The sequence below is a fragment of the Phyllobates terribilis genome, unplaced genomic scaffold (genome assembly GCF_046119375.1).
Source record: "Phyllobates terribilis strain yellow unplaced genomic scaffold, ASM4611937v1 Scaffold_5__5_contigs__length_657084704, whole genome shotgun sequence".
Lineage (NCBI taxonomy): Eukaryota > Metazoa > Chordata > Amphibia > Anura > Dendrobatidae > Phyllobates > Phyllobates terribilis.
In genome coordinates this window covers 82463207-82535295 of record NW_027362765.1, presented here as the reverse complement: position 1 = coordinate 82535295, position 72089 = coordinate 82463207, and the positions used below count along the sequence as shown (strand labels likewise).

The following is a 72089-nucleotide window of genomic DNA, read 5'->3' as shown; positions in this document are numbered from 1 at the left end:
ATCATACCTACACACGTGGTCAAAATTGTTGGTACTTCTCGTTTAATGAAAGAAAAACCCACAATGGTCACAGGAATAACTTGAATCTGACAAAAGTAATAATAAATTAAAAATCTATGAAAATGAACAAATGAAAGTCAGTCATTGCTTTTCACCCCTGCTTCCACAGAATTTTTAAAAACATTAAACTGATGAAATAGGCCTGGACAGAAATGATGGTTCTTCTTAACTTAATATTTTGTTGAACAACCTTCTGAGGCAATCACTGCAATCAAACGATTCCTGTAACTGTCAATGAGACTTCTGCACCTCTCGACAGGTATTTTGGCCCACTCCTCATGAGCAAACTGCTCCAGTTGTCTCATGTTTGAAGGTTGCCTTTTCCAGATGGCATGTTTCAGCTCTTTCCAAAGATGCTCAATAGGATTTAGGTCAGGGCTCATAGAAGGCCACTTCAGAATAGTCCAATGTTTTCCTCTTAGCCATTCTTGGGTGTTTTTAGCTGTGTGTTTTGGGTCATTATCCTGTTGCAAGACCCATCACCTGCAACTGAGACCAAGCTTTCTGACACTGGGCAGCACATTTCTCTCTAGAATCCCTTGATAGTCTTAAGATTTCATTGTACCCTGCACAGATTCAAGACACCCTGTGCCAGATGTAGCAAAGCAGCCCCAGAACATAACAGAGCCTCCTCCATGTTTCACAGTAGGGACAGTGTTCTTTTCTTGATATGCTTCATTTTTCTGTCTGTGAACATAGAGCTGATGTGCAACACAACTTGATTAAACATGTCCCTTTTGTCATATTATTTTCAGGGGTACCATCATTTCTGTCCAGGCCTATTTCATGAGTTTAATTTTTTTTTAAATTTTGTGGAAGCAGGGTTGAAAAGCAATGACTGACTTTCATTTTCATAGATTTTTAATTATTACGTCAGATTCAAGTTATTTCTGTGACCATTGTGGGTTTTTCTTTCATTAAACGAGGGGTACCAACAATTTTGACCATGTGTGCATTTATATACAGAAATTAGAATGAGTTAATATTTACAATTCAAAGAGCAGAAATGGCCTATAATGGCAATTTATCATATGAAAAGATAGTAAAAAGAAAAGAAAAAAAAAACCTTATTAAGGGGGTTTTCCCACGAACAAAAGTTCATTTTAAAAATTGGTTGTGTCTGACCATGGTCTGATCATACCACATCTCCTGGGCAGGGGAGGAAGCAAAACAGTGTACAGATATTACAGCAGTGGATCACACAGGATTCATTTTGTGAGGTAAAATATTGTTTAAAAACATGCAGCGAAATATTAAACCTCACAAAATGAATCCTCAGCGATCCCCTGCTGTAATGTCTGTATTGTCTTTTACTTCCTCTCCTGCCCAGGAGCTGTGGTATGTTCCTTACACGGTGAGACACAGACAATTTTAAAATGAACTTTTGTTCGTGGTTAAACCCCTTTAGATGTATAAAAATGGGGCTATGGGTTGCCTTGTACACAATGTAAATATTATCAGTACCTATAATGAGATGCAAGAAATGACATAGTTGAACTGTACTATTATAAAAATAAATACTTGCGATTAACATAGTTATTAACATAGCAATGTCTATCTTGATATACAGTCTGTACATAGGGATCTGACACACAAGCTACATGTGCAAGGCTCTAACACAGAGACTGGGTTCTGCAGTACAAGCTCCAAGCTTAGACGCGAAGGCTCCGCGCACAGGACTCTACAAAGAATGCTCTGCACACAGCCTCAATGCACAGGGCTTTCTTTTGCATAAGCTCTTATTATGTATGATGATAAATATACCGACAGGTGGAAGTTTTAATGTAGACTCTTGACTCCATATTCCTGCAGGGAGGTGATGTGTCTGGAGCTGCTCTATCTCAGAGTTATTACAGGATGCGCTGATGGTAAAATCCGAGTATTCAATTTCCTCAATGGGGACTGCCTCCGAGTGATGAGAGCCAATAGCAGAGCAGACCCTGTGGTCGCACTGTGCATTCGTGACAACAGGTAACAACTATATAATACTGCAGTACAAGGCTAACTTTGCAATGGTTATGGAAAATTTGGGACATACTCGATTCTTCCCACTGAAAACACAAACATTTATTTCTATGGTGCGGGGCCCAGAGGAATAGCTACTGACAGCTTCCCACATGATGATATCTCACATGTATTTTCAACACGTTCATATACTCAAACCTGTTTCCCTGAACTCTAGAATTGTGATCAACGTGCTGACCAGCATCATGATCTTCCAGTTTGAGGACGTCTCATGGGATTACTCACAAGCATCAGAACGAGTTGATGTCCTCAAAGACAAACAGCGGTTCCAAGAAGCTCCCATCCGTGTGAGGCCGTACAGCTATGTGCGGGCCCAAAGAATGAAACGCGTTGGGTCCAGCAATAGAAAAATTTACCAACAGGAAGATGATGATGATGGTCGGGAGACAAAGAGCCAGCTGTCCCATCATTCATGTAGTCTGTCTGCAAAAAGCATGAAGAGAGCACATGGTAACATGACATAGCAATTCTTTCTAAACATATTAATGGCAAATGCAACACATATAATACGCCTACACCACGACCGACCATCTCCACTGTCCAGGAGACATTACATAACCTCCTTAAATGCAAATTAATAAGTAAATAATGAATATGTAAATGATTCTAATGATAATCATCAATGTTATTGCAGATTTACATATGGAGTCCTTAAAACCAGCCACCTGGTCAGAATTACAGAATTACCGCAGAAGTTTTGCATATATCGATCTCCAACCAGAATTCTACAAGAAACCTCCATCTGTACGTAAACCTCGTACCGGGGGAGAAAAAAACCCAGAGCTGTGTAGTAGAGCAAGTCCTGCCCCTGCAATGAAGACAAAGGATGAATCTGGTACCGCAAGCTTATCCAGTATATAGCAGTTATATTCTTGTACATAGGGGCAGTATTATAGTAGTTATATTCTTGTACATAGAGGCAGTATTATAGTAGTTATATTCTTGTACATAGGAGCAGTATTATAGTAGTTATATTCTTGCACATAGGGGCAGTATTATAGTAGCTATATTCTTGTACATAGGGGGCAGTATTATAGTAGTTATATTCTTGTACATAGAAGCAGTATTATAGTAGCTATATTCTTTTATATAGGGGCAGTATTATAGTAGTTATATTGTATATAGGAGCAGTATTATAGTAGTTATATTCTTGTACATAGGGGCAGTATTATAGTAGTTATATTCTTGTACATAGGGGCAGTATTATAGTAGTTATATTCTTGTACATAGAGGCAGTATTATAGTAGTTATATTCTTGTACATAGGAGCAGTATTATAGTAGTTATATTCTTGTACATAGGAGCAGTATTATAGTAGGTATATTCTTGCACATAGGGGCAGTATTATAGTAGCTATATTCTTGTACATAGGGGCAGTATTATAGTAGCTATATTCTTGTACATAGGGGGCAGTACTATAGTAGTTATATTCTTGTACATAGAAGCAGTATTATAGTAGCTATATTCTTTTATATAGGGGCAGTATTATAGTAGTTATATTGTATATAGGAGCAGTATTATAGTAGTTATATTCTTGTACATAGGGGGCAGTATTATAGTAGTTATATTCTTGTACATAGGGAGCAGTATTATAGTAGTTATATTCTTGTACATAGGGAGCAGTATTATAGTAGCTATATTCTTTTATATAGGAGCAGTATTATAGTAGTTATATTCTTGTAGATAGGAGCAGTATTATAGTAGTTATATTCTTGTACATAGAGGCAGTATTATAGTAGTTATATTCTTGTACATAGGGAGCAGTATTATAGTAGTTATATTCTTGCACATAGGGGCAGTATTATAGTAGCTATATTCTTGTACATAGGGGCAGTATTATAGTAGCTATATTCTTGTACATAGGGGGCAGTATTATAGTAGTTATATTCTTGTACATAGGAGCAGTATTATAATAGTTATATTCTTGTACATAGAAGCAGTATTATAGTAGCTATATTCTTGTACATAGGGGCAGTATTATAGTAGTTATATTCTTGTATATAGGAGCAGTATTATAGTAGTTATATTCTTGTACATAGGGGGCAGTATTATAGTAGTTATATTCTTGTATATAGGAGAAGTATTATAGTAGTTATATTCTTGTACATAGGGAGCAGTATTATATATTAGTTATATTGATGTAAATAGGGAACAATATTATAGTAGTTATATTTTTGTACATAGAGGGCAGTATTATAGTAGTTATATTCTTGTACATGGGAGGCAGCATTATAGTAGTTATATTCTTGTACATAGGGGCAGTATTATAGTAGTTATATTCTTGTACATGGGAGGCAGTATTATAGTAGTTATATTCATGTACATGGGAGGCAGTATTATAGTAGTTATATTCATGTACATTGGAGGCAGTATTATAGTAGTTATATTCATGTACATTGGAGGCAGTATTATAGTAGTTATATTCTTGTACATAGGGAGCTGTATTATAGTAGTTATATTCATGTACATTGGAGGCAGTATTATAGTAGTTATATTCTTGTACATAGGGAGCTGTATTATAGTAGTTATATTCATGTACATTGGAGGCAGTATTATAGTAGTTATATTCATGTACATTGGAGGCAGTATTATAGTAGTTATATTCATGTACATGGGAGGCAGTATTGTAGTAGTTATATTTCCTTGACTCTGCCCTGTCCTTCAAACCCCACATCCAAGCTCTCAACGCCTCCAGCTCAAAAATATTTCCAGAATCCGTCCTTTCCTCAACCCTCAATCTACTAAACTGCTTGTGCATGCACTCATCATCTCCCGCCTCGAATACTGCAACATCTTCCTCTGTGGCCTACCTGCTAACACTCTCGCACCCCTCCAGTCCATCCTCAACTCTGCTGCACGACTTGTTCATCTCTCGCCTCACTACTCCTCTGCTACCCCCTTTTGCAAATCCCTTCACGGTCTTCCATTTCCCCAGCGTATCCAGTTCAAACTACTAACACTGACCTACAAAGCCATCCATAACCTCTCTCCTCCGTACATCTCTGAACTAATCTCCCGATATATTCCCTCACATAACCTCCGGTTCTCCCAAGACCTCCTTCTCTCCTCCACACTTATTTGTTCCTCACGCAATCGCCTCCAAGATTTCTCCAGAATATCCCCCGTCCTATGGAATTCTGTGCCTCAACACGTCCGATTATCCACCACATCCGGATCCTTCAGACGGAACCTGAAAACCCATCTCTTCAAACAAGCTTACAGCCTGCCATGACATTGCTTTCTGCCACCCCCAACACCGGAGCTACTGCAACCCCTCAACCTACTGTCTCCTCTCCTCTCCCATTCCTGTAGAATGTTTGTTTACTGTTAAGTGATATCTGTATTTGGTATGTAACCCCTTATGTACAGCGCCATGGAATCAATGGAGCTATATAAAGAATAATTTTTATTATATTAGTATTATAGTAGTCATATTGTTGTACATAGAGGCAGTATTATAGTAGCTATATTCTTTGATACAGGGGCAGTATTATAGTAGTTATATTTTTGTACATAGAGGGCAGTATTATAGTAGTTATACTCTTGTACATAGGGAGCAGTATTATGGTAGTTATATTCTTGTACATAGGGAGCAGTATTATAGTAGTTATATTCTTGTACATAGGGAGCAGTATTATAGTAGTTATATTCTTGTACATAGGAGACAGTATTATAGTAGTTATATTCTTGTACATAGGGGCAGTATTATAGTAGTTATATTTTTGTACATAGAGGGCAGTATTATAGTAGTTATATTCTTATACAACAGAGAACACTGTGATTCTATTACAACAGCTGCACGCAGGAGACTTGGGACATCGCTGGAATCAGGATTTCTGTCTATACCTCATGCTGCTGTCTGATTGCAAAGAAAAACCTGCTGACAGATTCCTTTAAACACTAGAAAGCACATTATTGACACCATGTTTTAGTGACAAGTGGATATAAAAATACAGTACAGACCAAAAGTTTGGACACACCTCATTTAAAGATTTTTCTGAATTTTCATGACTATGAAAATTGTACATTCACACTGAAGGCATCCAAACTATGACTTAACACATGTGGAATTATATACTTAACAAAAAAGTGTGAAACAACTGAAAATAGGTCTTATATTCTAGGTTCTTCAAAGTAGCCACCTTTTGCTTTGATGACTGCTTTGCACACTCTTGCCATTCTCTTGATGAGCTTCAAGAGGTAGTCACCGGAAATGGTTTTCACTTCACAGGTGTGCCCTGTCAGGTTTAATAAGTGGGATTTCTTGCCTTATAAATGGGGTTGGGACCATCAGTTGTGTTGTGCAGAAGTCTGGTGGATACACAGCTGATAGTCCTACTGAATAGACTGTTAGAATTTGTATTATGGCAAGAAAAAAGCAGCTAAGTAAAGAAAAACGAGTGGCCATCATTTCTTTAAGAAATGAAGGTCAGTCAGTGCAAAACATTGGGAAAACTTTGAAAGTGTCCCCAAGTGCAGTTGCAAAAACCATCAAGCGCTACAAAGAAACTGGCTCACATGAGGACCGCCCCAGGAAAGGAAGACCAAGAGTCACCTCTGCTTCTGAGGATAAGTTTATCCGAGTCACCAGACTCAGAAATCGCAGGTTAACAGCAGCTCAGATTAGAGACCAGGTCAATGCCACACAGAGTTCTAGGAGCAGACACATCTCTTCAACAACTGTTAAGAGGAGACTTTGTGCAGCAGGCCTTCATGGTAAAATAGCTGCTAGGAAACCACTGCTAAGGACAGGCAACAAGCAGAAGAGACAAGTTTGGGCTAAAGAACACAAGGAATGGACATTAGACCAGTGGAAATCTGTGCTTTGGTCTGATGAGTCCAAATTTGAGATCTTTGGTTCCAACCACCATGTCTTTGTGCGACGCAGAAAAGGTGAACGGATGGACTCTACATGCCTGGTTCCCACTGTGAAGCATGGAGGAGGAGGTGTGATGGTGTGGGGGTGCTTTGCTGGTGACACTGTTGGGGATTTATTCAAAATTGAAGGCATACTGAACCAGCATGGCTACCACAGCATCTTGCAGCGGCATGCTATTCCATCCGGTTTGCGTTTAGTTGGACCATCATTTATTTTTCAACAGGAAAATGACCCCAAACACACCTCCAGGCTGTGTAAGGGCTATTGGACCAAGAAGGAGAGTGATGGGGTGCTACGCCAGATGACCTGGCCTCCACAGTCACCAGACCTGAACCCAATCGACATGGTTTGGGGTGAGCTGGACTGCAGAGTGAAGGCAAAAGGGCCAACAAGTGCTAAGCATCTCTGGGAACTCCTTCAAGATTGTTGGAAGACCATTTCTGGTGACTACCTCTTGAAGCTCATCAAGAGAATGCTAAGAGTATGCAAAGCAGTCATCAAAGCAAAAGGTGGCTACTTTGAAGAACCTAGAATATAAGACATATTTTCAGTTGTTTCACACTTTTTTGTTAAGTATATAATTCGACATGTGTTTATTCATAGTTTTGATGCCTTCAGTGTGAATGTACAATTTTCATAGTCATGAAATTACAGAAAAATCTTTAAATGAGGTGTGTCCAAACTTTTGGTCTGTACTGTATATACATAATGTGTAGCTCAATAGTAAAATGTATATGCTAATAACTATATTTTTATTGTAGATGATGAATCAGGTTATGGATCTCCAGGGCGTAAATCTGCTCTTTCCATAAGCGAGAGTGCAGCACTGCAACGTATGAAGCAACGTGGACCCCACACTCCCATGAGCCCCAATCAAATCCTCCTAAAAGTCAGTACTATCCAGAATTTACAGAAGACGGATATGATTAGTTTAAATATGGAGCACAACTCCAGGATCCGTGACGAGTGGGGAATTACACCATCTGGTAATGAACAGAAGACATTGATCTCGCCTTCCCTCCAAGCAGAAAGCCTGAGTAATGACCCCCTAACTCTTCTACGGCATTTAAAATCCTCTGCTGTTCCTACAGACATGAGGACGGTACTAACAACCTTTCACACAAGAAAAGTGGGGCTAAAGATGAACGAGTCCTTGCACGGTCCAGAGATTCACTCCACCATACCTAGCCCTACTATTCTTCGTCCACGGACGAGTTGTGATTACAGAAAGAAAGGAAAGCAGCAAGATGGGGTCCTTAGAAGATCAATGTCGGCGTTTGAGGTTGGTGCAAAGAAAATTGGTCTGTACACAAGTTGTGAGTCTGTTCAGCCCATACGGATGATCATGGGACAAAAATTTAAAATAAACGTCCCCAAAAGAAAAGTGCCAGACCAAGTCGTGAACGTCGACCCGTACAGAGAACGCAGCTGCTTCAAACTCCTAACCGTGAAGCAGCTGAAAGAACTCCAAAAGGAAAAGACGTCACAGCAGAAAGAAGCAGATGCACATGCCCAGGCCGCGAAGAGCAAGGAGAGCAAGAAAGCATGGCTGGAGAAGATACAAGGCAAAAATATAGATCACTTCACCAAAGTTGGAAAGATTGCTGCTCCGGAATTTGGGGTGGATGTATTTTTATAATCATTGATAATAAAAGCAAATTCACTGTGTGTTATACTTATCTAAATAAATTATAACATTTCTTCGGTGAGGCTTTCTAAAAATGTAATAATCTGGTACAGATACAGTGTAATCCCTTGGGGGTATATGTTGGGAACCCCTTAGGTTACGATCCCATATGCGGGATAAATGCACACCGGGACATATTCTACAATAAAATTTTCAGCAGTAATTACAGATTTTCCACACATTTCATCCTTTGAATTGCAAAGAGTGAAACGCATTGTGACATCCATAGTGCGAGTCGATGTGATGATTCTAAGCCATTTTGATTTCAATGGGAAAAGACAGAACATTTATCACAAAAAAAAAACTGACACGAGTATGAGCCCCAAGGGTGCGATTCATTTATGCCTCGTGTCCTGCCACACAGGATCCGCTGTATGTACAGGGAGATTGTATGACGTTTGTGTTATAACTTATTCAATAAATGGTCACTTTAAATCATATTAAACACTATATATACGGTGGTCTCTGGAGACTTTACATCATTTATTTTTATAAAATGTTGTTAGTTTTAACTGATTTAAAATGCAAATTTAATGAATAAATTGCAATAAAATATTTTTACAGTATTTGTTACAATAAAATAACTTATCCAGAGTTACATCCTGTATTATACTCCAGAGCTGCACTCACTATTCTGTTGGTGGAGTCACTGTGTACATACATTACATTACTGATCCTGTACGGATCCTGAGTTACATCCTGTATTATACCCCAGAGCTGCACTCACTATTCTGCTGGTGCAGTCACTGTGTACATACATTACATTACTTATCCTGTGTTACATCATGTATTATACCCCAGAGCTGCACTCAATATTCTGCTGGTGGAGTCACTGTGTACAAACATTACATTACTTATCTAGTACTGATCCTGAGTTACATCCTTGTATATAAATATATACAAAACATAACAAAATACCCCACACTCAAGCCCACCATTCCCAACCCCGACACTGACCTGAGAGCTGGTCCTGCGCCTCATGCCTCAGTCCATGTCCAATGTCCATAGGCCAGATCAGGCAGTGCCAGTATTTCCCCCAAATAACCAGTGTCCCTCAAGATGAACCCACCTCCCCCCTTTTCTCACCACCCAACCTAACACCTACACCCAAACCCATATATACAATATATACAGAAACAAACAATACAATAACAAACAATACAATAATCACAACTGACAAAGCCCAAGTTCGGCGCCTGCAGCCCTACATCACTGTCTACTGATCAAAACAAAACAAAAATCTATGGTGTCAGCAGCAGCCCACCACCAGGAGAGGAGATGACCAGACTAGGGCACACTAAAAGAAAAGCCCCTCCAGAGGAGAGCGGCCCTTCGTGTACCCAGTCTCTCATACTCCAGAGAACGCACCTTCACCAGGTCACGGAGTATGGTCCTAAACACATAACACATCGTGCACTGGGAGGATTTTCCGTTGCGTCGATACTAAGCACCGTGCGTTCCACGTGTGATACCTAATTACTGCGGTAACTAGAAATAAGGTGCAGCGGTCCCAACCACCCAGGTCCCCTAATGCTCCATAGGCACATTCCGCATAAGAGAGACCGGCCAGCCGGGGCCAGCCAATGGAGGCGCCCACCCTGTTGTACACCTCTGTGTTAAAGGGACAACGAAGCAGGAAGTGGTCCATGCTTTCAAGCATGGTACCACAATGCTCCAGAGAACAGTTCCTGTCCTCAGAGCTCCTACACTTCAGATTGTCCCTCACACACAGTTTCCCAAGGAAGCAGCGCCAAGCCAAGTCCCAAAACTTCGAGGGGATCCTGATAGAATTCAAAAGATACAGACCCACCCAAAGATCCCGACTTGGACAATCCCTGAGCGCCAGAGGCCTCTGAAAATGGGTCAACAGAAGCCTTTTGTCAAGGAGCTTCCTTGGCAAAGTCCTGACCTCCCACATTCCCAGACCCCACCGGCGAATTACCTTCAGAACCATGGTAGCGTAAGTCGGGAGATGTCCATGCGGTGTGCGTAGATCCTTCACTTGCCCTCCTGTCTCCCATTCCTGGAAGAAAGGCTGAAACCATCCCCTACAGGAGAATACCCAAGGAGGAGCCCTCTCTTTCCAGAGGTTTGCAATATTGATCTTAATGAAGGTATTCACAAGGAATACCACAGGGTTGACCATACCCAACCCTCCTAGTCTCCTCGTACGGTAAGTAACCTCCCTCTTGACCAGGTTCAGTCTATTCCCCCATAACAGTTGGAAGAACAAACTGTAGACCCGAGTCCAGAGAGGCTCCGGCAAGATGCACACACTGCCCAGATAGATCAGCAAAGGGAGCAGGTAAGTTTTGATCAGGTTTATCCTTTCCCTTAGGGTTAAAGACCAACCCTTCCATTGGTTCACCTTCTGAGTGGCAATCTCTAGCCTGCTGTCCCAATTTTGTTTGGGGTAATCCCCCTGGCCAAATTCGATGCCAAGAACTTTTGCAGAGACTTTGGGTCCTGGAAGGGTGTCTGGGAGATCAAAACCAGGATCTCCTCCTCCCAACCAGAGACTGTCAAACTTATCCCGGTTGATCTTGGACCCGGATGCCTCCGAGTAGCGATTTACCTCTGACATCAGCCATTCTGCCTCCCCATCAGAGGAAACAAAAACAGTGACGTCATCGGCATACGCCACCACTCTCAGAGTGGCTTCCGGTGCTGCCTGGTCCATCCCGATCCCAGCCAACGGTCCACGCTCCACCCTCCTAAGAAGCGGGTCAATCGCAAACACGTACAGCAGCGGGCTCAAGGGACAACCCTGGCGAACACCACACCCAACCTCAAAAGAGCTGCCAATCCAACTGTTCACAAGCGGGAAACTCTCTGTCCCAGCATACAAGGTGTTAAGGCAATCAACAACCCCCCCCCCACCCGGAAGGCCATACCTCAGAAGGACAGACCAGAGGTACTCATGATTAACCCGATCAAGCGCTTTGGCCTGGTCCAATGACAGCATGTACCCCTTCCAGTGGCCAGCCCTACCCTGCTCCACCGCCTCTCGGACACAGAGTACAGCACTAATTGCACTGCGGCCCAGAACAGAGCAATGCTGGGCTCCCGAAAGGAGTCGGGGCACAAATTTCACCAGCCGATTAAACAGCACCTTTGCCAAAACCTTCCTGTCTGCATTGAGAAGCACTATGGGATGCCAATTCTCAATGCAAAATGGGTCCTTACCCTTTGACAAGATGATCAGGGCAGACCTCCTCATTGACTTTGGCAGAGTGCCCGAGGAAAGACACTCATTGAATACCTCAGTCAAGAGGGGAACCAAGGCGTCCTTAAAGGTCTTTTAGAATTCAGATGTTAAGCCGGGAGATTTCTTTAGGGTAAGCCCCCAATTGCCAACTTAACTTCCTCTTCCCTGATCATCTCTGTCAAAACGCCAAGAGAGGGGTCTACCCCTGGTTCGGGGACGGCTTCTGCCAGAAAAGCCGACATCTCATCCCAATCCAGATCCCTCTTCCCCAAGAGGTGCGAGTAGAAGGATCTGACGACCTCCAGGAACCCTGATCTGGATCTTTTCAGGGAACCCACAGAGTCAACCAGTCCTGTAACAACTTTACTATTCACTGACATCTTGCAGTTTCTGTAAGGGTCGGGCGAGGGGTACTTCCCATAATCCCTCTCAAAAACCAAAGATGCGTGTCTATCATACTGACACCTCATTAGCAAAGATTTCACTCTGGAGATCTCCTTGCGGCTACCTCCAGTTGAGACAAGATGCTCGAGTTTCCTCCTCAGTCCCTGATACAGGCGGTACCTGTCCAGGCTCCTGAGGCTCAAGAGCTGGCGGAAGAATCTCGCCACCCTTTTCTTAAACATCTCCCACCACTCTGACTTACTACTACAAAGATTCAGTAAGGGTACCTGGCTCTGAAGAAAATCCTCAAAGGACTGTCTTATCTCCGCTTCTTCCAAGAGAGACGAATTGAGCCTCCAAAAGCCTCTTCCCATCCGGGGGGTCTCTGTAACATTCATGGAAAACAAAATCATACAGTGATCGGAGAACTCCACCTCGACAACAGATACTGCTGAAGAGACGGCTTCCTCCTTTAAATAAAACCTGTCTATCCTGGACCTACAGTTACCTCTGTGATAGGTGAACCCCTCGTGGCCTGGGGTGTGCCGGATGTGGACATCCACCAGGCGAGCCTCACTAGCTATACTATTAAGGGCGACGCTATCATAAGTCAGCTTGTCTCTGGAACCTCCTCTATCCCGGGGCCTCGTGACAGTGTTGAAGTCCCCTCCAAAAAAGACCTGCCGACTCATAAAAAGGTAGGGCTTGATCCTCATAAAGAGACACTTCCGGTCCCACTTAGACTGGGGACCATAGATGTTAATGAGCCGAAGCTCCTGTCCCTTCATGAGGACATCTAATATCAGGCACCTCCCCATTTCTAACTCAATAACCCGTCGGCATTCTACCAGTGCGGTAAAAAGGACCGCCACTCCGCTATACGGCTCGGCCGCAAGAGACCAATAGGAGGGCCCGAGTCTCCACTCCCTCTTAGCTATAAACAGCTCTGCCATATTTGGCAGCCTGGTCTCTTGCAAAAAGAAAATGTCAGCTTCAACCCAGCTGAGAAAATCAAAGGCCGCAAATCTCGCCCTATTTGACTTAATGCTGGCGACATTAAGGGACGCCAGCGTCAACGGAGTGGGTACCGCCATCATTGGTGATTGAGTTAGATGGCTTTCTTCTTCCCACTCCCCTTATCCTCTGCCTCAGAAAAGGAATCTTTCCCCCTCTTCAATGATACAGACATGTCCATTCCCACATTTTTCCTTCTTTCTTCGTCCTCGTCTCCAGGCTCTGGGCCAGTCACTCCCCCCAAGGACCTTGCATCCCCAGGAGGAGACTCGGCGTCCCCTGTAAGCTCCGCCGAAGACGGAACCTCACCCTCAGCCTCCTCCTCAGAGGAAGAGATGTTATCAAGGGCTTGGAACCGGTTAGAAAGACCAACTAGAGGGGAGTCAGTTTTACCTTCCTTAGGTACCTTGGTCAGAGCGGGAGAAGATGTTTTATCTCCCTTCTTTTTGGTGCCGAGCTTACGCTTGTTCTCTAGCCACCGCTTATTATCCTCATCCATACTTTCATAATGGGAGGATTCAGAAGCAGAGGCAGTTTCCTCCCTGTGGATCCTCCTGACCTCCTCATCCAACTCATCATCCCTCGGGGCCTCAGCAGCAACACTGGCATCCAGGACAGGGGCCACCCCAGTATCCTGTGGCTCGCCTCGCTCCCTCTCCTGTCTGCGCTTGTCTAGACGCCTCAGCTGGGCAGGCGTCTTTTTATTGCTTTTCTTCCCTGGCCCCTCAGCTCCCCCACCCCTGCTAGTCCCCTCCCCAGCAGAATCGGCCTCACGGCTTTCTCCCACCGGGGTCTCGACTGCATTAGCGAAGGAGCGAGGACAACGGCTGAATGGGTGACCTAACTCACCACACAGGTGGCACCTAATCTCCACACAAGAGGCGGCAAGATGGTCGACACCCCCACACAACGCACATTTCTGCACAGTGCAGTTTGCACTGAAGTGTGTGGGGTCACCGCACCTGTGACAGAGCTTCGGTTGCCCCTGGTAGAAGACCAGGATACGATACCTACCCAGGAAGGCAGATGATGGAATGTGGGCAACCATACCACCTGAACGTTTAAGTTTTACCATAAACGTCCAGGCCCTTGACCAGATATCAAACTCGTCGCGGTTTTTCTTTGGCATCTCCACCACCTCTCCATACCGACCAAGCCACGTCATGATCTTGATCTGGTTTTGGCGAGACACTGCCTGAACGGCAAAGTCTCGCCAAACGGCCTCATTTTTTGCCAACTCATAATTCGTCCAGAAGAGCTCAAGCCCCTCCGGCCGAACAAAGCTGACATCAAACTCAGGCGTGGAATAGGGATGTATCAAGGCGTAGATGTCAATCACCTTGAAGCCCATCCTCAGCAGGAGCTCCACAACCTTAGACCTTGGAGGACATGCATCACTGCCCCTCCACTGAAGACGGACCACATTCCTACGCACACTGCCTGGCCCGGCTGTTGGGAGGGACCACACCGTATCCCCCCCCTTTTTGCTCTCGGAAGGCCCCGAGGCCATGCCTCTCTAGCCAGAAGGATAGATCAACCTCTCGACCCTCTACCATTAGTGATCTCTCACCCTTCTTTAGAGCCTCCAGAAGGCGCCGTTGCAACATGCCGTCCCCAAAGCCCGGAGACGAGGAGGATGCCCTACTTGCCCCGGAGGTGAAACTGGCATAACTCTGGACAGGCGTTGCCACCCCCGGGGGGGGCAACCGGACCAGTGACTACATTAGCCCCAACAACATCACTATTACCCATCTCCATCTCACCCTCCACCAAACCAACAACAACATCACTAGGCAATGAATTGGCCTCATTCACACCCACCACCACATTCATTCCTTCTGGACCAGTGACAATGGTGGATGACCTTTTGACCTCCGCATCAGGCACAAGGGGCTCAGTCACCTCCATAGAACTGGAGGCGATCTCACCCCTGGTCTTATGTGTGCCCTCCACATCATCAGTCGGTAATTTCCACTGTTTTGAATTTGTAGTGATGCGCCGCTGATCTTTAGCCGCTGTGAGGCGCCACTGATCTCTAGCATCAGGATCTTCCTGACCAGTGGCGTCAACACAGAATAGCACTTTGGTGGGAGGACTGGAACGCTCAGCCCCGACAGCCTCCTCACACTGCCGCCGCTCCTCAACTAAGTGATCAGCGGCAACAGCATTCAGAGGTGCCGAGGCTACCGGAGCTGCCCCAGACACCGGGCCGCTCCCTCCTCCCACTGAGGAGCGCACCACAGCATCGTGGCCTGACTGAACACCCGCCGCCGGGCCGCCCTCACTGTCCAGCCTCTCGGCTGATGCACCTCCTGCTGCGTCCCCACTACTACAAGCAGAGACGCAGCAGAACCAGGGCTGGGCTGGGCAACGGGGCTTATACAGCGAGCTGAGCCTGCCGCCGACTCAGGGGGTACAGGGAGGGGGGCATAGACATAGCTTACAGCTTCCTGCAGCTTTGGCTTGGTCTTTTTAGCCTTTTTGTGGCCCCCAGGTGCCTCTTCTGGTAGATCGTCACCAAGATGGACGTTTTGGAGGCACACTGGGGACTCCAGGAGCTTTATCTTGGCCATTAGCGCCCCTCCCTGGCCGCTGCTGTCACTGTCCTCCCCAGAGCCGGCAGAACTGCGACCGGATGCCATTGCCGCCTGTCCTGCAGGGAGCTCGCTGCACGTGGCCTGCGGGTGACTTTGCAGGCTGCCAGGTGGGGCTTCCTGCTGGTCATCATCACTCTCATCATCAACCTGGCTCTCAGGCTGCAGCCCCATCTGCCTTTGCTCTCTGGTATCAGCCATTTCTATGAAGCGGTCTTCATTTATAAGTTTTTCTTTGAATGGACCACTCTGTTCCCTGATGGTGGCTTTCCTAAGTTCCAGCAGGTGAATCTCGCTGGTGAGCCTGTTTACCTCAGCCTCGAGTTTAGCCTTCCTCTGTTTGGAGGCCCCCGCAGCTTTTGCGCTTGTGCAGAGCAGCTCCTCCTGAAGTCTCCTGACCAGCTTACTTGTATCTTCATACTCACGGAGGTGGATCATGACCCGGGAGGCATAGGTGGACACAGACTCCCGGGGTCCCAGCAGCGCCCAACCCCCCTCAATGAGGTCGGCCTCACCTCCGTGAGCACTCAGCTTTCCTCCGGAAGGAGCGCCATCATGCACGCCGCTGTCAGGCTTTACCTCCATGCTGGAAGCCTTGCGGCTTTTGGGAGTCTCCACAGTCCCGGGGCGAGTAGGAGCCACATTGCAGCGACTCCAGGTGGAGAATCTCACCCCCGGGTCCTCCGATGTGCAGGCCGGTTGCTAGTTTCTCCTGCCCCCCGCCGGCCTGGTTCGGGAAGCAGAAGCCTGGGACTTGGCTCCATCACTCATTCCAGAAACCCGCTCCCTCCCTGCGTAAGAGAGAGAGCAGGTCCCCAGGTGGAGAGGTGTTGGTTCTCAGAGAGATCAGGAGCTCACAGCAGGATCTGCAGCCACCACACCCGTAATCAGCACACTGAGCAGCAGCTGATCCAGAGCTGCACTCACTAGTCTGCTGGTGCAGTCACTGTGTACATATATTACATTACTTATCTTGTACTGATCCTGATTTACATCCTGTATCATACACCAGAGTTGCACTCACTGTTCAGCTGGTGCAGTCACCGTGTACATACATTACATTACTTATCCTGTACTGATCCTGAGTTACATCCTGTATTATACTCCAGAGCTGGACTCACTATTCTGCTGGTGCAGTCACTGTGTACATACATTACATTACTTATCCTGTACTGATCCTGAGTTACATCCTGTATTATACTCCAGAGCTACACTCACTATTCTGTTGGTGGAGTCACTGTATACATACATTACATTACTTATCCTGTACTTATCCTGAGTTACATCCTGTATTATATCCCAGAGCTGCACTCACTATTCTGCTGGTGGAGTCATTGTGTACATACATTACATTACTTATCCTGAACTTATCCTGAGTTACATCCTGTATTATATTCCAGAGCTGCACTCACTATTCTGCTGGTGCAGTCACAGTGTACATACATTACATTACTTATCCTGTACTGATCCTGATTTACATCCTGTATCATACTCCAGAGCTGCACTCACTATTCTGCTGGTGCAGTCACCGTGTACATACATTACATTACTGATCCTGTACTGATCCTGCATTATACTCCAGAGCTGGACTCACTATTCTGCTGGTGCAGTCACTGTGTACATACATTACTTACCCTGTACTGATCCTGAGTTACATCCAGTATTATACTCCAGAGCTGCACTCACTATTCTGCTGGTGGAGTCACTGTGTACATACATTACTTATCCTGTAGTGATCCAGAGTTACATCCTGTATTATACTACAGAGCTGCACTCACTATTATGTTGGTGCAGTCACTGTGTTCATACATTACATTACTTATCCAGTACTGATCCAGAGTTACATCCTGTATTATACTCCAAGAGCTGTACTCATTATTCTCCTGGAGCAGTCACCGTGTACATACATTACTGATCCCGAGTAACATACTGTATTATACTCCAGAGCTGCACTCACTAGTCTGCTGGTGGAGTCACTGTGTACATACATTACATTACTTATGCTGTACTGATCCTGAGTTACATCCTGTATTATACTCCAGAGCTGCACTCACTATTCTGCTGGTGCAGTCACTGTGTACATACATTACATTACTTATGCTGTACTGATCCTGAGTTACATCCTGTATCATACTCCAGAGCTGCACTCACTATTCTGCTGGTGCAGTCACTATGTACATACATTACTGATCCTGAGTTACATACTGTATTATACACCAGAGCTGCACTCACTATTCTGCTGGTGGAGTCACTGTGTACATACATTACATTACTTATCCTGTACTGATCCTGAGTTACATCCTGTATTATACTCCAGAGCTGCACTCACTATTCTGCTGGTGCAGTCACTGTGTACATACATTACACAGCATATCCTGTACTGATCCTGAGTTACATGCTGTATCATACTCCAGAGCTGCACTCACTATTCTGCTGGTGGAGTGACTGTGTACATACATTACTGATCCTGTACTGATCCTGAGTTACATCCTATATTATACTCCAGAGCTGCACTCACTATTCTGCTGGTGGAGTCACTGTGCACATACATTACTTATCCTGTACTGATCCTGAGTTACATCCTGTATTATACTCCAGAGCTGCACTCACTATTCTGCTGGTGGAGTCACTGTGTACATACATTACATATCCTGTACTGATCCAGAGTTACATCCTGTATTATACTACAGAGCTGCACTCACTATTATGCTGGTACAGTCACTGTGTACATACATTACATTACTTATCCAGTACTGATCCTGAGTTACACACTGTATTATACTCCAGAGCTGCACTCACTATTCTGCTGGTGCAGTCACTGTGTACATACATTACTTATCCTGTACTGATCCTGAGTTACATCCTGTATTATACTCCAGAGCTGCACCCCCTATTCTGCTGGTGCAGTCACTGTGTACATCCATTACATTACTTATCCTGTACTGATCCTGAGTTACATCCTGTATTATACTCCACAGCTTCACTCACTATTCTGCTGGTGCAGTCACTGTGTACATACATTACATTACTTATCCTGTACTGATCCTGATTTACATCCTGTATTATACTCCAGAGCTGCACTCACTATTCTGCTGGTGTAGTCACTGTGTGCATACATTATATTACTTATCGTGCACTGATCCTGAGTTACATCCTGAATTATACTCCAGAGCTGGACTCACTATTCTGCTGGTGCAGTCACTGTGTACATACATTACTTATCCTGTACTGATCCTGAGTTACATCCTGTATTATACCCCAGAGCTGCACTCACTATTCTGCTGGTACAGTCACTGTGTACATACATTACATTACTTATCCTGTACTGATCCTGAGTTACATGCTGTATTATACTCCACAGCTGCACTCACTATTCTTCTGGTACAGTCACTGTGTACATACATTACTTACCCTGTACTTATCCTGAGTTATATCCTGTATTATACTACAGAGCTGCACTCACTATTCTACCCATTGCCAACCCACTCCCCCATTTCCTTGTGGGCTGCCGACTTATTACCATGGCCAAGCCTGTGCCCTGAAGATAGATTTCATAGAAAAAATGTCAATGTAATTGTACACTGCAATACAATAGTTTAAGCGATAAAACGATCGCAGGTTCAAGTGCCCAATAAAATAAACATTTTAGAAATATGATAAAGTTAAAATCCTCCCGATTTTGCCAATTAAAAAAAAAAAAATTAGTATTGTATAAAAACATTAAATTATGACATGTAAACTATAAAAAAAAATAATCGAATAGCTGTAACTGACATTTCTTGGTTTCTGCACACCCCCCAAAATATGCAATAAAAAGAGATCAAAATATTGTATGTATATCAAACCGGTACTAATAAAACTGTTGGCTCACCCCGGAAAAAATAAGCCCCGACTCAGCTCTATAAACAAAGATAAAAACATTCCGGACTTGAAAAAAAATGGCGACACAAAAAAATTTTTTTTTTAACCGCAAAAATATATATATAAAAAAAATCTGATTTTGTTATCGCCTTAAAAGAAAACCCGAAAAACAATGGGGACATTTTTTTTTATTCACCATTTCACTCAACTTGGATTTTTTTTCTGGATTTTGTATGGTAAAAATGAATAAATTAACACCTTCATGACCTTTGACGTATATATTTACGTCACAGGTCATGTCCCTGCTTTTGATGCGGGCCCCGACGCTGAGCCCGCATCTTTCCCCGCACTTCATGGCTGATTTAATCAATCACCGACAGCGGTATTTAACATGTGGCGGTCGGAAGCGCACTACAAATACCGCCGTCATGTGATGTCATGACAGCTGGGGGTCTGCAGAAGACATCCCCCTGTGAGATTGTGATTTCTGCTATACACAGCAGTACTAATGCCCTGCTATGTGTAGCACAGGCTATCGGACGATCGCAGCTTCAAGTCTTTTAAGGGGAATATTGAAGACAGTAAAAAGTGAGAAAAAAAAGTTTGGAAAAATATGAAAAATATAAAAAAAAACCCCACAAAGTTCAAATCACCCCCTTTTGCTCCATTAAAACAATAAAAAAGAATACACATCTGGTATCCCTGCATTCAGAAATGTCCGATCTATCAAAATATAAAGTAAATTAATATGATCGGTAAACGGCTTAAAGAGAAAAAAAATAATACCGTCAGAATTGTTTTTTTTGGTAGCCACATTACACTAAAAGGCTATTAAAACATTGTATCTACCCCAAAATGGTATCAATAAAAACGTCAGCTCAGGGCGCAAAAAATAAGCCCTCACCCGGCCCGAGATTCCGAAAAATGAAGACACTTCAGGTCTCAGAAAATGGCGCCATGAGTAAAAAAAATGAATACAAATTTTGGATTTTTTTCACCACTTAAATAAAAAATAAACTATACATGTTTGGTATCTGCGTACTCGTACTAATCTGGGGAATCATATTGCCGGGTCAGTTTTACCGCATAGTGAACATGGTGAATAAAACACGGAATAAACAATTATGGAATTGCACTTTTTTTTGCAGTTTTGTCACACTTGGATTCTTGGTCCCATTCTCCAGTACATGATATGATAAAATCAATGGTGTCATTCAAAAGTACAACTCGTCCCCGCAAAAAAATAAGCCCTCATATGGCCATATTGATGGAAATATAAAACAGTTATAGCTCTGGGAAGAAGAGGAGCAAAAAAATGAAAAATCGGAAGGTCGTGAAGGGGTTAATGGCATCCATCAAGATGACAACTCGTCTCACAACAATAAAATCCATCACCGGATGAAAAACTGGAAGCGGAAAAATAAAAATAAGGTGTTTTTATAATGCGATGGTGGATGGTAGTATGGGAGATGAATAGTTGGCTCCTCAGTTTTGCATTTTGCTCATGATTTTCCTCACAAATTGTCAGTGTGGATATAATTTCTCCCTCTGACATCTTTGTGGCTGGGTGACCTGCACTACATGTAATATTATCTGTCTACCTCTATAGATCAGCCGCCCCTTCCCTGTCATGGCCGCTCCTGAGGGAGGGAGGGACGGAGGAGTTTTCCCGCCTTTTTTCAGACGCGCGCTCACTGCTCCCGCGGGATCGCGCTAGCTGGTGGGGACACCGGAAGTGAGTCGTGTACCGGAAGTGAGTGTCTGTGACTGGAGTTCCTGCTCTGCTCTCAGCTGATATGATGCGGCAGGTAATGGCAGTATCGGGAGCTCTAGTTATCGTGTTGGGGGGTGGGGTTCAGGTATTGGGGGGACTTAACTTCTTACTTTATGCTCATTATAACCTGCGTCTGACGCGCAAGGCATTTTGGGAGTTGTAGTTCTGCTGTAGACACCTGTTATTTGCTGCTGTCATGTCGGTTTGTGTGGCACTTTTTCTTCTTTTATGAGGTAAATTTTGTAGTTTTCTGACTGGAAACTTGTCAGACATTAGCCCCCTGCGATCGTAGGGGTGTAAAGTTGGGTCAGGTGACTCGCCAGATGTGCTGGAACTTGTAGTTCTACACATGGTTTTATTTCGCAACCTGTCTTATTAAAGGGACATGCACTTGTGAATCTGCTGATCGCGCCTCATTGATTTGCGCCATTTCCCCCCCCCTCATTACAGGACAGTAATGATGAGACGGAGGACGTTTCTCTGTTTGACGCAGACGAAGAAACTTCTAGAGCTTCTAAAAAGAAAAAAATACGGTAAATAGAGGCGGACATTTTGGCATCACTGTGTGAGGGCTTGTTTTTATTTTTTTTTTGTAGTTTTCTATGACCCTATACTGTTTACTTTAAAATGTAGTGGAAAATAAGAATCCAAATGTGATGAAAAAATAATTAATGCAATTCCGACATTTATTTATTTAGATTTTTTTAGGTTTTGATTTTGCTTTAAGAATGATGGCGCTGTCTACAAGCGAACGGTCATTTCTAGCTCGACATGCTACTTCATCCGGATGGACGGATGTTGGCCATTCACCAATCCGCTATTGATGGCTTGTCCTAAGGCTATGGGATCAGACTGGTGTATTTCACAGTAGTGACTGTGGATCTTCCAATCCAAACTTAGCCTCGTAGACACATATGAGGCTTTAAGTTTGGGGCGGGAGACTCGTGGTCAGTCCGTGGACTGTGCAATACTCAAGTATTAACCCAGCCTTAACCCCTTCACGACATATGACGTAAATTTATGTCATATGCCGTGTCACTGCCTTTGACGCGGGCGCCGGCGCTGATCCTCCATCTTTACCCACACATGACAACTGATTTTATCAGCTGTCATGTGCCTTTTACCGCCGCGTGGAGGTTAAATCTCTGACAGTGGGATTTAACTCGCGCCAGCCGGAAGCGCATCAGAAATCCCTCCCATCGGCGCCCCTGTCATGTGATTGGGGGCTGTCTATGAGTTGTCATGATAGCTGGGGGTCTGCTGAAGACCCCTGTGCCTCTCATTATGATACTCCCATTATGAGATTGTGACTTCTGCTATGTATATAGCACAGGCGATTCTACGATTGCAGCTTCAAGTCTCCTAAGGGAACTATTAAATACAGTAAAAAGTGAAAAGAAACCTAACAAGTTAAAATCGGCCCTCTTTTGCCCCACTGAAAATAAAACAAACAAAAAAAATACACATATTTGGTATCGCTGCACTCAGAAATGTCCGATCTATCAAAATGTAAAGTAAATTAATCAGATTGGTAAACGGTGTAACGAGAGACAAAATCGAAGCGCCAGATTTAGGGTTATTTGGCTGCCGCAACATTGCAATAAGAGGCGATCAAAATATTATATCTGTCCCAAAATGGTATGAATAAAGAAAAGCCAGCTCAGGGCAAAAAACCTAAGCCCTCACCCAGATCCCCAAAAATGGAGACATTACGGGTGACAAACGCTAAAACTTTTTTCATATAAATTTAGGATTTTTTTTTTCAAACTATTTAACCCCTTTACGACATAGGGCATATTAATACTTATCTGTGCCCTGGGCCTTATGGACCAGATACGGTGATAGCTTTAAAATTCCGGTGCCATCTTACCTTAGGGTAGATGGCGCCGGCATCTCGGGGGGGGGTGGGGTGGGGGTGGGGGTGGGGGTGTCACCGCCCCTTCACACCCACGATCGCCGTGATTGGCTGTTAAGAATTGAACAGCCAATCAGGTGCTGCTGGACAGCCCCGCAGTCGTCGCAGGAGAGAAGATGTTCCAGCGCCCCCCACTACTGATCCCGTATGGACCTTGCCCCCCGAAACTTTTGAGCCACTGATTCCTGATTTCGTGGCGGAATCAGGAATCAAGTTTGACACCACCGGCCTCACAGAAATAGACTTTTTCAAAGTCTTTTTCTCTGAGGATTTTATAAACCTCATGGTGGGCCAAACTAATTTGTATGCTCATCAATTTTTGGAACAAAACCCCTCTTCATCATTTTCTAACTGGTCTCCTGTAGACGCAGAAGAAATGATGAAGTTTTGGGGCCTGGTCCTTCATATGGGGATCCTGAAAAAAACAGAGATTCGGCAATACTGGAGTGTTGACGTTTTTTATAGCACTCCAGTGTTCCGAATGATCATGACCCGGACACGTTTTAAGGCCATCCACAAGTTCTTGCATTACCAAGATAATGCAAGGTGCCCTGCAGGCGATGACCCGAACTTTGATCGTCTTTTCAAAGTTCGGCCGGTCATCGAGCACTTCAACAACAAGTTTGGTGAAGTGTACGTGCCCCAAAGGGATATCTGCGTGGATGAGTCCTTAATTTCTTTTAAGGGGCGGCTTGGATTCCGGCAGTACCTGCCCAGTAAAAGGTCCAGATACGGGATCAAGCTGTATAAACTTTGTGAGAGTACCTCAGGGTACACTCACAAGTTTAGAGCTTATGAAGGGAAGGACTCCCGGATTGAACCCCCTGAATGCCCCCCTGTTCTGGGAGTGAGTGGGAAAATTGTGTGGGACTTGGTGCACCCACTGCTGGATAAAGGTTATCACCTGTACGTAGATAACTTTTATACAAGTATCCCACTCTTCAAGTCCCTCTCTGCGCGACATACCGCAGCTTGCGGTACTGTCCGCAAAAATCAGAAAGGCCTCCCAAAGACACTAATTGGGCAGCTGCTCAGAAGGGGTGAGAGCAGAGCCCAATGTAGCGACCACCTGTTGGTGGTCAAGTACAAGGACAAGAGGGATGTCCTTCTCTTGACCACCATACATGGTGATGGCAGCACACTCAGCACTGTAAGAGGTTCCACTACACAGGTCGTCAAACCAGACTGTGTAGTGGGGTACAACAAGTACATGGGGGGAGTTGATCTCTCCGATCAAGTCCTCCAGCCGTACAGTGCTTTGAGAAAGGCCAAGGTATGGTATAAGAAGCTGGCCGTGCACATTGTTCAGATGGCAATGCACAACGCTTTCCTTCTGTCAAAATGTGCAGGCCAGACTTCTGCGTCGTATCTTCACTTTCAGGAGACAGTTATCAAGGCCCTGATATTTGGCAGTGGTGGCGGAGCGGGCCCCACTACTTCTGGAACTGAAGGACCTCGAATTGTACCGGGCCAGCATTTCCCGGGGCAGATCCCTCACAGCGGAAAAAAGGGTAAGTCACAAAAAAAGTGCCGAGTGTGTTACCGAAGGAGAATACGCAAGGACCCCATTTACCAATGTGACACCTGCCCCGACAAACCTGGCCTCTGCATGAAAGACTGCTTCAAAAGGTACCATACTTCCATGGACTATTGAATTAATTTCTGACGTATGACAACCTGACGAACACTACACAGCTGACGTAGTGTTCGTCAGGTTGTCATACTTCAGTTGTGTAGTGTTTGTCAGGTTGTCCTACACAACTGGCGTATAACACTACATTATAAAATTGACAAATCAGGTATCCGTTCCAAAAAGGGGGCACTTGTTGGGCATTTCCACTGTTCAGGCACATCAGGGGCTCTGAGAACGTGACATGATGCCCGCAGACCATTCCATCAAAGTCTGCATTCCAAAGCGTCACTCCTTCCCTTCCGAGCCCTGACATGCGCCCAAACAGTAGTTTTCTCCAACACATGGGGTATCAGCGTACTCAGGAGAAATTGCACAACAACTTTTGGGGTCCAATTTCTCCTATTACCCTCGTGGAAAATAAAAGTATTGCGGCTAAAAGAGCGTTTTTGTGGGAAAAAAATGATTTTTTTTTCACGGCTCTACGTCATAAACCTTTGCAAAACACTTGGGGGTTCAAAGTGCTCACAACACATCTAGATAAGTTCCCTGAGGGGTCTAGATTCCAAAATGGGGTCACTTGTGGGGGAGCTCCAATGTTTAGGCACACAGGGGCTCTCCAAACGCGACATGGTGTCCGCTAACAAATTGGAACCATGTCGCGTTTGGAGAGCCCCTGTGTGCCTAAACATTGGAACTCCCTCACAAGTGACCCCATTTTGGAAACTAGACCCCCCAAGGCACCTATATAGATGCATAGTGAGCACTTGGAACCCCCAGGTGCTTCACAAATTAATCCGTAAAAATAAAAAAGTGTGTTTTTTTTTTCCACTTTTTCATTTTTACGAATCAATTTGTGAAGCACCTGGGGGTTCGAAGTGCTCACTATGCATCTAGATAGGTGCCTTGGGGGGTCTAGTTTCCAAAATGGGGTCACTTGTTGGGGAGCTCCAATGTTTAGGGACACAGGGGCTCTCCAAACGCAACATGGCGTCCGCTAATTATTCAAGCAAATTTTACAATCAAAAAGTCAAATGGCGCTCCTTCCCTTCCGAGCCCTGCCGTGCGCCCAAACAGTGGTTTTTCCCCACATATGGGGTATCTGCGTGCCCAGGGGAAATTGCACAACAAATTTTGGGGTCCATTTTTTCTTGTTACCCCTGGGAAAATAAAAAAAATTGGGTCTAAAGTAACATTTTTGTGAAAAAAGTTAAATGTTCATTTTTTTTTCTTACACATTCCAAAAATTCCTGTGAAGCACCTGAAGGGTTAATAAAGTTCTTGAATGTGGTTTTGAGCACCTTGAGGGGTGCAGTTTTTAGAATGGTGTCACTTTTGGGTATTTTCTGTCATAAAGACCTCTCAAAGTGACTTCAAATGTGATGTGGTCCCTAAAAAAAAAATGGTTTTGTAAATTTTGATGGAAAAATGAGAAATTGCTGGTCAACTTTTAACCCTTATAGCTCCCTAACAAAAAAAAATTTGGTTCCAAAATTGTGCTGATATAAAGTAAACATGTGGGAAGTGCTAAGCATCTCTGGGAACTCCTTCAAGATTGTTGGAACACCATTTCCGGTGACTACCTCTTGAAGCTCATCAAGAGAATGCCAAGAGTGTGCAAAGCAGTCATCAAAGCAAAAGGTGGCTACTTTGAAGAACCTAGAATATAAGACATATTTTCAGTTGTTTCACACTTTTTTGTTAAGTATATAATTCCACATGTGTTAATTCATAGTTTTGATGCCTTCAGTGTGAATGTACAATTTTCATAGTCATGAAAATACAGAAAAATCTTTAAATGAGAAGGTGTGTCCAAACTTTTGGTCTGTATTGTGTGTGTACACACGTATGTATCTATCTCATACATACGTGTATGCTTAGTCGGCCTGGCGAGATGTAAACGTTATGGCATAATGAATATGTGATGTCATGCCTGGCCGGCTGATCAAAAAAGTTTTGGTATGCCCTCCACCACAGGTTTGCGAAAGCCGAAGAACAATAATGTCAGGTTACAGCTGCTCCTCACCTTCCACATCACGAGTCAGGATATAATCTTGTTCTGTGTATAATCTGTACCTTTTTATAACATCAGTTCTGTTTCCCTGTTAGGCATCCCATCGCCTCGTTTTTCCATCTGTTTTTCCGAGTGAGCGCTATAATTGTGTATCTCCTGTGCGATCTCTTCTCTTCAAGCTTCATCGCCTGCATGGTAACCATTATTCTGCTGCTGTCCTGTGACTTCTGGGCAGTGAAGGTGAGTGGATAAATATTGGGTGTGAGAGAAAAAAAAGCAAAACCCTTTTTTCTTTAAAGGTGTTTTTCTGGATTAGGATATGTCATTATCAGATTGGTGGTGGTCCAGCACCTGACACCTCCCTGCAATTAATTGCATGCAGGTCCTGCCAAATGTGCATAGAGTCAGACACCACAGCCCAATGAGAAATGCAGTTCCAGAGTACGGCCACTACACAACGTATGGCGCTGTGGAATACTGGCTCTCTACACTGTGTGCATCCAGCTGCAGTGGGAACGGCAAGTAGCTGATCGGTGAGGATAATGGGTGTTCCCCCACTCCTCCTGATCTGGCAATGATGACCTATCCTAAGAATAAGTCAGCGATAATCAAAGTCCTGATCAAGATAGGTGTTTTTTATTTTTTTTATTCTTGATTATCCTTTAACCCCTTTCTGACCTTAGACGTATCCCTACGTCCAGGTGGCCTGGTACTTACCGACCTTGGACTTATGGCTACGTCTAGGCGATTTTGCTCGCACAGAGTCTGTGTGTGCCCGATCGCAACCGGATGTCAGCTGATTCTGACAGCTGACACCCTGCAATCAGTGCCAGGAGCAGTGCCCACTCCGCTCCCGGCAATTTAACCTCCTAAATGCTGCGTTCACATAATTTAGCGAGCAGGCAGAGGGACAGAAGCCCCACTGCTCTTGGATCGGAGACCCCGCGACGTCATCGTTGGGTACCAATCGTTGCCACGGTGACCCAATGTTGTGACGACATCCAGGTCACCGGGCACTAGCAGTGCATGATCTAACTAACTTGTGTCTGCAACACTGACAAGTTATAAGGTATAGCAGTGATCCTGCATTGTTATATCTTATAACTGCTATCAGACTGCAGAAAGTGAAAGTCCCATAGTGGGATAAAGTAAAAAAAAAAAAAAAAAAAAAAATCAAAGTTGTAAAAATATATATTTTTTAAATATATTGTACCCATAAATATATATTATGAAAAAAAAACAAAACAATAAACGTACACATATTTGACATCGCCACGTCCTGAACAACCCGACCTATAAACTGTACCACTAGTTAACCCCGTTAGTGAACACTTTAAAAAAAAAAAAAAAAAAAACCCAATGCTTTATCATCATACTGCCGAACAAAAAGTGGAATAAAACTCGATCAAAAAGACGAATGTAAATAAAAATGGTATCGCTGAAAACGTTATCTTGTCACGCAAAAAAAAAGCCACCATACAGCTCAATCAGCCAAAAAATAAAAAAAAGTTATAGTTCTCAGAATAAATGCAAAAATATCTATTTTGTCTACAAAAACATGAAAAAAACAATATAAATGTGGTATTGCTGTAATCGTACTGATCCAAAGAATAAAGCTTTTATCAATTTTACCATACACAGAATGGCATAGAAAAAAAAAACAACTCCTGAATTTTTTGTTTTTGTTTATTCTGCCTCCCAAAAATCGGAATAGAAAGCGATCAGAAAATGGTAAAAAAACATCAACCCGTCTCTCAAAAAGCATGCGCTCACATGACTGTCAGCAGAAATATGGAAAAATTATACCTCTCAAAATATGGTGGTGCAAAAAAACAGTTTTTGCAACAAAAAAGATAAGGCCAGTGGGTACGTTTGACTAAAAGGCATGGCCTCACTCAATACAAGTGTATGGAGAGCGAGGTTGCGCCCGCTGGCCGGGGGTATGTATAACACAAAAATACCCTCCGTAACCGAATCCCCACAGTGTACAGTGCCTGCGCTGGAGGGGATTCCTAAGTCTGCAGTGACACAGAATGACTGCAGACTTATCACTTTTGACCGGGCAACCCCTTTAACGAAAATATAGGGGGCTTCCGCATTACTGGTAGCACAAAGGCTCTGGAAAAGCGAAATTTCCCATGTTAAGAAATTCCGCAAATTCTGTGCTGCCAACTCCAAATGCCCACCTCCCTTTCTGAGCCCCAGATTGCGCCTAAACCGCAGTTGGCATCCACATGTTTGGCATCTTTGTAGCGATGAGAGCCCACCTAATTTACGGGGCTCTGCCAATGTGACATGGCACCGTCAAACCAGTCCAGCAAAATATAAACTCCAATATTGAGCTCCTTCCCTTCTGCACTTTCCCATGTGCCTCAAAAGTAGTTTTTGACCACATATGGGGTATCGATTTTGGGGTTCATTTTCTCCTATCCTTGTGAAAATGAAAAAAATGGGGGCTAAAACAACATTTTTGAGGGAAAAATATGACTTTTCTTTTCACTGCTCAATGTTATAAACTTCCGTTCAAGCACCTGGGTGTTCAAGGTGCTCACCACACATCTAGATAAGTTCCCTGAGGAACATACAGGTGCATCTCACTAAATTAGAATATCATCAAAAAGTTAATTTATTTCAGTTCTTCAATACAAAAAGTGAAACTCGTATAGAGTCATTACAAACAGAGTGATCTATTTCATGTGTTTATTTATGTTGATGATTATGGCTTACAGCCAATGAAAACACAAAAGTCATTATCTCAGTAAATTAGAATATTTTATAACAACAGCTTGAAAAATGTTTTTAACCCCTTTCCGACGTGGTCAGTAACAGTACGCACCACGTCGGAAAGGCCGGTTCAGCGGGGGCTCCGGCGGTGAGCCCGCACTGAACCGGGCACGTCAGCTGATTCTTACAGCTGACATGTGCCCTCAACAGCCGCAGGTGGAATTTAACCAGTTAAATGCCGCTGTCAATCTCTGACAGCGGCATTTAACATCGCCACGCCGGAAGCGCGGCTTTAGCCCCGCCCATCAGTGACCCCCGTCACGTGACCGCAGGTCACTGATGGGTGGGCATGGCAACCCGGGGTCTGCAGCAGACCCCTGTGGTTGTCATGAAAAAATTGCCATGAGCGCCACCGAGTGGTCGGTGCTCATAGCACAGGAGCATTTCTCCTGCATACAGGAGATCTGCTTGTCGCCTGCATGCAGTAGAAGCAATCAGAAAACTGCAGTTTCTAGTCTCCTATGGAGACTATTGAAGCATGCAGAAAATGAAAAAAAAAAAAAAAAGGTTTTAAAAAAATATATAAAAGTTTAAATCACCCCCCTTTTGCGCCATTCAAAATAAAATAATTAAAAAAAACACATGCACATATTTGGTATCGCTGCGTTCAGAATCGCCCGATCTATCAGTATAAAAAAAAAAAATTAATCTGATCGGTAAACGGCGTAGCGAGAAAAAAATTCCAAACGCCAGAATTACGTTTTTTTTTGGTCGCCGCAACATTGTAGTAAAATGCAATAACGGGCGATCAAAACATCAGATTTATCCCAAAATGGTATCAATAAAAACGTCAGCATGGCGTGCAAAAAATAAGCCCCTCCTCCCAGGCCCCAGATCGCGAAAAAAGGAGACGCTACAGGTCTCGGAAAATGCCGCCATTTTTTTTTTTATTTTTTTTTTTAAGCAAACTTTGGATTTTTATTATCACCACTTAAATAAAAAAGAACCTATACATGTTTTGTGTCTACGAACTCGTAATGACCTGGAGAGTAATAATGGCAGGTAAGTTTTAGCATTTAGTGAATGTGGTAAAAAAAAAAAACAAAAACTGTGGTATTGCATTTTTTTTTGCAATTTCACCGCACTTGGAATTTTTTTTCCCTTTTTCCAGTACAAGATATGGTAAAACCAGTGATGGCATTTAAAAATACAACTTTCATGAAGGATTTAAAATCCGAAATGTTGGCCTACTGAAATGTATGTTCAGTAAATGCACTCAATACTTGGTCGGGGCTCCTTTTGCATCAATTACTGCATCAATGCGGCATGGCATGGAGGCGATCAGCCTGTGGCACTGCTGAGGTGTTATGGAAGCCCAGGTTGCTTTGATAGCAGTCTTCAGCTCGTCTGCATTGTTGGGTCTGGTGTCTCTCATCTTCCTCTTGACAATACCTCATAGATTCTCTATGGGGTTAAGGTCAGGCGAGTTTGCTGGCCAATCAAGCACAGTGATACTATTGTGGACCGGTGCCAAGTCCTGCTGGAGAATGAAATTTCCATCTCCAAAAGGCTTGTCGGCAGAGGGAAGCATGAAGTGCTCTAAAATTTCCTGGTAGACGGTTGCGCTGACTTTGGTCTTGATAAAACACAGTGGACCTACACTAGCAGATAACACGGCTCCCCAAACCATCACTGATTGTGGAAACTTCACACTATACCTCAAGCAGCTTGGATTGTGGCCTCTCCACTCTTCCTCCAGACTCTGGGACCTTGATTTCCAAATGAAAACTGGAACTGTGGGACCTTGTGGAGTTTGTCAATGACTGCCTTCTGGACATCTGTTAAGTCAGCAGTCTTCCCCATGATTGTGGAGCCTACTGAAACAGACTACGGGACTTTTTTATACGCTTCGGAAGCCTTTGCAGGTGGTTTTTGTTAATTATTTTAATTTACTTAGATAATGGCTTTTGTGTTTTCATTGGCTGTAAGCCGCAATCATCAACATTAACAGAAATAAACACATGAAATAGATCACTCTGTTTGTAATCATTCTATATAATATGAGTTTCACTTTTTGTATTGAAGCACTGAAATAATTTAACTTTTTAATGATACTCTTAATTTAGTGAGATGCACCTGTATATGGGGTATCAGCAATGCTTAGGAGAAATTGCACAACAAATTTTGCTGTCCATTTTTTTCCTGGTACCCTTGCAAAAATAAAGAAATTGGGTGTAAAGTAAAATTTTTGTGAAAAAATGTTAAATGTTTATTTTTTTTCTTCCACATTCCAAAAATTCCTGTGAAACACCTGAAGGGCTTCTTGAATGTGGTTTTGAGCACCTCAGGTGCAGTTTTTAGAATGGTGTCACTTTTGGGTATTTTCTGTCATGGAGACCCCCTCAAACAAAATCACTTCAAATTTGATGTGGTCCCTTAAAAAAAAAAAAAATTTGTTGGAAAAAATGAGAAATCCCTTATAACTTCCTACCAAAATTTTTTTTTTTTAAAATTGTGCTGATCTAAAGACATGTGGGAAATGTTATTCTTTAACTATTTTTGACACATCTCTCTGATTTTAGGGCATAAGAATTCAAAGTTTAAAAATTTCTAAATTTTTGCCAAATTTACGTTTTTTCACAAATAAACGCAAGTCATATTGAAGAAATTTTAGCACTATCATAAAGTACAATATGTCATGAAAAACAGTCTCATAATTTGTGGGATCCGTTGAAGCGTTCCAGAGTTATTACCTCATTAAGTGACACTAGTCAGAATTGTAAAAAATGGCCTGGTCATAAAGGTGCAAACAGCCTTGGGTTTTAAGGTAATAAAGGGAACATGCCATCAAAAAAATTTTTGCAACAATTGAAAAAATGTTAAGTTTTAATGTTTACATTTTTTTTAATATAATTTGTTTTGAGTAAAGTAAAATATGAAAAATAATTTAAAGGTTTGGTATTTCCAATTTTAAACACTAGTGGGAGCAGCTGCTGAAATTTGCCATGAAAACCTAGTGTTAGTGCTAACTCACATTACGACCACAATAAATGTAGGCTGAATTTGCTCACATGTGTGAGACGTCACTCCTCCTCCCCTTCTGGGTGTTTGCAACAGGATAAGAAAGGATGAAGTTTGGGATCACAGTGTGGAGCCCTTTTGTAGGTGAATGCCAGTGATACTGACATGTAGACTATGTCACTGAGGATGACTGGCAGCACCAATTCTGTTAATTTGTGCTGCTCGCTCTGTCATATGCTGGGGTTAGATACATGGAGTGTATCACGTGCGTGATTAGGTACGCTTATAGTAAAACACCCTGGGATTAGATACAGGGCTCAGTGTAGTGTATCACATGATGGGATTAGATATTGAGCTCAGGGGGAGTGTATCACACAGGATGGGAATAGATGCACAGTATCTAATGTATGTAATGTGTGAACCACTCTGTCTACTTTTATGGGAGCAGTAGTGTAATGTGTGGCCCCCACTCTGTCTATTATATTACTACTCCCATACAAGTAAACAGAGTAGGGTCACACATTACACCACTGCTCCATTAGAAATGTGTGACCCTGCTCTATGGGAGTAGTAATGTAGTGGACGGAGCGGGGCACACATTACATCACTGCTCCCATAGAAGTGGACAAAGCAGGGTCACACGTTTCTAAAGGAGAAGTAGTGTAATGTGTGACCCCACTTAATAATTTTTTTTTTTTTGTGTGGGGGTAATTAATGTGTGACCCCGCTCCTTCCACTTGTATGGGAGCAGTGCTGTATTGTGTGAACCCGCTCCATCTACTACATTACTACTCCCATTCTGAGTGGACAGAGCAGGGTCACATATTAATTTCCCCCAACCCCCCCCAAAAAATATTCAGTGGGGTCACAGAAGATCATATCTCATAACTTTTCAGCCATATAAAGTAATTTTCGTCCTATTGAACCACCTAGATTCTCCTTATAGTTCAATGGGCCCACATAGTGCTTCACAGTATAATGACCCCACGTAGATGGAATAGATAGATAAATATCCTGCAGATATATCATTTCACAAGCCCCCTACAAATAATAAACTTGCACCCTTTACTGCCTTTCATGTGACACTAAAGGGTGTTTAGCTCTGTTTAACATAATAAATAAATAAAAATGACGTGGGGTCACCCCTATTTTCGATAACCCACCAAGGTAAAGCTGACAGCTGGGGACTGATATTATCAGGCTGGGAAGGTCCCTTGTTATTGGGCCCTTCGCAGCCTAAAAATACAAACCCACAGCCGGCCCAGAAGTGGCACATCACATTAGATGCACTAGTTTTGGCGCTTTGCCCGGCTCTTCCCAATTGCTGTAGCAATCGGGGTAATGGTAGTTGTGGTTGATGACAGATGTGAATTGTCAAAAATCATATCTGCCATCAGTCACTGGGGTTAGTAATGAAGAGGCGTCTATCAGACACCCCCATTACTAACCCAGTAATGGAAAAAAAAACAGAAAAACACTCCCTGACACTTTTCGTGGTTCACCAATTTATTTTTGAAAAAAAAAAATATGCAGGTCCACAAATGGAAACCTGAAAAACGTTAAAAAGCGAGAAATAAAGAAAAGACCCTCTCCCTCGTTCACCAATTCATTAGAAAACAAAAAGTTTCCATGCAGGTCTGACATAGTCCATGGCGTTCCTGTGACGATCCCCGAATCCAACATCCAAAGGCTATGGAGCCTCTTTCAGACAACCAAGCTCCATAGGTTGTAGCAGCTGCCACTCCGGGTTCCACTGCGCTCCACGAGACCCAGCGGCTCTGAACAGAGGTGATGTCACTAACTACACCGCTCTTCAGAGTCGCAGAGCCACACTTCTCTCTATATAATGGCCCCATAGTGCACCACAGTATAATAACCCCATATAATGTGCTCCACAGTATAATGGCCCCATATAGTGTACCACAGTATAATGTGCCCCACAGTATAATGGCCTCAGATAGTGCTTCCATTATTGTGCTACATACTCTACACGGCTCTGCTATATTAGTTTACACTGATATAGCAGAGCTGATTCAGTGTATTCAGAGCATAGTAGTGTGAGGATTTCATTGCTGTGCTCGGAACACGTAGACTGTGAGCGATGATCAGCAGCCTGTACTGTTCTACTCATGACAGGCTACTATCACCTCACACCGGACCTCCACTCGCCGCCATCTCCTCTCCCCGCAGGCTCCTGTATCCGCTCGGCTCATGGTGAGTGATAACAGGGGGAAAGTGCAACCGCAGCACACACTGTGGGCTACACAAAGATGGTGGCGATCTCCCACAACTGAGATCTGGACAGCCCAAGGGGCATGTCTAGGTCACAGCAAGAGGCATCACAATACAAGAGATGCTGTCGGACGGCCACCGCAGTCTCTTATGCACAGTGGCTGGAGAAAATAATATATAAAAAAAATTAAACCAGTGAATTAAATTTTGTATTAAAAATAATTGATTATACAATCCAATAATTTTTTTATACAAAAATAAAGATCCTAGCACCTTCCCTTTAAGATACCATGATGTATAGATTCATCCTGAAAAAAAGCAAGCCCCTCTTAAAGCTCTGTTTCCAGAAAAAAAGACACTCAGAGTATTGAGGAGCAAAAAGCAAGTATGTGTAACATTATTATTTATTTTTTATTTTTTTAAAACTCTCTCTCTCACACACACACACACACACACACACACACACACACACACACACACACACACACACACACACACACACACACACACACACACACACACACACACTGGGAAAATAAGTATTTGATACACTGCCGATTTTGCAAGTTTTCCACCTACGAAGAATGGAGGGGTCTGGAATTTTTACCGTAGGTACACTTCAACTGTGAGAGACGGAATCTTTAAATAAAAAAAAAAATCCAGAAAATCACATTGCATGATTTTTACATAATTAATTTGCATTTTATTGCTTGAAAAAAATATTTGACGCAAAAAAAAAACAGAACTTAATATTTGGTACAGAAACCTTTGTTTGCAATGCAATTACAGACGTTTCCTGTAGTTCTTGACCAAGTTTGCACACACTGCAGCATGGATTTTTGCCCATTCCTCCATACCGATCTTTTCCAGGTCTTTCAGAAAGATCTTTCAAGTTTCGGTGCTGTCGCCGGGCAACATTGTGTTTCAGCTCCCTCCAAAGATTTTCTATTGGCTTCAGGTCTGGAGACTGGGTAGGCCACTCCAGGACCTTGAAATGCTTCTTACGGAGACACTCCTTAGTTGCCTTGGCTGCGTGTGTCAGGTCATTGTCATGCTAGAAGATCCAGGCACAACCCATCTTCAATGCTCTTACTGAGGGAAGGAGGTTGTTGGGCAAAATCTCGCGATACATGACCCCATCCATCCTCCCTTCAATACGATGCAGTTGTCCTGTCCCTTTTGCAGAAAAGCACCCCCAAAGTATACTTTTTTCCCCCCACCATGCTTCACTGTTGGGACGGTGTTCTTGGGGTTGTAATCATCCTTCTTCCTCCAAACACGGCGAGTGGAGTTGATACCAAAAAGTTCTATTTTGGTCTCATCTGACCACATAACCTTCTCCCATGCCTCCTCTGGATCATCTAGATAGTCATTGGTGAACTTCAAATGGGCCTGGACATGTGCTGGCATGGGCAGGGAGACCTTGCATGCCCTGCAGGATTTTAATCCATGACTGCGTAGTGTGTTACTAACGGTAATGTTTGAGACTGTGATTCCAGCTCTCTTTAGGTCATTGACCAGGTCCTCCCTGACCTTTCTCAGAATCATCCTTGCCCCACGAGGCGAGATCTTGCATGGAGCCCCAGACGGAGGAAGATTGACAGTCATCTTGTGTTTCTTCCATTTTCTAATAATTGTGCCAACAGTTGTTGCCTTTTCACCAACCTGCTTGCCTTTTTTCTTGTAGTCCATCCCAGCCTTGTGCAGGTCTACAATTTTGTCCCTGGTTTCCTTAGACAGCTCTTTGGTCTTGACCATGGTGGTGAGGTTGAAGATTGATTGATTGTGTGGACAGGTGTCTTTTGATACAGGTAACGTGTTCAAACAGGTGCAATTAATATAGGTAATGAGCGCAGAGTAGGAGCGCTTCTGAAAGAAAAACTAACAAGTCTGGGAGAGCCTGAATTCTTGCTGGTTGGTAGGTGATCAAATACTTATTTCATGCAATAAAATGCAATTTAATTATTTAAAAATCATACAATGTGATTTTCTGAATTTATTTTTTAGATTCTGTCTCACAGGTGAAGTGTACCTACGATAAAAATTACAGATTTCTCCATTCTTTGTAGGTGGGAAAACTTGTATTTTTTTATATTATTTATTTTAACTTCCCCCTCCCATAAGTTACTAAAATGTAATCAATACCTTGTATGTACCCCCAAAAATGATGCTATTAAAAAATACAACTAAAACAAGCCCGTGTACATCTACATCGACTCAAAATGGAACAAAAAATTATGGCTTTCATAAAATGAGGATTATAAAACAAAAAAACACTTTGTCTTTTGGGCTCAATGCTTGAGGGGTAAAAGTTACCTTTCCCCCTACAGCATAATTGTCAAACTCTGGCCCGAGGGCTAAATCTGACCCGTGGGTTTTATTTGACCCGCGACACCAGAACCAACGCAAAAAAGACAAGCCCCCACCTGGCTCCATCAACGTGTCTCAATAAATGGCGACACTAACCACATTTTTTTTTCCCAAAAAAATTCTATAACTTTTTTCATCCATAAAACTAACAAAAAAATCTATACAAGTTTGGTATCGCCATAATCGAACTGACCTGATGAATCATGTTACCTGGTCATTTTTACCGAACAATGAATGCTGTAATCATCATCATCATCGTAATTGTATTTTACTTTTCTGTTTTTCAATAAAATTAATGGTGTAATAAAAACTAACAGCTTCATCCTGCAAGCAAAACCCTGATATGGCTTCTTCAACAGAAAAATAATACTTGGGCCTTATTCAGACATTACAATTTTTGCGTACATGTGCTATTTGTGTTTTTCACGGAGAGCACTCGTATTTTTGATAGTCTGAGGCCATTCACATGTCCGTGATTCTTCTCAGACCAAGACCGATCAAAATTGGCAATGCAAGTCTGTGGATTCGAACACTCCTCGTTAGATACCACAGTCACATGTAATCCACAGTGTGGTGTAATCGATCTCTCTCTCACTTGCAGAACATCACTGGGAGGTTACTGGTGGGGCTGAGATGGTGGAACCAAGTGGACGACGATGGGAAGAGTCACTGGGTGTATGAATCCAGAAAGGTAAGGCCTAATTTTCATTTCAGATACTTACTGTACCTGTCACTGCTGTGCTCATCGCTGTAACTAACCATCCATCTCTCACTTCTCAAGACAGGGAAGAAATCGTCTGAAGCAGAGTCGCGCATCTTCTGGCTCGGCCTAATCTCCTGCCCCATTATTTGGGTTATCTTTGCCTTCACTGCTTTGTTTTCTTTCAAAGTGAAATGGCTGGTGAGTGTCCTTCTACAGGAGTCACACCAGCCCAAATATCACTGCTAATGGTCACTGCACATCATTGTACACCATCGTCGCAGCTAAACCAGAACCTCTTTGGCTGCAGATTGCAAAAAATAAGCGCGTTTTCCAACATAGATGTCAGTGCAAGGCAGAACACTTTATTGCAACAGCAATGTATCTCTCAAGAAATATGCCACTTTGCAGTGATTTTGGTATAAAATCTGTTCAATTTCGTCTTAAATTTCTTTTTTTTTTTTTGCCTCATTATCCAAGAGCTATAACTTTAATTTTCCATAGATATAGCCATATGAGGGCTTGTTTTTTGCAGTCCGAGTTGTAGTTTCATCTCACCTTAGAATGTACAGAAGAAGGGGCCACAAATGAGTTCTATTTTGTTTTTGGGATTTTTGATGTTCACTTTGGGGTAAAAAAATAAAATCTCTGGTAACATTGTTCTATGGGTCATTACATACATCAGTTGTTCATGTACAGTGGAGGTCACCAAGGGGTTAATGCATCTATCTAATGCTTTACGTTTGCATGCAGTGATCTGTTACCCTGCTGATAATGGCTAATTACTGGGGTCCCAGTTGCAGGACAACTTTCTGGCACCCTCTGCTGTATATGGACCAGGTCAGAAAGGGGTTTGAACACATTTTTATTTACATACAGCAAGCGAAGATCTACAGGTATCTAAGGGTCGTGTAGCTCTTTGCACTTGAAAACGACTGCAGCATTTAGGATGATGAGGATCACAATTTACTAGGGACTGGTGCAAAGCGATGTGCAGGACCAGGTTCAGCCCCCACGTCTGTATTCTGTGACCGCCAGACAAACGCCCTGAGAGCTGCCGCTTACTTGACTGCTGTCAATATATGGGGGGACACCACTTATATTGGACATCGTTAATGAACTGTACTCGTTTTCTCTCTCAGGCTGTCGTTATCATGGGGGTCACTCTTCAGGGTGCAAATCTCTACGGCTACATCAAATGTAAAGTGGGCTCACCCAAGAACCTGACCAGCATCGCCACCAATTACTTTGGTGGCCAATTCCTCAGACAGGTGAGTGGTGGTCAGATGTGACATCGTGGGGGGCCTGGTCATCACAGGAGATGCCGGCACATGAGTGCTGAAGGGGGAAGCTCACGCTGCACTGGTCTGACTGCCATGGAGTGGAAGCCGGACTGAGGTAGTGTGAATCTTTTGACTCCTCTTTAACACTGCTACCATAAATATAGTAGTGACTGGGCCCATACAGCAGAATCATATGTTTCTGATGCTATAAGTTTAGGTATAGAGACCCCCTGTCAGAGCTAGAATTGCAGCCATAATACAACTGCAGTACGCTCGTCTTTATCTGTTCTAACATCAAGATTTCACCTATTCCGAGGATGGGCCAGAAATTTCTTTGGTCGGGCATAGCACATATTAATATTCTTTTCTTTTTATTCTGACATAATTTCTGTGTTTTTTCAGACATTTTCCAGGGAAGCTAAAACAGAGACATAATCTTCCCTTGACACTTGCACAGAGCAGATCATAATCTACCAGTGAGAAGACTCCTCAGGATATTTTACACAACACAAGTCTAATTTCCGCTGATGATTTTTCTCTCAGAACTGTTTTTTTTTCTTTTAACTCTTCCCCGTCACGTTGGGTTTTCTGATATTGGATGCTGGTCTGGGTCTGTCAGAGACCCCTGTAAGATTGCTGCTCCGGGGATCTCTACCTGCCCTTTACGGAGGAGGAGAGCGCCTTATGTGCATCATGTGCTGCAAGAGACGCTGCGCTTTTTCTTTCAAAGCAATACCTTTCTGATAAGAGTAACACGGGGCTGGTGTTCGGGTAACAGATGTAAATATATATATGTGTGATAAGACATTTTATGCAAATAAATTAAGGATTCCTTAGATGTGTTCTGATTGGCTAATGCAAATCAATATTGGATCAGTTGAGGTCTGACCCCTAATGACCAATGAGTGGCAATACATAGAAGGTAAATGATGAAGGAGAAGCTCTTGGGGCTGATAGTCAGACCCCACAGTCCACATATAGATAGGCCATCAATATTCTACTCCCTTAAAGTTTTCCCATGGTGCCCTTTCATTGCTGACCCTTGTTGGAGCAGGAATTAACTATTGTGCTATTTCTGTGGAGTCAGGTATATGGGTGAGTGTGTCACATGAATGGGGGAGGCGCGTACCCTGCCATCTACTCTCCAGCGGCAAACGTACACGTCTATCGTAATTTTATCCACTTATGGCATGTAATTTATAACTAATTTGACGGGCTTTGTTGCCCGTGGCCCCGTCCTGCATGAGCTCTGCCTATTTGTCAAAAAATAAATTGATAGAGCTGGCTGAAATTGATGTAAAATTTCAGGTTGTGCAACAACTTTTGCAACATTTCAAACAGTTTTCTTCCAAAAAATGAAAACAGATGCTGTGTTAAAAAAAAAAAAACAAAAAAAAAACAAGCCCCTTGTAGTGCTCTGCAGTTCTGGCTCTTACAATGTGGCACCTGTGTGTATCTCCGGGTGTATGGACGGGGCACTGCTGGCTGTAAGGGGCATGTCCCCCCTCACACATATCACTGGCTTTACACTATTTACCTCCAGCACCCATGAAGTGTATCTGCCAGACCCGAGAGACCACAGAAATGTGAGGAATGTTTCTCCAGACGGCAGCAGAAGACGCCCCTGTCATAGCGGGCCAGTCACTGACTGCAACCATGAGGACGGAGGATGGATTGTACAAAATGCTAGTGGAGCTTTCCAGCTTTAAGCACATAAAGCATTATTGTAATATTAATGCCTCATCGTTTTTAAGACCTCTGCTTGCTGTCGGTGAATGAAAACAGTTTGCAAACCTAAATATCAAAATATTTAATCCATACATTAAACATTATGAAGTAAAATAAATAAACTACAAAATTGCCACTTATTGGTGCAAACACAAAAATTTGCTCCATCAGGATTGGGTTATAAAAATCCTTCTGTCATCAGCACTACGGGGTGTTCAGGCACCTATAGGTATTTATAGGGGTCTTAAATGGTTACAGTTTCAAAGTACCTGTAAAAGACAGCAACTTTGCAATTTTATGTCTTATTAAAAATCCATCCGTTGTGAAGAATGGGGGAGGATTTTTAATTTTATTGTACTTGTTGGTCTCGCAGCTCTTAAGCTAGACGGATGGCCGGATCCCGCTTCAGGGTCCGTGTGCTCCTTCCTTGTTTCCTCTCCTTGCCACATGATAGAATGTACACTTCAGACCAACGCCGCCATCATGAAATTGGTCCCAAGAGTGAGTCTTCAGGCGCACACAGCTCCCCCGGCAGGTGGGAAGTTGGAAGGCAGAGTAGAAGTGCGCTCCTGAAGGAAAAATAAACTAAATTTATTAGAAAGTCGCAGAATTCTCCAATACTCAGTGATTGAAAGTGCTTTACATGAAACAGGGATGATGCTGGCAGCTAGGAGGATGGGGACTGTAGTGGAGCAGAGCCAGCGGGGGGCGCCATAGACCATGGATCCTGATTTTGCTGACTTTTTCCCTTCTTGTCAGATATTAACCTTTCTCTTACATTATATGGCTGTTTCTACAATTACCTGTCAATTCCCAGACCTGGTACATTTGCAGCTGAAGTTTTGTTAGTTGAGTCCAGTCTAGACAGTCCTCTGTGACCTAAAGCTTATTGATAGGCAAGACTTGTAGATGGAGCCTCCAGTACTGGCAGCTCTTCACAGAAGTAATCCCCTGTCCTAAATTTATACTGTAATGGTCCAGGACCATGTAAGCATAGTGGTTAATAAGGGGGGCCCCAGTATCTATAGAGGCGTCGACGACCCTGAGAGACTGAGTGCAGCTCTGTATTCTCCTAATTCTTCTCATCGCTGGACAGGATGAAGCATTACACACAGATCCTGTATGACACTCGTATTCCAAGTCATGACTTCATTCTGGGCACGCTGCAAGAGCTGAAATCACTTTCCCATGTCATCCAGAATCAGATTCTCTGCAGCCCGCCAAACGTAGAACGGCTAAAATGTTATATCGCCTCAATACAAGTGTCATTGTCCTGTGCCCCGAGTGTCAGCGTCATTGTCCTGTGCCCCGAGTGTCAGCGTCATTGTCCTGTGCCCCGAGTGTCAGCGTCATTGTCCTGTGCCCCGAGTGTCAGCGTCATTGTCCTGTGCCCCGAGCGTCAGCGTCATTGTCCTGTGCCCCGAGCGTCAGTGTCATTGTCCTGTGCCCCGAGCGTCAGCGTCATCGTCCTGTGCCCCCAGCGTCAGCGTCATTGTCCTGTGCCCCCAGCGTCAGCGTCATTGTCCTGTGCCCCCAGCGTCAGCGTCATTGTCCTGTATCCCAGCTGTCAGCGTCATTATCCTGTATCCCAGCTGTCAGCGCCATTGTCCCGTGCCCCAAGTGTCAGGGTCATTGTCCCGTACTCCAAGTGTCATTATCCTGTACCCCAAGTGTCAGCGTCATTATCCTGTACCCCAAATGTCAGCGTCATTATCCTGTATCCCAGCTGTCAGTGATATCCCGTGCCCCAAGTGTCAGTGTCATTATCCTGTTTCTCAAGTTACATTGTCATTATCCTTTTCCCCAAGGCGTTAGTATCATGTACACCAAGTGTCAGTCATCCTGTACCCCGTGTCAGCATTATTATCCCGTACCCCTAGTGTCAGCGCCATTATCCCATACAAAAAGTGTGTCTGTCTGATTTTCCTGTATCGTGTAGGTCTTTCTGCGTCACCAGTCCCGACCATGTCCTGACTGCCACACATGCCTTGCGGTGGTTCACGCTTCTTAATGAATTTGGTGCATCTTCAGCGCCCTTACGTAACGCCAGTTTCAATGAATCTGCTACAGACACTTGTTCATTACATACATTCACATTTACTGCGTTATGTGACGTTCAGTACATTCCCTTATATGCCACTTTGGATAGATGTGCTATGTTCACACAGAACGGCTATGCTGTAGAGAAATCTTCAAATAAATCTGCATCGAAAATCCACAATCACAGATTTCAGTGGCAATTTTGATGCAGATTTGACCATGCTCTTGTTTGGGAGGGCGAGGTGGATGGGGAGTAATTGTACAAAGAGCAGATATGATTTTAGTCCTAATTAGTATTAGTAGATCCCTGATTACAGATGTGGATACTGATGACGGATCCATGCAGTATTGGCAGGGACACAGCCTCGTGTGCTTAACACCATGTGCAGACGGCGGAGTGGAAGAGTCTCTGCAGCTGGAAAGTCTCACATTTCACTGGGAAACGTGACGAGAGGCGGCCAGGTCCACGAAGCTTTACTGTTCATTACTGGTGTTTCCATACTTCCCACTGGTCTGGAGACTGGAGCACAAAACATGAAGCGCACATTATTATTATAGTGGTCCGACTAAAGACTTCCCACCCAGCTCAAGTGGCCTGATAGCACCATCTGCTTCATATTAACAAGGGCTGCAGGACGCAAAGCTGTGCATTTACTAGTTACATAGGACTTTGTGCAGACACTGAACAAGCAAGGAAATCTAGGAGATTTCAGCTCTAAAGCGGATCAGTTCAGGATAAGTAATGTAAGTACACAGTGACTGCACCAGCTGAATAGTGAGTGCAGCTCTGGGGTATAATACAGGATGTAACTCAGGATCAGTACAGGATAAGTAATGTAATGTATGTACACAGTGACTGCACCAGCAGAATAGTGAGTGCAGCTCTGGGGTATAATACAGGATGTAACTCATGATCAGTAATGTAATGTATGTACACAGTGACTCCACCAGCAGAATAGTGAGTGCAGCTCTGGAGTATAATACAGGATAAGTAATGTAGTGTATGTACATAGTGACTGCACCAGCAGAATAGTGAGTGCAGCTCTGGACTATAATACAGGATGTAACTCAGGATCAGTACAGGATAAGTAATGTAATGTATGTACACAGTAACTCCACCAGCAGAATAGTGAGTGCAGCTCTGGGGTATAATACAGGATGTAACTCAGGATCAGTACAGGATAAGTAATGTAATGTATGTACAGTGACTGCACCAGCAGAATAGTGAGTGCAGCTCTGGGGTCTAATGCAGGATGTAACTCAGGATCAGTACACTATAAGTAATGTAATGTATGTACACAGTGACTCCACCAGCAGAATAGTGAGTGCAGCTCTGGAGTATAATACAGGAAAAGTAATGTAATGTATGTACACAGTGACTCCACCAGCAGAAAAGTGAGTGCAGCTCTGGACTATAATACAGGATGTAACTCAGGATCAGTACAGGATAAGTAATGTAATGTATGTACACAGTGACTGCACCAGCAGAATAGTGAGTGCAGCTCTAGGGTATAATACAGGATGTAACTCAGGATCAGTAATGTAATGTATGTACACAGTGACTCCACCAGCAGAATAGTGAGTGCAGCTCTGGAGTATAATACAGGATATAACTCAGGATCAGTGCAGGAAAAGTAATGTAATGTATGTACACAGTGACTGCACCAGCAGAATAGTGAGTGCAGCTCTGGGGTATAATACAGGATGTAACTCAGGATCAGTACAGGATAAGTAATGTAATGTATGTACACAGTGACTCCACCAGCAGAATAGTGAGTGCAGCTCTGGAGTATAATACAGGATGTAACTCGGGATCAGTACAGAGTAAGTAATGTAGTGTATGTACACAGTGACTCCACCAGCAGAATAGTGAGTGCTGCTCTGGGGTATAATACAGGATGTAACTCAGGATCAGTACAGGATAAGTAATGTAATGTACAGTATGTACACAGTGACTGCACCAGCAGAATAGTGAGTGCAGCTCTGGGGTATAATACAGGATGTAACTCAGGATCAGTAATGTAATGTATGTACACAGTGACTCCACCAGTAGAATAGTGAGTGCAGCTCTGGGGTATAATACAGGATGTAACTCAGGATCAGTACACTATAAGTAATGTAATGTATGTACACAGTGACTGTACCAGCAGAATAGTGAGTGCAGCTCTGGAGTATAATACAGGATGTAACTCAGGATCAGTACAGGATCAGTAATGTAATGTATGTACACAGTGACTCCACCAGCAGAATAGTGAGTGCAGCTCTGGAGTACAATACAGGATATAACTCACGATCAGTGCAGGAAAAGTAATGTAATGTATGTACACAGTGCCTGCACCAGCAGAATAGTGAGTGCAGCTCTGGGGTATAATACAGGAAGTAACTCAGGATCAGTAATATAATGTATGTACACAGTGACTCCACCAGTAGAATTGTGAGTGCAGCTCTGGAGTATAATACAGGATGTAACTCAGGATCAGTACAGGATAAGTAATGTAATGTATGTACAATGACTCCACCAGCAGAATAGTGAGTGCAGCTCTGGAGTATAATACAGGATGTAACTCAGGATCAGTGCAGGAAAAGTAATGTAATGTATGTACACAGTGACTGCACCAGCCGAATAGTGAGTGCAGCTCTGGGGTATAATACAGGATGTAACTCAGGATCAGTACAGGATAAGTAATGTAATGTATGTACAGTGACTGCACCAGCAGAATAGTGAGTGCAGCTCTGGGGTCTAATACAAGATGTAACTCAGGATCAGTACACTATAAGTAATGTAATGTATGTACACAGTGACTCCACCAGCAGAATAGTGAGTGCAGCTCTGGAGTATAATACAGGATAAGTAATGTAGGTATGTACATAGTGACTGCACCAGCAGAATAGTGAGTGCAGCTCTGGAGTATAATACAGGATGTAACTCAGGATCAGTACAGGATAAGTAATGTAATGTATGTACACAGTGACTGCACCAGCAGAATAGTGCGTGCAGCTCTGGGGTATAATACAGGATGTAACTCAGGATCAGTAATATAATGTATGTACACAGTGACTCCACCAGTAGAATAGTGAGTGCAGCTCTGGGGTATAATGCAAGATGTAACTCAGGATCAGTACAGGATAAGTAATGTAATGTATGTACAGTGACTCCACCAGCAGAATAGTGAGTGCAGCTCTGGAGTATAATACAGGATATAACTCAGGATCAGTGCAGGAAAAGTAATGTAATGTATGTACACAGTGACTGCACCAGCAGAATAGTGAGTGCAGCTCTGGGGTATAATACAGGATGTAACTCAGGATCAGTACAGGATAAGTAATGTAATGTATGTACACAGTGACTGCACCAGCAGAATAGGGAGTGCAGCTCTGGGGTATAATACAGGATGGAACTCAGGATCAGTACAGGATCAGTAATGTAATGTATGTACAGTGACTGCACCAGCAGAATAGTGAGTGCAGCTCTGGAGTATAATACAGGATGTAACTCAGGATCAGTACAGGATCAGTAATGTAATGTATGTACACAGTGACTCCACCAGCAGAATAGTGAGTGCTGCTCTGGAGTATAATACTGGATGTAACTCAGGATCAGTACAGGGTAAATAATGTAGTGTATGTACACAGTGACTCCACCAGCAGAATAGTGATTGCTGCTCTGGGGTATAATACAGGATGTAACTCAGGATCAGTACAGGATAAGTAATGTAATGTACAGTATGTACACAGTGACTGCACCAGCCAGCAGAATAGTGAGTGCAGCTCTGCGGTATAATACATGGTGTAACTCAGGATCAGTGCAGGAAAAGTAATGTAATGTATGTACAGTAACTCCACCAGCAGAATAGTGAGTGCAGCTCTGGGGTCTAATACAGGATGTAACTCAGAATCAGTACAGGATAAGTAATGTAATATATGTACACAGTGAATCCACCAGCAGAATAGTGAGTGCAGCTCTGGAGTATAATGCAGGGTGTAACTTAGGATCAGTACTGGATAAGTAATGTAATGTATGTACACAGTGACTGCACCAGCAGAATAGTGAGTGCAGCTCTGGGGTCTAATACAGGATGTAACTCAGGATCAGTACACTATAAGTAATGTAATGTATGTACACAGTGACTGTACCAGCAGAATAGTGAGTGCAGCTCTGGAGTATAATACAGGATGTAACTCAGGATCAGTACAGGATCAGTGATGTAATGTATGTACACAGTGACTCCACCAGCAGAATAGTGAGTGCAGCTCTGGAGTATAATACAGGATATAACTCAGGATCAGTGCAGGAAAAGTAATGTAATGTATGTACACAGTGACTGCACCAGCTGAATAGTGAGTGCAGCTCTGGGGTATAATACAGGATGTAACTCAGGATCAGTACAGGATCAGTAATGTAATGTATGTACACAGTGACTCCACCAGCAGAATAGTGAGTGCAGCTCTGGACTATAATACAGGATGTAACTCAGGATCAGTACAGGATAAGTAATGTAATGTATGTACACAGTGACTCCACGAGCAGAATAGTGAGTGCAGCTCTGGGATATAATACAGGATGTAACTCAGGATCAGTAATATAATGTATGTACACAGTGACTCCACCAGTAGAATAGTGAGTGCAGCTCTGGAGTATAATACAGGATATAACTCCGGATCAGTGCAGGAAAAGTAATGTAATGTATGTACACAGTGACTGCACCAGCTGAATAGTGAGTGCAGCTCTGGAGTATAATACAGGATGTAACTCAGGATCAGTGCAGGAAAAGTAATGTAATGTATGTACACAGTGCCTGCACCAGCAGAATAGTGAGTGCAGCTCTGGAGTATAATACAGGATGTAACTCAGGATCAGTACAGGATAAGTAATGTAATGTATGTACACAGTGACTGCACCAGCAGAATAGTGAGTGCAGCTCTGGAATATAATACAGGATATAACTCAGGATCAGTGCTGGAAAAGTAATGTAATGTATGTACACAGTGACTGCACCAGCAGAATAGTGAGTGCAGCTCTGGGGTATAATACAGGATGTAACTCAGGATCAGTACAGGGTAAGTAATGTAGTGTATGTACACAGTGACTCCACCAGCAGAATAGTGAGTGCAGCTCTGGGGTATAATACAGGATGTAACTCAAGATCAGTACAGGATAAGTAATATATGTACACAGTGACTGCACCCGCAGAATAGTGAGTGCAGCTCTGGACTATAATACAGAATGTAACTCAGGATCAGTGCAGGAAAAGTAATGTAATGTATGTACACAGTGACTGCACCAGCTGAATAGTGAGTGCAGCTCTGGGGTATAATACAGGATGTAACTCAGGATCAGTACAGGATAAGTAATGTAATGTATGTACACAGTGACTGCACCAGCAGAATAGTGAGTGCAGCTCTGGGGTATAATACAGGATGTAACTCAGGATCAGTACAGGATCAGTAATGTAATGTATGTACACAGTGACTCCACCAGCAGAATAGTGAGTGCAGCTCTGGAGTATAATACAGGATAAGTAATGTAGTGTATGTACATAGTGACTGCACCAGCAGAATAGTGAGTGCAGCTCTGGGGTATAATGCAGGATGTAACTCAGGATCAGTAATATAATGTATGTACACAGTGACTCCACCAGCAGAATAGTGAGTGCAGCTCTGGAGTATAATACAGGATATAACTCAGGATCAGTGCTGGAAAAGTAATGTAATGTATGTACACAGTGACTCCACGAGCAGAATAGTGAGTGCAGCTCTGGGGTATAATACAGGATGTAACTCAGGATCAGTAATATAATGTATGTACACAGTGACTCCACCAGTAGAATTGTAAGTGCAGCTCTGGGGTATAATGCAAGATGTAACTCAGGATCAGTGCAGGAAAAGTAATGTAATGTATGTACACAGTGCCTGCACCAGCAGAATAGTGAGTGCAGCTCTGGAGTATAATACAGGATGTAACTCAGGATCAGTACAGGATAAGTAATGTAATGTATGTACACAGTGACTCCACCAGCAGAATAGTGAGTGCAGCTCTGGAGTATAATACAAGGTGTAACTCAGGATCCGTGCTGGAAAAGTAATGTAATGTATGTATACAGTGACTTCACCAGCAGAATAGTGAGTGCAGCTCTGGGGTATAACACAGGATGTAACTCAGGATCAGTACAGGGTAAGTAATGTAGTGTATGTACACAGTGACTCCACCAGCAGAATAGTGAGTGCAGCTCTGGGGTATAATACAGGATGTAACTCAGGATCAGTAATGTAATGTATGTACACAGTGACTCCACCAGTAGAATAGTGAGTGCAGCTCTGGGGTATAATACAGGATGTAACTCAGGATCAGTACAGGATAAGTAATATATGTACACAGTGACTGCACCCGCAGAATAGTGAGTGCAGCTCTGGGGTCTAATACAGGATGTAACTCAGGATCAGTACACTATAAGTAATGTAATGTACGTACACAGTGACTGCACCAGCTGAATAGTGAGTGCAGCTCTGGGGTATAATACAGGATGTAACTCAGGATCAGTACAGGATAAGTAATGTAATGTATGTACACAGTGACTCCACCAGCAGAATCGTGAGTGCAGCTCTGGAGTATAATACAGGATAAGTAATGTAGTGTATGTACATAGTGACTGCACCAGAAGAATAGTGAGTGCAACTCTGGAGTATAATACAGGATGTAACTCAGGATCAGTAATATAATGTATGTACACAGTGACTCCACCAGCAGAATAGTGAGTGCAGCTCTGGAGTATAATACAGGATATAACTCAGGATCAGTGCTGGAAAAGTAATGTAATGTATGTACACAGTGACTGCACCAGCAGAATAGTGAGTGCAGCTCTGGGGTATAATACAGGATGTAACTCCGGATCAGTACAGGATAAGTAATGTAATGTATGTACACAGTGACTCCACCAGCAGAATAGTGAGTGCAGCTCTGGGGTATAATACAGGATGTAACTCAGGATCAGTACAGGATAAGTAATGTAATGTAATGTAATGTATGTACACAGTGACTGCACCAGCAGCATACTGGGTGCAGCTCTGATCAGCTGCTAGTCAGTGTGCTGATTACGGGTGTGGTGGCTGCAGATCCTGCTGTGAGCTCCTGATCTCTGAGAAACCAACACCTCTCCACCTGGGGACCTGCTTTCTCTCTTTCCCAGGGAGGGAGCGGGTTTCTGGGATGAGTGATGGAGCCAAGTCCCAGGCTTCTGCTTCCCGAACCAGGCCGGCGGGGGGCAGAAGAAACCAGCAACCGGCCTGCACATCAGAGTACTTGGGGGTGAGACGCTGCACCAGTAGTCGCAGCAATGTGGCTCCTACTCCCCCCGGGATTGTGGAGACCCCCAGAAGCCGCAAGGCTTCCAGCATGGAGGAAAAGCCTGACAGCGGCGTGCAAGATGGCGCTCCTTCCGGAGGAAAGCTGAGTGCTCACGGAGGTGAGGCTGACCTCCCTGAGGGGGAATGGGCGCTGCAGGGACCCCGGTAGTCTGTGTCCACCTATGCCTCCCGGGTCATGATCCACCTCCGTGAGTATGAAGATGCCAGTAAGCTCATCAGGAGGCTACGGGAGGAGCTGCGCTGCACAAGCGCCAAAGCTGCGGGGGCCTCCAAACCAAGGAAGGCAAAACTCCAAGCCGAGGTAAAAAGACTGAGCAGTGAAATTCAACGCCTGGAACTTAGGAAAGCCACCATCAGGGAGCAGAGTGGTCCTTTCAAAGAAAAACTTATAAATGAAGACCGCTACAGAGAAATGGCTGATACCAGAGAGCAAAGGCAGATAGGGCTGCAGCCTGAGAGCCAGGTGAATGATGAGAGTGATGATGACCAGCAGCAAGCCCCACCTGGCAGCCTGCAAAGTCACCCGCAGGCCACGTGCAGTGAGCTCCCTGCAGGACAGGCGACAGTGACATCCGGTCGCAGTTCTGCCGGCTCTGGGGAGGACAGTGACAGCAGCGGCCAGGGAGGGGCGCTAATGGCGGAGATTAAGCTCCTGGAGTCCCCAGTGTGCCTCCAAAACTTCCATCTTGGTGACGATCTACCAGAAGAAGCACCTGGGGCCCACAAAAAGGCAAAGAAGACCAAGCCAAAGCTGCAGGAGGCGGTAAGATACGTATATGCCCCCCTCCCTGTACCCCCTGAGTCGGCGGCAGGCTCAGCTCGCTGTATAAGCCCCGTTGCCCAGCCCAGCCCGGGTTCTGCTGTGGATCCGGTACAAAGGCGCGGGGAGATTACAGAGAGCGCGGTAGTGAGGCGCAGAGCTCCATCTCTGCTTGTAGTAGTGGGGACGTAGCAGGAGGTGCATCAGCCGAGAGGCTGGACAGTGAGGGCGGCCCGGCGGCGGGCGTTCCATCAGGCCACGATGCTGTGGTGCGCTCCTCAGTGGGAGGGGGGAGCAGCCCGGTGTCGGGGGCAGCTCCGGTAGCCTCGGCGCCTCTGAATGCTGTTGCCGCTGATCACTTAGTTGAGAAGCGGCGGCAGTGTGAGGGGGCAGTTGGGGCTGAGCGTGCCGGTCCTCCCACGAAAGTGCTATTTTGTGTTGGCGTCGCTGGTCCGGAAGATCCTGATGCTAAAGATCAGCGGCGCCTAACTGCAGCTAGAGATCAGCGGCACATTATACCAAATGCCAAACAGCTGAAATTACCGACCGATGATGTGGAGGGCACACATAAGACCGGGGGTGAGGTCGCCTCCAGCTCTGTGGAGGTGACCGAGCCCCTTGTGCCTGATGCGGAGGTCAAAAGGTCATCCACCATTGTTACTGGTCCAGCAGGAATGAATGTGGTGGTGGAGGTGAATGAGGATAATTCATTGTCTAGTGGTGTGGTTGCTGGTTTGGTGGAGGGTGAGATGGAGGTGGGTAATGGTGATGCTGTTGGGGCTGATGTGGTCACTGGTCCGGTTGCCCCCCCGGGGGTGGCAACACCTGTCCAGAGTTATGCCAGTGTCACCTCCGGGGCAAATAGGGCATCCTCCTCGTCTCCGGGCTTTGGGGATGGCATGTTGCAATGGCGCCTTCTGGAGGCTCTAAAGAAGGGGGAGAGATCACTAATGGTAGAGGGTCGAGAGGTTGATCTATCCTTCTGGATAGAGAGGCATGGCCTCGGGGCCTTCCGAGAGCAAAAAGGGGGGGATACAGTGTGGTCCCTCCCAACAGCCGGGCCAGGCAGTGTGCGTAGGAATGTGGTCCGTCTTCGGTGGAGGGGCAGTGATGCATGTCCTCCAAGGTCTAAAGTTGTGGAGCTCCTGCTGAGGATGGGCTTCAAGGCGATTGACATCTACGCCTTGATACATCCCTATTCCACGCCTGAGTTTGATGTCAGCTTTGTTCGGCCGGAGGGGCTTGAGCTCTTCTGGGCGAATTATGAGTTGGCAAAAAATGAGCCCGGCTGGCGAGACTTTGCCGTTCAGGCAGTGTCTCGCCAAAACCAGATCAAAAAAGTGACCGTGATGACTCGTAACGAGTCGCTTTCTTGCTATGACATCATGACGTGGCTTGGTCGGTATGGAGAGTTGGTGGAGATGCCAAAGAAAAACTGCGACGAGTTTGGGATCTGGTCAGGGGCCTGGACGTTTATGGTAAAACTTAAGCGTTCAGGTGGTACGGTTGCCCACATTGCATCGTCTGCCTTCCTGGGTAGGGATAGTATCCTGGTCTTCTACCAGGGGCAACCGAAGTTCTGTCACAGGTGCAGCGACCCCACACACTTCAGTGCAAACTGCACTGTGCAGAAATGCGCGTTGTGTGGGGGTGTCGGCCATCTTGCTGCCTCTTGTGTGGAGATTAGGTGCCACCTGTGTGGTGAGTTAGGTCACCCATTCAGCCGTTGTCCTCGCTCCTTCGCTAATGCAGTCGAGACCCCGGTGGGAGGAACCCGTGAGGCCGATTCTGCTGGGGAGGGGACTAGCAGGGGTGGGGGAGCTGAGGGGCCAGGGAAGAAAAGCAATAAAAAGACGCCTGCCCAGCTGAGGCGTCTAGACAAGCGCAGACAGTAGAGGGAGCGGGGCGAGCCCTAGACTACCGGGGCAGCCCCTGTCCTGGATGCCAGTCTTGCTGCTGAGGCCCCGAGGGATGATGAGTTGGATGAGGAGGTCAGGAGGATCCACAGGGAGGAAACTGCCTCTGCCTCAGAATCCTCCCATTATGAAAGTATGGATGAGGATAATAAGCGGTGGCTAGAGAACAAGCGTAAGCTCGGCACCAAAAAGAAGAAAAAGAAGGGAGATAAAACATCTTCTCCCGCTCTGACCAAGGTACCTAAGGAAGGTAAAACCGACTCCCCTCTGGTTGGTCTTTCTAACCGGTTCCAAGCCCTTGATAACATCTCTTCCTCTGAGAAGGAGGCGGAGTGTGAGGTTCCGGCTTCAGCGGAGCTTACAGGGGGCGCCGAGTCTCCTTCTCCTGGGGATGCAAGGTCCTTGGGGGGAGGGACTGGCCCAGAGTCGGGAGACGAGGACGAGAAAAGAAGGAAAAATGCTGAAATGGACACCTCTATGTCATTAAAGAGGGGGAATGATTCCTCGTCTGAGGCAGAGGATAAGGGGAGTGGGAAGAGGAAAGCCGTCTAACTTAATCACCAATGATGGCGGTACCCACTCCCTTGACGCTGGCGTCCATTAATGTCGCCAGCATTAAGTCAAATATGGCTAGATTTGCGGCCTTTGATTTTCTCAGCCGGGTTGAAGCTGACATTTTCTTTTTGCAAGAGACCAGGCTGCCAAATATGGCAGAAGTGTTTATAGCTAAGAGGGAGTGGAGACTCGGGCCCTCCTACTGGCCTCTTGCGGCCGAGCCGTATAGCGGAGTGGCGGTCCTTTTTACCGCACCGGTAGAATGCCGACGGGTTATTGAGTTAGAAATGGAGAGGTGCCTGATATTAGATGTCCTCATGAAGGGACAAGAGCTCCGGCTCATTAACATCTATGGTCCCCAATCTAAGTGGGACCGGAAGTGTCTCTTTACGAGGATCAAGCCCTACCTTTTTACGAGTCGGCAGGTCGTCTTTGGAGGGGACTTCAACACTGTCACGAGGCCCCGGGATAGAGGAGGTTCCAGAGACAAGCTGACTTATGATAGCGTCGCCCTTAATAGTATAGCTAGTGAGGCTCGCCTGGTGGATGTCCACATCCGGCACACCGCAGGCCACGAGGGGTTCACCTATCATAGAGGTAACTATAGGTCCAGGATAGACAGGTTTTATTTAAAGGAGGAAGCCGTCTCTTCAGCAGTATCTGTTGTTGAGGTGGAGTTCTCCGATCACTGTATGATTTTGTTTTCCCTGAATGTTACAGAGACCCCCCGGATGGGAAGAGGCTTTTGGAGGCTCAATTCGTCTCTCTTGGAAGAAGTGGAGATAAGACTGTCCTTTGAGGATTTTCTTCAGACTAGGTACCCTTACTGGATCTTTGTAGTAGTAAGTCAGAGTGGTGGGAGATGTTTAAGAAAAGGGTGGCGAGATTCTTCCGCCAGCTCTCGAGCCTCCGGAGCCTGGACAGGTACCGCCTGTATCAGGGCCTGAGGAGGAAACTCGAGCATCTTGTCTCAACTGGAGGTAACCGCGAGGAGATCTCCAGAGTGAAATCTTTGCTAATGAGGTGTCAGTATGATAGACACGCATCTTTGGTTTTTGAGAGGGATTACGGGAAGTACCGCTCGCCCGACCCTTACAGAAACTGCAAGATGTCAGTGAATAGTAAAGTTGTTACAGGACTGGTTGACACTGCGGGGTCCCTGAAAAGATCCAGATCAGGGATCCTGGAGGTCGTCAGATCCTTCTACTCGCACCTCTTGGGGAAGAGGGATCTGGATTGGGATGAGATGTCTGCTTTTCTGGCTGAAGCCGTCCCCGAAACAGGGGTACATCCCTCTCTTGGCGTTTTGACAGAGATTTTCAGGGAAGAGGAAGTTAAGTTGGCGATTGAAGGGCTTGCCCTAAAGAAATCTCCCGGTCCAGATGGCTTAACATCTGAATTCTATAAGACCTTTAAGGACGCCTTGGTTCCCCTCTTGACTGAGGTATTCAATGAGTGTCTTTCCTCGGGCACTCTGCCAAAGTCAATGAGGAGGTCTGCCCTGATCATCTTGTCAAAGGGTAAGGACCCATCTTGCATTGAGAATTGGCGTCCCATAGCGCTTCTCAATGCAGACAGGAAGGTTTTGGCAAAGGTGCTGTTTAATCGGCTGGTGAAATTTGTGCCCCGACTCCTTTCGGGAGCCCAGCATTGCTCTGTTCCGGGCCGCAGTGCAATTAGTGCTGTACTCTGTGTCCGAGAGGCGGTGGAGCAGGGTAGGGCTGGCCACTGGAAGGGGTACATGCTGTCATTGGACCAGGCAAAAGCGTTTGATCGGGTTAATCATGAGTACCTCTGGTCTGTCCTTCTGAGGTATGGCCTGCTGGGGGGGTTCGTTGATTGGCTTAAGACCTTGTACGCTGGGGCAGAGAGTTTCACGCTTGTGAACGGTTTGATTGGCAGCTCTTTTGAAGTTGGGTGTGGTGTTCGCCAGGGTTGTCCCTTGAGCCCGCTACTGTACGTGTTTGCGATTGACCCACTTCTTAGGAGGGTGGAGCGTGGACCGTTGGCTGGGATCGGGATGGACCGGGCAGCACCGGAAGCCACTCTGAGAGTGGTGGCGTATGCCGATGACGTCACCGTTTGTTTCCTCTGATGGGGAGGCAGAATGGCAGATGTCAGAGGTAAATCGCTACTCGGAGGCATCCGGGTCTAAGATCAACCGGGATAAGTGTGAGAGTCTCTGGCTTGGAGGAGGAGATCCTGGTTTTGATCTCCCGGACACCCTTCCAGAACCCAAAGTCTCTGCAAAAGTTCTTGGCATCGAATTTGGCCAGGGGGATTACCCCAAACAAAATTGGGACAGCAGGCTAGAGATCGCCACTCAGAAGGTGAACCAATGGAAGGGTTGGTCTTTGACCCTAAGGGAAAGGGTAAACCTGATCAAAACTTACCTGCTCCCTTTGCTGATCTATCTGGGCAGTGTGTGCATCTTGCCGGAGCCTCTCTGGACTCGGGTCTACAGTTTGTTCTTCCAACTGTTATGGGGGAATAGACTGAACCTGGTCAAGAGGGAGGTTACTTACCGTACCAGGAGACTAGGAGGGTTGGGTATGGTCAACCCTGTGGTATTCCTTGTGAATACCTTCATTAAGATCAATATTGCAAACCTCTGGAAAGAGAGGGCTCCTCCGTGGGTATTCTCCTGTAAGGGATGGTTTCAGCCTTTCTTCCAGGAATGGGAGACAGGAGGGCAAGTGAAGGATCTCCGCACACTGCATGGACATCTCCCGGCTTACGCTACCGTGGTTCTGAAGGTAATTCGCCGGTGGGGTCTGGGAATGTTGGAGGTCAGGACTCTGCCAAGGAAGCTCCTTGACAAAAGGGTTCTGTTGACCCATTTTCAGAGGCCTCTGGCGCTCAGGGATTGCCCAAGTCGGGATCTTGGGGTGGGTCTGCATCTTTTGAATTCTATCAGGATCCCCTCGAAGGTTTGGGACTTGGCTTGGCGCTGCTTCCATGGGAAACTGTGTGTGAGGGACAATCTGAAGTGTAGGAGCTCTGAGGACAGGAACTGTCCTCGGGAGCATTGTGGTACCATGCTTGAAAGCATGGACCACTTCCTGCTTCGTTGTCCCTTTAACACAGAGGTGTACAACAGGGTGGGCGCCTCCATTGGCTGGCCCCGGCTGGCCGGTCTCTCTTATGCGGAATGGGCCTATGGAGCATTCGGGGACCTGGGTGGTCGGGACCACTGCACCTTATTTCTAGTTAGCGCAGTGGTTAGGTATCACACGTGGAACGCACGGTGCTTAGTATCGACGCAGCGGAAAATCCTCCCAGTGGACGATGTGTTTAGGACCATACTCTGTGACCTGGTGAAGGTGCGTTCTCTGGAGTATGAGAGACTAGGTACACGGAGGGCCGCTCTCCTCTGGAGGGGCTTTTCTTTTAGTGTGCCCTAGTCTGGTCATCTCCTCTCCTGGTGGTGGGCTGCTGCTGACACCATAGATTTTTGTTTTATTGATCAGTAGACAGTGATGTAGGGCTGCAGGCGCCGAACTTGGGCTTTGTCAGTTGTGGTTATTGTATTGTTTGTTTCTGTATATATTGTATATATGGGTTTGGGTGTAGGTGTTAGGTTGGGTGGAGGGAAAAGGGGGGAGGTGGGTTCATCTTGTGGGACACTGGTTATTTGGGTGAAAAACTGGCACTGCCTGATCTGGCCTATGGACGTTGGACTGAGGCATGAGGCGCAGGACCAGCTCTCAGGTCAGTGCCGGGGAGGGACTGGTGGGCTTGAGTGTGGGGGAGTTTGTTTTGTCTTGTATATATTTGTATAGTTAGTATTTATTTTATTTATTTAAAAAAAAAAAAAAAAAAAAAGAATGTATATATTAGTTTGTATATAATTTGTCGGTTATTGTTTATTATATTGTTATTATTTGTTTGGTAACCGGACCAGATGTCATGGTGTAGGTAGTTATTATTGTGTGTATATGTATAATATGTGTGTGAGGAGAGAGAGAGCGGCTGGACCAGTTTCATTACATTGTTTATTTTCTGGTTATTAATTTTGTTATGTTTCTGTTATTATTATTGTTATGTTTTTCATTTTTATAATAAAAGATCTACAGGATGTAACTCAGGATCAGTAATGTAATGTATGTACACAGTGACTCCACCAGTAGAATAGTGAGTGCAGATCTGGGGTATAATACAGGATGTAACTCAGGATCAGTACAGGATAAGTAATGTAATATATGTACACAGTGACTCCACCAGCAGAATAGTGAGTGCAGCTCTGGGGTATAATACAGGATGTAACTCAGGATCTGTTCAGGATAAGTAATGTAATGTACAGTATGTACACAGTGACTGCACCAGCAGAATAGTGAGTGCAGCTCTGGGGTATAATACAGGATGTAACTCAGGATCAATAATGTAATGTATGTACACAGTGACTGCACCAGCAGACTAGTGAGTGCAGCTCTGGATTAGCTGCTGCTCAGTGTGCTGATTACGGGTGTGGTGGCTGCAGATCCTGCTGTGAGCTCCTGATCTCTGAGAAACCAACACCTCTCCACCTGGGGACCTGCTCTCTCTCTTTCCCAGAGAGAGAGCGGGTTTCTGGGATGAGTGAAGGAGCCAAGTCCCAGGCTTCTGCTTCCCGAACCAGGCCGGCGGGGGGCAGAAGAAACCAGCAACCGGCCTGGACATCAGAGGACTCGGGGGTGAGACGCTGCACCAGGAGTCGCAGCATTGTGGCTCCTACTCCCCCTGGGATTGTGGAGACCCCTAGAAGCCGCAAGGCTTCCAGCATGGAGGAAAAGCCTGACAGCGGCGTGCATGATGGCGCTCCTTCCGGAGGAAAGCTGAGTGCTCATGGAGGTGAGGCCGACCTCCCTGAGGGGGGGTGGGCGCTGCAGGGACCCCGGGAGTCTGTGTCCACCTATGCCTCCCGGGTCATGATCCACCTCCGTGAATATGAAGATGCCAGTAAGCTCATCAGGAAGCTCCGGGAGGAGCTGCGCTGCACAAGCGCAAAAGCTGCAGGGGCCTCCAAACCAAGGAAGGCCAAGCTCCAGGCTGAAGTAAAGAGGCTGACCAGTGAGATTCACCTACTGGAAATAAGGAAAGCCACCATCAGAGAGCAGAGTGGTCCATTCAAAGAAAAACTAATAAATGAAGACCGCTACAGAGAAATGGCTAATACCAGAGAGCAAAGGCAGATGGGGCTGCAGCCTGAGAGCCAGGTGGATGATGAGAGTGATGATGACCAGCAGGAAGCCCCACCTGGCAGCCTGCAAAGTCACCCGCAGGCCACGTGCAGCGAGCTCCCTGCAGGACAGGCGACAGTGACATCCGGTCGCAGTTCTGCGGTCTCTGGGGAGGACAGTGACAGCAGCGGCCAGGGAGGGGCGCTAATGGCGGAGATTAAGCTCCTGGAGTCCCCCGTGTGTCTCCAAAACTTCCATCTTGGTGACGATCTACCAGAAGAGGCACCTGGGGGCCACAAAAAGGCAAAGAAGACCAAGCCAAAGCTGCAGGAAGCAGTAAGATACGTATATGCCCCCCTCCCTGTACCCCTTGAGTCGGCGGCAGGCTCAGCTCGCTGTATAAGCCCCGTTGCCCAGCCCGGGTTCTGCTGTGGATCCGGTGCAAATGCGCGGGGAGATTACAGAGCGCGGTAGTGAGGCGCAGAGCTCCGTCTCTGCTTGTAGTAGCGGGGACGCAGCAGGAGGTGCATCAGCCGAGAGACTGGACAGTGAGGGCGGCCCGGCAGCGGGCGTTCCATCAGGCCACGATGCTGTGGTGCGCTCCTCAGTGGGAGGGGGGAGCAGCCCGGTGTCGGTGGCAGCTCCGGTAGCCTCGGCACCTCTGAATGCTGTTGCCGCTGATCACTTAGTTGAGAAGCGGCGGCAGTGTGAGGGGGGTGTCGGGGTTGAGCGTTCCGGTCCTCCCACCAAAGTGCTATTTTGTGTTGGCGTCGCTGGTCCGAAAGATCCTGATGCTAAAGATCAGCGGCGCCTAACAGCAGCTAAAGATCAGCTGCACATTATGCCGAATACCAAACAGCGGAAATTACCGACTAATGATGTGGAGGGCACACATAAGACCGGGGGTGAGGTCGTCTCCGGTTCTATGGAGGTGACTGAGCCCCTTGTGCCTGATGCGGAGGTCAAAATGTCATCCGCCATTGTTACTGGCCCAGCAGGAATGAATGTGGTGGTGGAGGTGAATGAGGATAATTCATTGTCTAGTGGTGTGGTTGCTGGTTTGGTGGAGGGTGAGATGGAGGTGGGTAATGGTGATGCTGTTGGGGCTGATGTGGTCACTGGTCCGGTTGCCCCCCCGGGGGTGGCAACACCTGTCCAGAGTTATGCCAGTGTCCCCTCCGGGGCAAATAGGGCATCCTCCTCGTCTCCGGGCTTTGGGGATGGCATGTTGCAATGGCGCCTTCTGGAGGCTCTAAAGAAGGGGGAGAGATCACTAATGGTAGAGGGTCGAGAGGTTGATCTATCCTTCTGGATAGAGAGGCATGGCCTCGGGGCCTTCCGAGAGCAAAAAGGGGGGGATACAGTGTGGTCCCTCCCAACAGCCGGGCCAGGCAGTGTGCGTAGGAATGTGGTCCGTCTTCGGTGGAGGGGCAGTGATGCATGTCCTCCAAGGTCTAAAGTTGTGGAGCTCCTGCTGAGGATGGGCTTCAAGGCGATTGACATCTACTCCTTGATACATCCCTATTCCACGCCTGAGTTTGATGTCAGCTTTGTTCGGCCGGAGGGGCTTGAGCTCTTCTGGGCGAATTATGAGTTGGCAAAAAATGAGCCCGGCTGGCGAGACTTTGCCGTTCAGGCAGTGTCTCGCCAAAACCAGATCAAGAAAGTGACCGTGATGACTCGTAACGAGTCGCTTTCTTGCTATGACATCATGACGTGGCTTGGTCGGTATGGAGAGGTGGTGGAGATGCCAAAGAAAAACTGCGACGAGTTTGGTATCTGGTCAGGGGCCTGGACGTTTATGGTAAAACTTAAGCGTTCAGGTGGTACGGTTGCCCACATTGCATCGTCTGCCTTCCTGGGTAGGGATAGTATCCTGGTCTTCTACCAGGGGCAACCGAAGTTCTGTCACAGGTGCGGCGACCCCACACACTTCAGTGCAAACTGCACTGTGCAGAAATGCGCGTTGTGTGGGGGTGTCGGCCATCTTGCTGCCTCTTGTGTGGAGATTAGGTGCCACCTGTGTGGTGAGTTAGGTCACCCATTCAGCCGTTGTCCTCGCTCCTTCGCTAATGCAGTCGAGACCCCGGTGGGAGGAACCCGTGAGGCCGATTCTGCTGGGGAGGGGACTAGTAGGGGTGGGGGAGCTGAGGGGCCAGGGAAGAAAAGCAATAAAAAGACGCCTGCCCAGCTGAGGCGTCTAGACAAGCGCAGACAGGAGAGGGAGCGGGGCGAGCCCTAGATTACCGGGGCAGCCCCTGTCCTGGATGCCAGTCTTGCTGCTGAGGCCCCGAGGGATGATGAGTTGGATGAGGAGGTCAGGAGGATCCACAGGGAGGAAACTGCCTCTGCCTCAGAATCCTCCCATTATGAAAGTATGGATGAGGATAATAAGCGGTGGCTAGAGAACAAGCGTAAGCTCGGCACCAAAAAGAAGAAAAAGAAGGGAGATAAAACATCTTCTCCCGCTCTGACCAAGGTACCTAAGGAAGGTAAAACCGACTCCCCTCTGGTTGGTCTTTCTAACCGGTTCCAAGCCCTTGATAACATCTCTTCCTCTGAGAAGGAGGGTGAGGGTGAGGTTCCGGCTTCAGCGGAGCTTACAGGGGGCGCCGAGTCTCCTTCTCCTGGGGATGCAAGGTCCTTGGGGGGAGGGACTGGCCCAGAGTCCGGAGACGAGGACGAGAAAAGAAGGAAAAATGCTGAAATGGACACCTCTATGTCATTAAAGAGGGGGAATGATTCCTCGTCTGAGGCAGAGGATAAGGGGAGTGGGAAGAGGAAAGCCGTCTAACTTAATCACCAATGATGGCGGTACCCACTCCCTTGACCCTGGCGTCCATTAATGTCGCCAGCATTAAGTCAAATATGGCTAGATTTGCGGCCTTTGATTTTCTCAGCCGGGTTGAAGCTGACATTTTCTTTTTGCAAGAGACCAGGCTGCCAAATATGGCAGAGGTGTTTATAGCTAAGAGGGAGTGGAGACTCGGGCCCTCCTACTGGCCTCTTGCGGCCGAGCCGTATAGCGGAGTGGCGGTCCTTTTTACCGCACCGGTAGAATGCCGACGGGTTATTGAGTTAGAAATGGAGAGGTGCCTGATATTAGATGTCCTCATGAAGGGACAAGAGCTCCGGCTCATTAACATCTATGGTCCCCAATCTAAGTGGGACCGGAAGTGTCTCTTTACGAGGATCAAGCCCTACCTTTTTACGAGTCGGCAGGTCGTCTTTGGAGGGGACTTCAACACTGTCACGAGGCCCCGGGATAGAGGAGGTTCCAGAGACAAGCTGACTTATGATAGCGTCGCCCTTAATAGTATAGCTAGTGAGGCTCGCCTGGTGGATGTCCACATCCGGCACACCGCAGGCCACGAGGGGTTCACCTATCATAGAGGTAACTATAGGTCCAGGATAGACAGGTTTTATTTAAAGGAGGAAGCCGTCTCTTCAGCAGTATCTGTTGTTGAGGTGGAGTTCTCCGATCACTGTATGATTTTGTTTTCCCTGAATGTTACAGAGACCCCCCGGATGGGAAGAGGCTTTTGGAGGCTCAATTCGTCTCTCTTGGAAGAAGTGGAGATAAGACAGTCCTTTGAGGATTTTCTTCAGAGCCAGGTACCCTTACTGGATCTTTGTAGTAGTAAGTCAGAGTGGTGGGAGATGTTCAAGAAAAGGGTGGCGAGATTCTTCCGCCAGCTCTCGAGCCTCAGGAGCCTGGACAGGTACCGCCTGTATCAGGGCCTGAGGAGGAAACTCGAGCATCTTGTCTCAACTGGAGGTAGCCGCGAGGAGATCTCCAGAGTGAAATCTTTGCTAATGAGGTGTCAGTATGATAGACACGCATCTTTGGTTTTTGAGAGGGATTACGGGAAGTACCGCTCGCCCGACCCTTACAGAAACTGCAAGATGTCAGTGAATAGTAAAGTTGTTACAGGACTGGTTGACACTGCGGGGTCCCTGAAAAGATCCAGATCAGGGATCCTGGAGGTCGTCAGATCCTTCTACTCGCACCTCTTGGGGAAGAGGGATCAGGATTGGGATGAGATGTCGGCTTTTCTGGCTGAAGCCGTCCCCGAAACAGGGGTACATCCCTCTCTTGGCGTTTTGACAGAGATTTTCAGGGAAGAGGAAGTTAAGTTGGCGATTGAAGGGCTTGCCCTAAAGAAATCTCCCGGTCCAGATGGCTTAACATCTGAATTCTATAAGACCTTTAAGGACGCCTTGGTTCCCCTCTTGACTGAGGTATTCAATGAGTGTCTTTCCTCGGGCACTCTGCCAAAGTCAATGAGGAGGTCTGCCCTGATCATCTTGTCAAAGGGTAAGGACCCATCTTGCATTGAGAATTGGCGTCCCATAGCGCTTCTCAATGCAGACAGGAAGGTTTTGGCAAAGGTGCTGTTTAATCGGCTGGTGAAATTTGTGCCCCGACTCCTTTCGGGAGCCCAGCATTGCTCTGTTCCAGGCCGCAGTGCAATTAGTGCTGTACTCTGTGTCCGAGAGGCGGTGGAGCAGGGTAGGGCTGGTCACTGGAAGGGGTACATGCTGTCATTGGACCAGGCAAAAGCGTTTGATCGGGTTAATCATGAGTACCTCTGGTCTGTCCTGAGGTATGGCCTGCTGGGGGGGTTCGTTGATTGGCTTAAGACCTTGTACACTGGGGCAGAGAGTTTCACGCTTGTGAACGGTTGGATTGGCAGCTCTTTTGAGGTTGGGTGTGGTGTTCGCCAGGGTTGTCCCTTGAGCCCGCTACTGTACGTGTTTGCGATTGACCCACTTCTTAGGAGGGTGGAGCGTGGACCGTTGGCTGGGATCGGGATGGACCGGGCAGCACCGGAAGCCACTCTGAGAGTGGTGGCGTATGCCGATGACGTCACCGTTTGTTTCCTCTGATGGGGAGGCAGAATGGCAGATGTCAGAGGTAAATCGCTACTCGGAGGCATCCGGGTCTAAGATCAACCGGGATAAGTGTGAGAGTCTCTGGCTTGGAGGAGGAGATCCTGGTTTTGATGTCCCGGACACCCTTCCAGAACCCAAAGTCTCTGCAAAAGTTCTTGGCATCGAATTTGGCCAGGGGGATTACCCCAAACAAAATTGGGACAGCAGGCTAGAGATCGCCACTCAGAAGGTGAACCAATGGAAGGGTTGGTCTTTGACCCTAAGGCAAAGGGTAAACCTGATCAAAACTTACCTGCTCCCTTTGCTGATCTATCTGGGCAGTGTGTGCATCTTGCCGGAGCCTCTCTGGACTCGGGTCTACAGTTTGTTCTTCCAACTGTTATGGGGGAATAGACTGAACCTGGTCAAGAGGGAGGTTACTTACCGTACCAGGAGACTAGGAGGGTTGGGTATGGTCAACCCTGTGGTATTCCTTGTGAATACCTTCATTAAGATCAATATTGCAAACCTCTGGAAAGAGAGGGCTCCTCCGTGGGTATTCTCCTGTAAGGGATGGTTTCAGCCTTTCTTCCAGGAATGGGAGATAGGAGGGCAAGTGAAGGATCTCCGCACACTGCATGGACATCTCCCGGCTTACGCTACCGTGGTTCTGAAGGTAATTCGCCGGTGGGGTCTGGGAATGTGGGAGGTCAGGACTCTGCCAAGGAAGCTCCTTGACAAAAGGGTTCTGTTGACCCATTTTCAGAGGCCTCTGGCGCTCAGGGATTGCCCAAGTCGGGATCTTGGGGTGGGTCTGCATCTTTTGAATTCTATCAGGATCCCCTCGAAGGTTTGGGACTTGGCTTGGCGCTGCTTCCATGGGAAACTGTGTGTGAGGGACAATCTGAAGTGTAGGAGCTCGGAGGACAGGAACTGTCCTCGGGAGCATTGTGGTACCATGCTTGAAAGCATGGACCACTTCCTGCTTCGTTGTCCCTTTAACACAGAGGTGTACAACAGGGTGGGCGCCTCCATTGGCTGGCCCCGGCTGGCCGGTCTCTCTTATGCGGAATGGGCCTATGGAGCATTCGGGGACCTGGGTGGTCGGGACCGCTGCACCTTATTTCTAGTTAGCGCAGTGGTTAGGTATCACACGTGGAACGCACGGTGCTTAGTATCGACACAGCGGAAAATCCTCCCAGTGGACGATGTGTTTAGGACCATACTCGGTGACCTGGTGAAGGTGCGTTCTCTGGAATATGAGAGACTGGGTACACGGAGGGCCGCTCTCCTCTGGAGGGGCTTTTCTTTTAGTGTGCCCTAGTCTGGTCATCTCCTCTCCTGGTGGTGGGCTGCTGCTGACACCATAGATTTTTGTTTTATTGATCAGTAGACAGTGATGTAGGGCTGCAGGCGCCGAACTTGGGCTTTGTCAGTTGTGGTTATTGTATTGTTTGTTTCTGTATATATTGTATATATGGGTTTGGGTGTAGGTGTTAGGTTGGGTGGAGGGAAAAGGGGGGAGGTGGGTTCATCTTGTGGGACACTGGTTATTTGGGTGAAAAACTGGCACTGCCTGATCTGGCCTATGGACGTTGGACTGAGGCATGAGGCGCAGGACCAGCTCTCAGGTCAGTGCCGGGGAGGGACTGGTGGGCTCGAGTGTGGGGGGTTTTGTTTTGTCTTGTATATATTTGTATAGTTAGTATTTATTTTATTTAAAAAAAAAAAAAAAAAAAGAATGTACAGTACAGACCAAAAGTTTGGACACACCTTCTCATTTAAAGATTTTTCTGTATTTTCATGACTATGAAAATTGTACATTCACACTGAAGGCATCAAAACTATGAATTAACACATGTGGAATTATATACTTAACAAAATAGTGTGAAACAACTGAAAATATGTCTTATATTCTAGGTTCTTCAAAGTAGCCACCTTTTGCTTTGCTGACTGCTTTGCACACTCTTGGCATTCTCTTGATGAGCTTCAAGAGGTAGTCATCGGAAATGGTTTTCACTTCACAGATGTGCCCTGTCTGGTTCAATAAGTTGGATTTCTTGCCTTATAAATGGGGTTGGGACCATCAGTTGTGTTGTGCAGAAGCCTGGTGGATACACAGCTGATAGTCCTACTAAATAGGCTGTTAGAATTTGTATTATGGCAAAAAAAAAGCAGTTAAGTATTGAAAAACAATTGGCCATCATTACTTTAAGAAATGAAGGTCAGTCAGTCCGAAAAATTGGGAAAACTTTGAAAGTGTTCCCAAGTGCAGTTGCAAAAACCATCAAACGCTACAAAGAAACTGGCTCACATGAGGACCGTCCCAGGAAAGGAAGACCAAGAGTCACCTCTGCTTCTGAGGATAAGTTTATCCGAGTCACCAGCCTCTGAAATCGCAGGTTAACAGCAGCTCAGATTAGAGACCAGGTCAATGTCACACAGAGTTCTAGCAGCAGACACATTTCTTCAACGACTGTTAAGAGGAAACTTTGTCAGCAGGCCTTCATGGTAAAATAGCTGCAAGGAAAACATTGCTAAGGACAGGCAACAAGCAGAAGAGACTTGTTTGGGCTAAAGAACACAAGGAATGGACATTAGACCAGTGGAAATCTGTGCTTTGGTCTGATGAGTCCAAATTTGAGATCTTTGGTTCCAACCACCGTGTCTTTGTGCGACACAGAAAAGGTGAACGGATGGACTCTACATGCCTGGTTCCCACCGTCAAGCATGGAGGAGGAGGTGTGATGGTGTGGGGGTGCTTTGCTGGTGACACTGTTGGGGATTTATTCAAAATTGAAGGCATACTGAACCAGCATGGCTACCACAGCATCTTGCAGCGGCATGCTATTCCATCCGGTTTGCGTTTAGTTGGACCATCATTTATTTTTCAACAGGCCCATGACCCCAAACACACCTCCAGGCTGTGTAAGGGCTATTTGACCAAAGAGGAGAGTGATGGGTTGCTACGCCAGATGACCTGGCCTCCACAGTCACCAGACCTGAACCCAATCGAGATGGTTTGAGGTGAGCTGGACCGCAGAGTGAAGGCAAAAGGGCCAACAAGTGCTAAGCATCTCTGGGAACTCTTTCAAGATTGTTGGAAGACCATTTCCGGTTACTGCCTCATGAAGCTCATCAAGAGAATGCCAAGAGTGTGCAAAGCAGTCATCAAAGCAAAAGGTGGTTACTTTGAAGAACCTAGAATATAAGACATATTTTCAGTTGTTTCACACTTTTTTTGTTAAGTATATAATGCCACATGTGTTAATTCATAGTTTTGATGCCTTCAGTGTGAATGTACTATTTTCATAGTCAAGAAAATACAGAAAAATCTTTAAATGAGAAGGTGTGTCCAAACTTTTGGTCTGTACTGTATATATTAGTTTGTATATAATTTGTCGGTTATTATTTATTATATTATTTGTTTGGTAACCGGACCAGATGTCATGGTGTAGGTAGTTATTATTGTGTATATATGTATAATATGTGTGTGAGGAGAGAGGGAGCGGCTGGACCAGTTTCATTACATTGTTTATTTTCTGGTTATTAATTTTGTTATGTTTCTGTTATTATTGTTATGTTTTTCATTTTTATAATAAAAGATCTACAGGATGTAACTCAGGATCAGTACACTATAAGTAATGTAATGTATGTACACAGTGACTCCACCAGCAGAATAGTGAGTGCAGCTCTGGGGTATAATGCAAGATGTAACTCAGTATCAGTACAGGATAAGTAATGTAATGTATGTACACAGTGACTCCACCAGCAGAATAGTGAGTGCAGCTCTGGGGTATAATACAGGATGTAACTCAGGATCAGTACAGGATAAGTAATGTAATGTACAGTTATATGAAAAAGTTTGGGCACCCTTATTAATCTTAAGCTTAATGTTTTATAAAAATTGGTGTTTTTGCAACAGCTATTTCAGTTTGATATATGTAATAACTGTTGGACACACTAATGTTTCTGCCTTGAAATGAGGTTTATTGTACTAACAGAAAATGTGCAATCTGCATTCAAACAAAATTTGACAGATGCATAAGTATGGGCACCTCACCAGAAAAGTGACATTAATATTTAGTAGATCCTCCTTTTGCAAAAATAACTGCCTCTAGTCGCTTCCTGTAGCTTTTAATGATTTCCTGGATCCTGGATGAAGGTATTTTTGACCATTCCTCTTTACAAAACAATTCCAGTTCAGTTAAGTTTGATGGTCGCTGAGCATGGATAGCCCTCTTCAAATGATCCCACAGATGTTCAATGATATTCAGGTCTGGGGACTGGGATGGCCATTCCAGAACATTGCAATTGTTCCTCTGCATGAATGCCTGGATAGATTTGGAGTGGTGTTTTGGATCATTGTCTTGCTGAAAGATCCATTACCTGCGTAACTTTAACTTTGTCACTGATTCTTGAACATTATTGTCAAGAATCTGCTGATACTGAGTGGAATCCATGCGTCCCTCAACTTTAACAAGATTCCCGGTGCTGGCATTGGCCACACAGCCCCAAAGCATGATGGAACCTCCACCAAGTTTTACTGTGGGTAGCAAGTGTTTTTCTTGGAATGCTGTGTTATTTTGCCGCCATGCATAACGCCTTTTTGTATGACCAAACAACTCAATCTTGGTTTCATCTGTCCACAGGACCTTCTTCCAAAAAGAAATTGGCTTCTCCAAATGTGCTTTTGCATACCTCAGCCGACTCTGTTTGTGGCGTGCTTGCAGAAACGGCTTCTTTCGCATCACTCTCCCATACAGCTTCTCCTTGTGCAAAGTGCGTTGTATAGTTGACCGATGCACAGTGACACCATCTGAAGCAAGTTGATGCTGCAGCTCTCTGGAGGTGGTCTGAGGATTGTCCTTGACTGATCTCACCATTCTTCTTCTCTGCCTTTCTGATGTTTTTCTTGGCCTGCCACTTCTGGCCTTAACAAGAACTGTCCCTGTGTTCTTCCATTTCCTTACTATGTTCCTCACAGTGGAAACTGACAGGTTAAATCTCTGAGACAGCTTTTTGTATCCTTCCCCTGAACAACTATGTTGAATAATCTTTGTTTTCAGATCATTTGACAGTTGTTTTGAGGAGCCCATGATTCCACTCTTCAGAGGAGATTCAAACAGAAGAACAACTTGCAAGTGGCCACTTTGAGTAGCTTTTCTCATGATTGCATACACCTGGCTATGAAGTTCAAAGCTCAATGAGGTTACAAAACAAAAAAAAGTGCTTTAGTAAGTCAGTAAAAAGTAGGTAGGAGTATTTAAAACAAGAAAATGATAACGGTGCCCATACTTATGCACCTGTCAAATTTTGTTCGAATGCAGATTGCACATTTTCTGTTAGTACAATAAACCTCATTTCAAGGCAGAAACATTACTGTGTTCAACAGTTATTACATATATCAAACTGAAATAGCTGTTGCAAAAACACCAATTTTTATAAAACATTAAGCTTAAGATTAATAGGGGTGCCCAAACTTTTTCATATAACTGTATGTACAGTGACTCCACCAGCAGAATAGTGAGTGCAGCTCTGGGGTCTAATACAGGATGTAACTCAGGATCAGTACAGGATAAGTAATGTAATATATGTACACAGTGACTGCACCAGCAGAATAGTGAGTGCAGCTCTGGGGTCTAATACAGGATGTATCTCAGGATCAGTACACTATAAGTAATGTAATGTATGTACACAGTGACTGTACCAGCAGAATAGTGAGTGCAGCTCTGGAGTACAATACAGGATATAACTCACGATCAGTGCAGGAAAAGTAATGTAATGTATGTACACAGTGACTGCACCAGCAGAATAGTGAGTGCAGCTCTGGGGTATAATACAGGATGTAACTCCGGATCAGTAGAGGATAAGTAATGTAATGTATGTACACAGTGACTGCACCAGCAGAATAGTGAGTGCAGCTCTGGAGTATAATACAGGATAAGTAATGTAGTGTATGTACATAGTGACTGCACCAGCAGAATAGTGAGTGCAGCTCTGGGGTATAATACAGGATGTAACTCAGGATCAGTACAGGATAAGTAATGTAATATATGTACACAGTGACTGCACCAGCAGAATAGGGAGTGCAGCTCTTGAGTATAATACAGGGTGTAACTTAGGATCAGTACCGGATAAGTAATGTAATGTATGTACACAATGACTGCACCAGCAGAATAGTGAGTGCCGCTCTGGGGTCTAATACAGGATGTAACTCAGGATCAGTACAGGATCAGTAATGTAATGTATGTACACAGTGACTCCACCAGCAGAATAGTGAGTGCAGCTCTGGGGTGTAATACAGGATGTAATTCAGGATCAGTAATGTAATGTATGTACACAGTGACTCCACCAGTAGAATAGTGAGTGCAGCTCTGGGGTATAATACAGGATGTAACTCAGGATCAGTACAGGATAAGTAATGTAATGTACAGTTATATGAAAAAGTTTGGGCACCCCTATTAATCTTAAGCTTAATGTTTTATAAAAATTGGTGTTTTTGCAACAGCTATTTCAGTTTGATATATGTAATAACTGTTGGACACACTAATGTTTCTGCCTTGAAATGAGGTTTATTGTACTAACAGAAAATGTGCAATCTGCATTCAAACAAAATTTGACAGATGCATAAGTATGGGCACCTCACCAGAAAAGTGACATTAATATTTAGTAGATCCTCCTTTTGCAAAAATAACTGCCTCTAGTCGCTTCCTGTAGCTTTTAATGATTTCCTGGATCCTGGATGAAGGTATTTTTGACCATTCCTCTTTACAAAACAATTCCAGTTCAGTTAAGTTTGATGGTCGCTGAGCATGGATAGCCCTCTTCAAATGATCCCACAGATGTTCAATGATATTCAGGTCTGGGGACTGGGATGGCCATTCCAGAACATTGCAATTGTTCCTCTGCATGAATGCCTGGATAGATTTGGAGCGGTGTTTTGGATCATTGTCTTGCTGAAAGATCCATTACCTGCGTAACTTTAACTTTGTCACTGATTCTTGAACATTATTGTCAAGAATCTGCTGATACTGAGTGGAATCCATGCGTCCCTCAACTTTAACAAGATTCCCGGTGCTGGCATTGGCCACACAGCCCCAAAGCATGATGGAACCTCCACCAAATTTTACTGTGGGTAGCAAGTGTTTTTCTTGGAATGCTGTGTTATTTTGCCGCCATGCATAACGCCTTTTTGTATGACCAAACAACTCAATCTTGGTTTCATCTGTCCACAGGACCTTCTTCCAAAAAGAAATTGGCTTCTCCAAATGTGCTTTTGCATACCTCAGCCGACTCTGTTTGTGGCGTGCTTGCAGAAACGGCTTCTTTCGCATCACTCTCCCATACAGCTTCTCCTTGTGCAAAGTGCGTTGTATAGTTGACCGATGCACAGTGACACCATCTGAAGCAAGTTGATGCTGCAGCTCTCTGGAGGTGGTCTGAGGATTGTCCTTGACTGATCTCACCATTCTTCTTCTCTGCCTTTCTGATGTTTTTCTTGGCCTGCCACTTCTGGCCTTAACAAGAACTGTCCCTGTGTTCTTCCATTTCCTTACTATGTTCCTCACAGTGGAAACTGACAGGTTAAATCTCTGAGACAGCTTTTTGTATCCTTCCCCTGAACAACTATGTTGAATAATCTTTGTTTTCAGATCATTTGACAGTTGTTTTGAGGAGCCCATGATGCCACTCTTCAGAGGAGATTCAAACAGAAGAACAACTTGCAAGTGGCCACTTTGAGTAGCTTTTCTCATGATTGCATACACCTGGCTATGAAGTTCAAAGCTCAATGAGGTTACAAAACAAAAAAAAGTGCTTTAGTAAGTCAGTAAAAAGTAGGTAGGAGTATTTAAAACAAGAAAATGATAACGGTGCCCATACTTATGCACCTGTCAAATTTTGTTCGAATGCAGATTGCACATTTTCTGTTAGTACAATAAACCTCATTTCAAGGCAGAAACATTACTGTGTTCAACAGTTATTACATATATCAAACTGAAATAGCTGTTGCAAAAACACCAATTTTTATAAAACATTAAGCTTAAGATTAATAGGGGTGCCCAAACTTTTTCATATAACTGTATGTACAGTGACTCCACCAGCAGAATAGTGAGTGCAGCTCTGGAGTATAATACAGGATATAACTCACGATCAGTGCAGGAAAAGTAATGTAATGTATGTACACAGTGACTGCACCAGCTGAATAGTGAGTGCAGCTCTGGGGTATAATACAGGATGTAACTCAGGATCAGTACAGGAGAAGTAATGTAATGTATGTACACAGTGACTCCACCAGCAGAATAGTGAGTGCAGCTCT

General features: G+C 45.2%; 2 protein-coding genes across 3 annotated transcripts in view; both read left to right on the top strand.

Annotated features, from left to right (window-relative positions):
• Positions 1-9113, top strand: part of FBXW10B (F-box and WD repeat domain containing 10B) — a 24740-nt gene extending 15627 nt beyond the window's left edge. The window contains exons 10-13 of one of the 2 annotated variants that reach the window (XM_073682433.1): positions 1873-2031; positions 2243-2535; positions 2720-2920; positions 7725-9113. In XM_073682433.1, the coding sequence (XP_073538534.1) occupies positions 1873-2031; positions 2243-2535; positions 2720-2920; positions 7725-8602 (1531 nt within the window). In that variant the 3' untranslated portion in view covers positions 8603-9113. The remainder of the gene's footprint in view (positions 1-1872; positions 2032-2242; positions 2536-2719; positions 2921-7724) is intronic. The other variant, XM_073682434.1, reaches the window with a different exon arrangement.
• A 12270-nt stretch (positions 9114-21383) lies between these two features.
• On the top strand, positions 21384-40210 carry TVP23C (trans-golgi network vesicle protein 23 homolog C). Its single transcript, XM_073682431.1, has 7 exons — positions 21384-21519; positions 21936-22018; positions 27140-27284; positions 37993-38082; positions 38173-38292; positions 39234-39362; positions 39777-40210. The coding sequence occupies exons 1-7, from the start codon at positions 21508-21510 to the stop codon at positions 39807-39809; spliced, it is 612 nt and encodes a 203-aa protein (XP_073538532.1). The 5' UTR covers positions 21384-21507; the 3' UTR covers positions 39810-40210.
• The last annotated feature ends 31879 nt before the right edge of the window (positions 40211-72089 follow it).

Coding starts and splice junctions, on each gene's coding strand:
- TVP23C (XM_073682431.1), top strand. Junction 38,083..38,172: donor GGGTGTATGAATCCAGAAAG/GTAAGGCCTAAT, acceptor TCACTTCTCAAG/ACAGGGAAGAAATCGTCTGA. Junction 38,293..39,233: donor CTTTCAAAGTGAAATGGCTG/GTGAGTGTCCTT, acceptor TTTCTCTCTCAG/GCTGTCGTTATCATGGGGGT.